We start from the raw sequence: 72,089 nt of genomic DNA, 5'->3' as shown, positions 1-72,089 counted from the left end.
ACCCAGAAAAGACATGCAAGTCTAGCGATGTTTATGAAACCTCCTTCTGAAAAGCGCAATGTGCCCTGATTGGTCGGCTAAACCAGTATGTTGTGATTGGTTAACCATTTCAAGCATGTTTTGGAAATGTCACGCCCTTACCATAACCGCTGGATTTAACACAATACTAACGCCTCAACCAGGCCTGCCCCCTTTTTTGGGAATGCCTTGGGTGGGAATTATTTAAAGCGGTCCTATTATGCTATTTTACAAAGTCTTGGTTATGTTTATTTTTATTTTTTTTATAGATATGATCATCCACCATTTAATCATATTTGTCAGAAAACTATGGTAATTCAAACAGTAATCGATCACAAAATCATGTATAATTTTCCTAAAGGGAGGTGAAAACAGTCTTCCAAAAGCAAGAGCTTACAAAAGCTAAAGTAAACACTACATCAATACTGTAATGTTAGTTAGAAGGCTAGCAGAGGCAAAGCTTTGCCATTCGTTTATATCATAGCTATCATAGCAACTACATAAAGCTTATCATTGAAATTGTTAATAGAAAACACAACTACAAGAAAACGACATATAATTGTGATCCATAAACAACACGTTGTCACAACAAAAACGTCTTTCAGGAGAAGCTTTTGTGCGTATGGCCTGCATTGTACTCTCTTCTGGAAGCTGTTCTCCATAAAATGTTCAGTGCACAGACAAATGTTGAGGTTATAATCTTCAGGAACAGTGTTAAAAATAAATTTTAACCTCTCTAAGTTCGTCAGCCTTAGGACAAACTTTTTCAGGGGTGTAAAAACTGCGAAAACAACTCTTCCTCTTCTCTAAAGGAGCCCACATGGCCTCATCCTCTTTGTTGTGTGGGGCGGGGTTTATGTAAATTTTAGGGATCGTGATGTCACTAACCCGGGAGGAAGTCCTTAAAAGTGATTTCTGTAAAAGAAAATATCTCCTTTGAACTTTGAGCGTCGTAACTTTGCAGATGTTGTTTATGATGTCCTTTTTCATGCTCAAACAGCAACATTACACACTAAACAAAGTTGAAAACGTAAAAGAGCATTACAGGACCCCTAAAGGACCTTCATGATTCGCTAACCTCTTTACCGCTTTCCAATTAAAATTATTCACAGTTTGTTCATTTTTCTAAGAGATTTAGACATTTCTGTCAGGCATAATTATAATAATAGGTGAGACAGGACATAAAAAGCTGAATAATAGCAACAGTTCTGAAGGTGAAATAAAAGTCACACAGGCAGGATTTCAGAGGCATCCGGTAAGCACAATGACTCCTAGTTCTGGCTTACACACACACACACACACACACAAAGCCCTCCATCCTGCTGACTTGCTGCTAGCCGATACCTCCGTCCAGTCAGGTGATCAACAATGCAAAGGTGTCTGAACTGACTCTTCTTCGCTATAATACACTGAGTGATCTCTGACATACAGACACACACATGCACCTTATATGGGTGTTTTTTTTAACTACAGGCACTATTCGTTTTTATGTAAAATGACCAAACTACCTATTTTACAACATAACTTTTACAAGGTCTCTTATATATGCACTACCGTTAAACAGTTTGGGGTCTGTAAGATATGTTTGAGTCTTAGGCTCACCAAGACTGTTTGATCAAAATATGATTTCATTTTAAAATAACTTTTCCATTTAAATATATATTAAACATGAGTTTGAAATCCTATGGGAATTACATTTTTTAGATCAGAAAAGGACAAAATTCTCTTGTGACGTATATCCACTGCTGTACATTGTTAGCTGACAAATGAAATGTCGTAAACTAGCGAGAGTGTGAAAAGTGTTTTATTTTCAAAAAGCCCACAGGGCACAACATCGGCCATACATGCAATCGTTCACGCACTAATGCACTCCAGGAATGTTATTTAAGCCACTGGACCATTTTAACGGAGATTAGGGTGGTGTCCACATATCCACGTCCTTTACTGGAATTTTACTGGAATTTAAAACTGCACTCAGGATTGAACAGATGTACAGCTCGGGCCACAGTTAAAGAAGGTTTAATACATAAAATATGATACAAAGGGTCAATGAAAACACAAATCAGACTGCAGTGCGTCCTTGTGCAGCACAGAGCATGGCATGAGATTTAGACTAATATGTACTGGATTACTGGCTTCTATAAATAGACTGGGAGGAAGTACAATACACTCTGACATATGATGGAGTTCAGAGTGAGTGCGTATGTGTGTGAGTGTGCGTTTTATGCACTGCACTGGTTCTTTGTTAGCCAGATGTTTGCTTTCTGCACAAGGCAGATATCCAATAGTAGCTTTAATGACAGTAATGACAGCAAGATTGACACTCCCTTTATTACAGAACCATTACATTTAGTCACACATGCTATAATCCAAGCATCAGCCTCCCTTCACATTAATAAATACTGACCAGTTAGATACACAGAGGAGCGTATCGAGAAACAGAGAACATGCTTTCAGTGGGATGAGTAATCCTGATTGACTGCAACAGTATCATGTATTAATTCTAATTTTAGTAGCAAACCTCCATGTATGAATGGAGGCTTTAGTCACATGTTTGGATTCTTATGTTTGACGTCAAAATTGTAACTGTGGATGGGATAGTACATATATGGAAATATAAATATATATATATGGAACATTGCAGAGAAATGTTGCAAGCCAAATTCAAGCTTAAGTTGCTTACATGAGCACCACAACTCAATAATTATTAAATAACTTTTTTTTTTTTCAGGGTTCTTTGATTAACCCTTTAACGCAAACTTTGGGTTTTTATTGACCTTTTATTCACTACCGTCCCCTTCACTAAGTTTAACATCAGTTAAACATCAACCTTTTAGTATTTCACAATATATTCATTATAAACAATAAGAAAAAAATATAAAAGAATGTCCGTTTTCTAAAAAATAAATTGTAAAAAGTGTATAGGGTCACTAATGACCCGAGGTGTGTAATAGTATAAGTATATTTTTTCTGCACAACAATACTTGAATCTTTGATGACTGAATAAGTCCAAATCACCTTTATTCCTCAAGACGTCACTGTCTAATACACAATGATGAAGTGACGTTTCACTCATAGTTACTGCAGGCAGAAAACAAAAGAATAGGAAGTATCATCAGCAAAACTTCAAATGGCTCAGTGATTTACTGCAGAGCAAGTACTGAACACAATCAAATATTACTGTCACTGTCACTTGATGGTGGATCTGGTGAAGAAGCAGTCAGCTGTCAAAATATTGATTTTAAAAACATTGATTATGATAGTGAAAATCGCACATATGAGCCAGATGCTGAATGTACTGGGAAATGAGCTCTGACGAGGACAGTGATGATGGTAAAACTCAAATGAAAATTTTCCAAGTTCCAAAAGGTAGCAAAATATGCTTTCTTTTTTTGTTTTGTAATTGTTATTAAAATATCAGGAGAGTTTTATACAATTGTGGCAGTTAGAGATCCATCCGTGTTAGATATAGATCCGGGTCGCTAAAGACCAGAATATGTAATAATGACTGGCGAAACATTCAAGCATTTAAAGGGATAGTTCACCCAAAAATGAAAATTCTGTCAGTAATTGCTCACCCTCATGTTGTTCCAACCGCGTAAGACCTTCGTTCATCTTCGGAACACAAATTAAGATATTTTTGATGAAATCTGAGCCTTGTCTCACTCCTCCATAGGCTGCTAGGTGGCCCAAACTTGCTGGCCCAGAAAAGTTATTAAAGAGATCGTTAATATAGTCCAAGTGACTACAGTGGCTCAATCTTAAGTATATCAAGCGACGAGAATACTTTTTGTGCGCAAAAACAAACAAAAATAACGACTTTATTCCACTATTCATTTCCTTCTCTCTGGGCCTCCTAGTGTTTTTGCGCTGCGCGTCTGTGTTGCACGTCATCACGCATCACACACATGACCAGCGTCGGCCAATAGTGAGCCTACGTGGTGACGTGTAACACAGACGCGCTGCGCAAAAACACTACGCGAAACAACTAGAGGTCGAGAGAGAAGGAAATGAATAGTAGAATAAAGTCGTTATTTTTGTTTGTTTTTGCGCACAAAAAGTATTCTCGTCGCTTGATATACTTAAGATTGAGCCACTGTAGCCACTTGGACTATATTAACGATCTCTTTAATAACTTTTCTGGGCCAGCAAGTTTGGGCCACCTAGCAGCCTATGGAGGAGTGAGACAAGGCTCAGATTTCATCAAAAATATCTTAATTTGTGTTCCGAAGATGAACGAAGGTCTTACGCGGTTGGAACAACATGAGGGTGAGTAATTACTGACAGAATTTTCATTTTTGGGTGAACTATCCCTTTAAGGGTTAATGTCATTTTTTGTCCTTAAAGTCGACATGAAATCAGAACTGACCCTATTTACCTTTTTAGCGCATATTACTAGTCTTGTGGTGAACAATTAATCCGTGCAAGTTAATACATCGAAAAAAAAAATTGTTTGCCGTGGTAATCTTTAATCAAAATCTGAAAAGTTACTTCCGGTCTGGAATGGCGTTCCTTTTCTGATGACGTCAGTTTGACGGCTTGGGTTGAAAATGCTTAACCACTCCCCTCAAGCCGTTAGTCTGCTAAGAGCAGAGAGATGGAGAGGAGGAGCACTAAAGTAAAACCCTGCCCTCTATTCAATATTCCGTTTCACTTGGAAATACGTCACAACACTGGAGAAAAGTCATTTGCAACTTCCGGTTCACGGGGACCTTAATGTAATTTTGTTTTATCATTTGAAACCTAAGAAACTTTGACAACCATGCCACAAACACTATAAACAGGTTAAATAAAATTTGACAAAGCTATCTCACAACAAAAATCAATAGCTGCCATGATGGTTAAACCAGGAATTTATACAGCAGAGTATGAAGAAGATAAAAGCAGGCAGGCAATGCAAAATAATTATTTCACCCGCAATCTTCTGTACGCTTTGACAAACTACACTGAACCTGGTAACCTCTGCTGACTAATCGAGCAAACACTGTACACCTTCACCTCTGGAAGTCACAACGATACGGTTGAGCAGCAGCGAGTAACTGATCTGACGTCAGTGCCCCTTTATGTCGACCTTGTGTAGACGCTCACACTATGAGATGTCAGCACTGTTCTGGGGTCAGTGGGGGATGGGCGCTGACGTTAATGCAGCTGAACTTCGTCATCCAATACGCCACTGCTTTTGTTGGACACCATCAGTCTTCATAAACTATCCACCGTTCTTCTCTGCTTCAGCGCCTTCAGAAGATGACTTAGATAATAAAGAGGAACATATATTGATCATCTAAAAGATATATTGAATGAAGGCTTTAAATAAATGGTTTTCAGCAACAGCATAGTCTTTGAAACCTCTTTTAAGTCCTTGAAGTCCATTTCAGTGCATTTAGTGCTGCTAATGTCGCCTACATGCATGATATCTTTCAACAAACCATGCGCAAATCCTGCTCACAGCTAATTTCAATTTACTCACATATTCACCAGCCAAAAAAAGTTCAGTGTTAAGAAATATCAAGGATTCGACTGCAACAAATAGTAGGATGTACAACAAATCTGGTTCCAACATCCTGACTAACAAGTGGCTAAATGGGACAACAGAGGATATCTTGTGACATTAAACGTCATCAGCCGAACAGGTAAATTCATCTACTCAGTAGTCTGCTTTTACAGCCTTGTTGTGCTTCTCATCACGCTCTTGCAAACTATTCAAACGCAACATTTCAGGGAAATAGTTTTTTTCAATAAAGACTAAAAGAGTTGTCAAAAGCTTAGTGATGATGACATTAAAGTCAAGACTTTACAGCATACGTTTAGCTTTTTACTTCAGCCGGTTGTATTTAGGCTTCAAAACATGAAAGTTGTCTTCATTCGTGAAGATTATCTGTGTAAGAATCATTACGTTTTGTTGGTCACCTAGCTTATTTCCAAAAGCCAATGGGAAAATCCTATTGGGATTTTGTCGAAGGGACCAGGGTGTTGCTACTTCCGGTCTGGCCTACAAAAATACGTCATCAATGCAGTGCTCTTGTTTCAAAGTTGTGTAGGCATGACCAATGAAATCATTAGAATCAGCTGCGGGGCGGGGCGTCATTATCACATGACCTACCAGTGTCAGTTGCATAGCATCACTGCTATTCACAAGTCCTCTCCCGTTGCTGTTATGTGGAAGCAGGAGAGAACCCAAACGCAGACAGTGTGCAGATATTAACACGGTTTTATTAAGACAAAAATGGGAAAACAAAACCCACGATGGGGTAAAACAAGGCTGGTGGGCAAAAACAAAGACAAACTACACTGGACTGAGACTAGACAGCTGACTAGACAAATAACTAACAGCAACAAGATCAGGACTTTACTAGGCAGAGTTCTTCACAAATACTCACAGGAAGGTTTTCATTCAGGTAAAGTATCACGGAATACTCACACAATGAATAACAATGAACCAGCACAGGACAGCAAACACAAGGGGATTAAATAGGGAACTAATGATAGCACAACAGGTGACACAGGTGAAGTAATAATGAAGACTCAACAAGGGTAACAAGGGGGCGGGGTTACGTGACGAGACAACGCAAGCACATGGCCAAACAAATGGCCATGTGCTGCACATGAAACATGGGCCTGTCATGATTCTGCCGCAAGACAAGAGAAAATCAAAGACAAGGCAGAATCATGACAGAACCCCTCCCCTAAGGAGCGGCTTCCAGACGCTCCCTAAGGGAACACTAAACACGTGACATGACAGACTGAGACAAGGACACAAACCAACAAAACATGACAAACAACAACAACGGCAAACATGAATAAACAATGACAGGATTGGGGTGGAAAATCAAAAACAACAAACAAGGCAGGGGAGGTGGAGACAACACAGAGTTCATGGGGGGCAGTCCAGTGTGGATGGGAGGACTGGGGGGAAACACAAAGTCCTTAGGGGGCAGTCCAGGGTGGATGGGCGGACTAGGGGTCTTGGGTGGACAGGACGAGGGCTGACGGCGAGGGGTCCGGGCAGACATGGATGGGGACACACGAGGGGATGACTTGGGGGAAACAGTCCGAGGCTGGGAACTCACAGGGGTGCTATCTGACAGAGGAACCGAAACAGAAAGCAGCGGGACAGGAATCTTGACGGGGGACACAGGAGGCGACACAACAGGAGATAAGACAGAGGATACTGCGGGTGACGATGGAACAGAAACGAAAACAGAGCTCCCCGAAGACGGCTCAGAATTAACGCTCCCCATCACAGAATCGGGGAGATCGTCGTCAGCAGCCAACTGGGGTACGGTGCTCATGGCAGCTGACTGGGGTACGGCGCTCACGGCAGCTGACTGGGGTACGGCGCTCACGGCAGCTGACTGGGGTACGGCGCTCACGGCAGCTGACTGGGGTACGGCGCTCACGGTGCACTTAGAATCAGTGGACTCAGGACAAGACTTGACTGACTTGACGGGGACTTCAAGAATCTGGACAAGACGTTTAAGGTATTCAGACATTGTCTCGGCAGCGACGAGGACAGGCATCTTCTGATGGGCAGAAACCGACCGCAAGACAGCTTCAGCAGCTGAATCGGCCGCTGCTCTCTCTGCAGCACTCACGACTGCAGACTTGGGAACGGCGCTTGCAGGAGCGGGCTCTGGAACAGCGCTTGCAGGAGCGGGCTCTGGAACAGCGCTTGCAGGAGCGGGCTCTGGAACAGCGCTTGCAGGAGCGGGCTCTGGAACAGCGCTTGCAGGAGCGGGCTCTGGAACAGCGCTTGCAGGAGCGGGCTCTGGAACAGCGCTTGCAGGAGCGGGCTCTGGAACAGCGCTTGCAGGAGCGGGCTTTGGAACAGCGCCTGCAGGAGCGGGCTCTGGAACAGCGCCTGCAGGAGCGGGCTCTGGAACAGCGCCTGCAGGAGCGGGCTCTGGAACAGCGCCTGCAGGAGCGGGCTCTGGAACAGCGCCTGCAGGAGCGGGCTCTGGAACAGCGCCTGCAGGAGCGGGCTCTGGAACAGCGCCTGGGACAGCTAGAGATGAAGAGCGAGAGGCTCCCTTTCTCCTCTTCTTTCTCCTTGAACGCGAAGCCGAATCTGTAGCTGGGCTAGCGACCAGTTGGAGATGTTCAGCTGGAACCGTAACAGGAGCAGGGATGGCGTTCTCGGGCAGCGCAGACTCGGTCGAGGAAGACTCAGACGGGGAATCCCAGGAAACTCGTCTCCCTCGTTTACCATGGAGAACAATGGGAACAGAAGAGGCCTCAGGAGAAGAAGTGGAACCAGCCTTATCACTAAGGGTAACAACGGCCAGGACGCGACCCTCGGGGATCACAGGAAGCTTGGCAGATGTAGACAAGATGGAGCCCCGCATCTCCCTTCGAGATAAACAGTCCACCAGGTCAGTAAACGGCCGGTCTACCAACTGCTCTCGTTCAGCAAGAGGCGGAGGAGTGTTGAGACCCGCTATGAAGTAGCGGTTGAGAAGGGTGTCAGGGAGGAAGAGTCGCTTCTCATGAGCGACCCGAGCATACTGCCTTATGGACCTCTCTCCCTGAGGCGGAATCGGCAGCTTACCGATCCTGACATCTGAACACGTCTTGTGCCACCACTCCTTTAAAAGTTCCGCTTGGGACTCAACGGGCGAGGACCTTCTGTCTGCTGGGTTCGATGCTGGCTGGTTCATTCTGTTATGTGGAAGCAGGAGAGAACCCAAACGCAGACAGTGTGCAGATATTAACACGGTTTTATTAAGACAAAAATGGGAAAACAAAACCCACGATGGGGTAAAACAAGGCTGGTGGGCAAAAACAAAGACAAACTACACTGGACTGAGACTAGACAGCTGACTAGACAAATAACTAACAGCAACAAGATCAGGACTTTACTAGGCAGAGTTCTTCACAAATACTCACAGGAAGGTTTTCATTCAGGTAAAGTATCACGGAATACTCACACAATGAATAACAATGAACCAGCACAGGACAGCAAACACAAGGGGATTAAATAGGGAACTAATGATAGCACAACAGGTGACACAGGTGAAGTAATAATGAAGACTCAACAAGGGTAACAAGGGGGCGGGGTTACGTGACGAGACAACGCAAGCACATGGCCAAACAAATGGCCATGTGCTGCACATGAAACATGGGCCTGTCATGATTCTGCCGCAAGACAAGAGAAAATCAAAGACAAGAAGGCAGAATCATGACAGTTGCCTCATGAGATTGTAAAATGTCCATCGTATGCAAACTTCAGAATCTCGCCAGAAGATGTAGGTCATCTAGGTTAGCAGCTATCAAGTGTTAGACAGTATTCTAGATTATTACGTGAGGACGTTTTTTGTCCAACAATTAGAATCTCTGTTTTTTCAGAATTAAGTAGTAGGAAATTACTGGTCATTCAATTGTTTATATCACCTATGCATTCCGTTAATTTTGTGAATTGGTAAGTTTCGTCAGGGCGTGAAGAAATATAGAGCTGCGTATCATCAGCATAACAGTGACAACTAATTCCATGCTTCCTAATGATATCTCCCAAGGATAGCATGTACAGAGTGAAAAGCAACGGTCCTAGTACTGAGCCTTGTGGTACGCCATACTGAACTTGTGATAGATGAGACATCTCTTCATTTACTGCTACAAACTGATAACGGTCTACACTAATAGCGAGATACAACCACGATCGGATGATAAGAGCAAATCATTTGTAGATGAGCAACTCTAATGAGAGCAGTCTCAGTACTATGGTACGGTCTAAATCCTGACTGAAAATCCTCGCAGATATCATTTCTTTCTAAAAAGGAAGTTGTGAACATAGTTGTGAGGATACCGCCTTTTCTAGTATCTTTGACAGAAAAGGTAGATTCGAGATCGGCCTGTAATTGACTAATTCTGTATGTAGAGCGTCCTACAACGCCTCCTTCAAAACACATTAACATTCAGAGCAGAGCGTCACGATAAACAGTGTTAAATTAACTAATGTCGCAAAGCACATAACATTACAACAATAATGAACGTAAACAACTTACAGAGCTCTAACCTGTACCACCTGACTGCTGCAGATTCATTTCACCGTTGACAGTGTTGCCATTGAAAGGCATGAATTCAAGTAGAACCATCTCTTTATTGCGGTAGTTATGGCGTGAACGCAGCATAAGCTTGTTGTTTTGGTTTAGGAGGAACTGTAAAATGTGGCTGATGTTTGTTTGCGGTGCTCTGTGATTGGTGTCTGTCTACAACTCTACATAGTCGCCTACCCTGCCTTTAATATCTGCTAACACTTTATTTTGATGGTACGCCAACAGACATTGTACTGACTATAAGTAACTTTGCAACTACGTCAACTTATTTTGCTAACCCCAACATTCTAACCCTAACCTGTTTAACAGTCTATACTAATACTTTAATGAGAGTAAGTTGACATGTAGTGGCAGAGTTACTTATAGTTAGTAGAATGTTTAAAGTGGACTATCAAAATAAAGCGTGATTTTTTTTTTATCTTTATATTTTTATATTCCATAATCTTCTCTCTCAGTCTTCTTCTGTCCTCTCTGAGAGCATCATAGCCTGATCTGATGACGTGAGGACACATGGGGGAAAGTTATGCTGAAACAGTGGCTGTATGTTGATGCCAACCATCTGCCTAGAGCTCCAGCCGCTCCAACGATGGATTCATGCCCAGACAAACATGGGACACCAGGAACCCTCGGCACTGATTTTACTGCAGATCATATCTTGGTGTTTTAGCTCAGTAGATGGCTGTAGGCACAACTACGCTTTCATGATTAATAAATGACAAACAGTCTGTTGTGAACAGACTTGCTATAGACTCTTTTTGTAATGACAGAACTATGCCTAGCTGATACAGTAGCTATGCAGCAAGTCTACATCTTTATATTGAGGCCACAAAACAGACAATTGGATTTTGTGTGAATTAAACATTTAAAAAGATTCACAAGATATGTATGTGTGCTAAAGCTGAGCATTGTTTTTGTTTGTTTTTTGGCTTTAATATGTTTGTGATGGCAGTGCTTCAAACTATAGCTCACCATAGCAATAAAAGCAAAGCTTGTGTAAAAACTTCAATTCAACAACACATTTCTGTCATACTTCATCTACTCTAGCAGTAGTCTTATTGTTACAATAAACATAATCTGAAGGCTATAACACTTTTGCATTATATAGTTTGTAGCTTTAGTACATTTTTATATAGCCTGTTAACTGTCAGTATCTCTGAAGCTTTTTTATTGCCTTTTCCCCCGTTACATATTTTAGTAATCATGTTCCAAAAGCATTAACACTCAAAACTCATCCCCTGAAAACCGTTTTGAAATTGGACATTGTGTTACCATGGAAAAAAATATTTTATATTACATTTTTGTAATATCAACTTCAAATTTAAAACATGACTTGGACACATCATTGATATTGTAGCAATTATTCTAGCAAAAACATGTTGAGAAGACTCTGTTTCCTGTGCAGCAAAAGTTAATCCACATTGCATGCACTTCCAAAGGATGAGGCCTCGGGCTTGACTTGATATGGTAAAACCGATGTCATTGTTACTGTCCGTATCAATGTGTATCAAGTGCTGAGAAAGAACCTGTAGCTGAAATTCAGACATGGTAATAGGCGTTTTGTTACTGACATGCGCTGTAAGTCATAGGCCAATCAAAACAGACTGGGCTGTCTGACCAATCAGAGCAGAGTAGACAAATCACAACAGACTGAGCTATCTGACCAATCAGAAGAGAGGAGACCAATCACAACAGACTAAGCCATCTGACCAATCAGAGTAGAGTAGACCAATCACAACAGACTGGGCCATCTGACCAATCAAAGCAGAGTAGATCAATCAGAACAGACTGAGCTATCCGGCCAATAAGAGCAGAGTAGACAAATCACAACAGACTAAGCTATCTGACCAATCAGAACAGAGCAGACCAATCACAATAGACTAAGCCATCTGACCAATCAGAGCAGAGTAGACCAATCACAACAGACTTAGCCATCTGACCAATCTGGGCTTTGTTTCCCAAAAGCATTGTAAGCCAAGTTGATCATAGAACAATTGCCACAAATGGTCTCTATGATCAACTTAGGTTTACAGCGATTTTGGGGAATGCAGCCGTGAGCAGAATATCAATATGTTACTTTTAATCATTCATAACTGTAGGAAAGCTAACACATTTTCACAATAGTAAAATTGTGACTATGACGTAGCCCTGGTAATCACATACAAACAAAACCTAACCAATCAATCACCTATGGCAACAGAGGAAAAGCCACTGCACACACACTCCAATCAGAGATTAGGGGTGACATCGCCCTCAAGACCTCCTTTAGTTAATAACACTAATAATGCAATCTGACCGAGAAGCACTTCGGGAAGTAAAGGAATGCTGCTTTAATTATACAATACATTTCACGAGTTCACATCTACATATAATTATTACGGTAAAGGTTATGCGTATTTGGCGTGCTGTCCGGGTGGAGGGCTCAGAGCTCGGAATTTCTGCCCGAACCCAGAGTACTCCCCCCGTTGGTGAGAGTAGATGGAACTAGAAGTGAGGAGATGGAACTAAAAGTGAGGAGATGGGGTGGAGGTGGGATGCTGAATAAACTGTCAAGGAACAGAGGTGGGTTCTGCTGTTATTTATATTGTCCTGAGTTGATTACTGATTGATCTCCACTTGTGCTAATTGGGTTAATTATCTGCACCTGCTCCTCCCGAACCTTGTTAATAAAACATCATTTTTATGAAATTTACACATCACAAGCAAATAGCAAAACAAACACTTAGTGCCTTAGCTAAGTAACTGTGCTAAGAATAGCAAACAACAACTTTGGCTGCGCAAGACAACCTCAAATGATTGTCCGACAAAAATTACTGACAGAAAGTTACTCTTTAGAACTTTCTGAGTAAAATAACAGTTGGTGTGATGTCGAGATATAAATTAACTTTTCCATTCCCAGTAAATTGGTTCCATTGTTCAGTCAATTCAATTAGAATAATAAGACACTAGTGCTTCTACTAGTCAAATGAAATATCAACAAAATCCATCTTTGCACAGAGGCTGCATCTGAAGTGGCATTTAGATGTATCTACACAACTCAGGTGGCATAACTGTATTTACACTGCACATATGCATTTTGAATATAAAAATATGAAATGATGGAAAAAGTTTAATGAAAATTTTACATTTGAAACTAAAACTAACAGTAGGTGGCGGCAAGTCACTTTCTTAATGAGCGAGTCATCAATTTAAGCTATTTATTCAATAATAATGATGCATTCAGTAACAAAGCAAGTGGTTCATTGAATCATTCACTCAAAATTCATTCATGAACTAAATACCACTGAGCTGCTCGGAAATGCGTAACGGTTCTGCTGTGGAACTGTGTGGAACTACTTACTAGCTATATTTATTTATATTTACTATTTAACAACTATATTTCTTAGTAAATTAGAGTTAAAATCCCCCCCAAAAATGCCTCTTGTAAATGGTTTGATATACAGATGTGAAGCCTATTTGACTTTTCACATTCAACTGAAAGATTCTCCGAGGTTCAGCCATGCTTTTGATGAAATCAACACTGCTGACCTCGCGGTGAAGTCTCTACCTCTCAATATCCGTGCAGCGTCCTGACCATGAACCCATATGCGTGCGTGCACACTTACCTCTCCCTTCATAAATCACCAGCCGAGGGATTAAGGATGTGATCTTCAAAGAAGCTTAGAACTGCCTGTTATTTACCTAAACTGTCCTCTGCCTGGCTCTAGTCCCATACATAAATGCACTCATTGTTTTAACCCATATAGGAAACTGATTTCAAAACCAGACCAAGCTGTCACAAAGGATAAACAAAAAGTTTTTGATATGACTGCCAGGAAAAAAAAGAGAGTAATGATTTATACACCAACGATAACATCAGAACAGGTACGCGACTCCACCAGGGTATTCCTCAGTCCGAAGAGAGAGAGAGAGAGACACAGTGACAGGTAAGAGAGACAGTAACACAGACAGTGATCTCTCAGAGGATGGAGGCTTGGCAGCACTTGAATTTTGAAGGTTACCAGAGGTTTGGCTGGGATGGAAGGTGGAGAGAAACATATGGCCCTACTGTGAGAGATATCGCAGAGTCACTGGCGAAAGGCCTGTGAGAAATCAACTGATAGCGCAAAACACTACCTGCTCTGTCAGCTGTTCCACACTCTTTCCATGACTCTAAAAGTGTCCTAAATAGCACTTCACTATCAGATGAGTGACATTGGGGTCATTGCCACTCCATAATTTATTCAAAAACATACCAAAGTTGAGATGTACAGGACTTGGTTCTATCATTTGGTTGTTGATTGGATGGAGGCAGATCTGAATACGAGCTCGCAGTTGATTGTAAGAAAAAGGTGGGGTTTAAACGGACTAAATGATGTAATGAAATGTAGAATCTGGTGTACTTCAACAGAGAGAAGTCTGTCGTTTCACCTGAGAATGTCTGGTCTGTCTATCATAAAAAAAATAAAAATAAAAGACACATTGGTCAAACTCAGGCGAGTATAACCTAACAATCCTGACCAAATATTTCACATTCTATGACTTTTATCCACCCTGTTAAATGGCATTGTTACATGACAATGTGTAACAGGGTGGATATTTTAAACTAATAAAGCCCATTACTAGTAAGAAAAGAACAACATCCCAGCAGAAGAATAACCGCTAATAGCTATATAAAATCCAATTATTGTAAATTTAAATGTTCATGCATTTTCATGCCCAATATAAATTGACACAACCGGGTGGACATGTTATGTTTTACACCATTAGACAAGTCTTCTAAGAATAAGGAAAAGAGAGAAAGGTTTATGACTGATACTTACTTTGTTCTTTAAGTTTCTTTCCCTCCAATGATATTATGTCACTTCTAGCAAGTCATGAGATTTAGATCATTTGCTTAAGATTTTAAAGGGCAAGTAGCACCAATGTAAAAGGGTGGACTGGAGTTTGAGGGACATAAACTAAAAATAATGTACCACAATTAATTACATTTTGTGTCAAAGAGTAATTTGAGTAAATTAAAATTGCTCATTTTAAAATGTATGTGTAACCTTTATTTTAAAGTGAAGTAGAGAAAACATGACTGAGGACATGGGAATTAGCCTGTCAAGTGTTTCAAAATGTTTTATAGGGACATAAAATCCATAATATTTATACATTAATAATTCATGATATTTGTGAAAAAGTTTTTAACTTTTAATACATTTTATTATGAAAACAATGTTTGTGGAAAGGAAAATATGTTACTTGTTACTTGATGGTTACATCACATTACAGTTTTGATTTTGATTTTTTTTTTTTTTTTTTTTTTTGAGAATGGTATAAACGTTTTTCAAAACTATATGAAAACAACATGAACTTCCAACATGGCCCATGAGATTTACACTGGATATTTAAAAAGCTTTAAACCAATCTAACTTGGCACAGATTTATTATAGGCATTTTTGCCATATATTATGTTAGGACAGTATGTAGACAAGAAGCGAAGTGGGAGAGAGGACCGGGAAAGGTCCTTGAGCCAGGACTCGAACTCGGTCGCCCGAAGCGCAATGGTGCTGTATGTTGGCGCACTGCCCACGAGGCTATCAGTGCCAACTAATTTAGGACTTTTAACCCATCCTGAGATTATGGCTACATCATTTAACTCTACTCAATCAGCCCATGTCTAATGGCCACTTTAATTAATTTGTAATGTAAATCAGTCATATGGAGATTGAATAAGTCCTTTAACACTGATATCAGATTTCTATATAATAGGCCTAGTACAGATTATGTGTGCTCCCCATCCCAACCTGTTAGATCTATGAGGGCTAAACTTGTGTAGGTACAGACTGGAGATTAGAATATGAGTATGACCTGACTACTGCAAGAAGTCTGATAAAGTACCATCTCTTCTCTGTGAACGTCTGTCCTGAATGAGACTGTTGGTGGGTCGGACATCCCCTCAGAGAGGTTGAGAATTCATCTAATCTGTTGGTGTGGGACCTGATGGGCTTCTGACACAGATAGAGAGAGAGGGAGAGAGAGAGAGAGGGAGAGAGAGAGAGAGGGAGAGAGAGAGAGAGAGGGAGGGAGAGAGAGAGAGGGAGGGAGAGAGAGGGAGGGAGGGAGGGAGAGAGAGAGAGAGAGAGAGAGAGAGAGAGAGAGAGAGAGAGAGAGAGAGAGAGAGAGAGAGAGAGAGAGAGAGAGAGAGAGAGAGAGAGAAACAAACACTCTCCTGTCCCACTTCTTCCGTTAACTAACATCTGGCCTAAATCTCTCTCAATATCTCTCTCAATATCTCTCTCTCTCTCTCTCCTGCTCTTCTACTCTCTGTTTTCTTATGAGCAACAAATTGAATTTTATTATTCCCCCATCCCTAACACAGCATTTGTCTGGAACAGAGAGAACTCTGGGTAAGAATGATGTTTTTTGTGTACTGGGAGTATGATCTCTCCATCCACTAATCGCTTTTTCTAGGTCTTCATTTTCACCAATGACAAATACAATTTTCATCAGGAGGTGGAATTATGGGCTTTTTATGTTTAAACATATTTAAATGATTGTTTTGAAGCTAAGATGACAATGGACAGCGCTATTTTTGGTAACACAATGTACTTCTACCTGTACATAATTTATTAACAGTGTTGGAGGGAACGCATTAAGGCCCGTTCACAATAACTATAAAGATGTAGTTCTAAAAAAAAAAATCTCAATATTAAAAAATAGCAGAGTTCACATCACAGCTATAACGATAACAGCACAGAGAAACAATATAATAATCACTTTCAGAATGATTTTATCCAGCTGATGAACAATAAAAACATTGACAGCCAATCAGAATCCATCCTGCTGTAACAAGCTCAAGCATTTAAAGTGACAGACAAGCACGTGCTTAGAATAAATTGAACGATATTGTCCACTGGTGTGGACGCTAATATAGTTATCTTTATACAGCAGTTATCGTTCTTGGTGTGAACGGGCCTTTATACGAATAACTTGAGGTATGTAATCAGATTACATTTTTCAAGTAATGAGTAAAGTAACGCATTACTTTTAAATTTACACCAACATTTTTTAAGTAACGAATAAAGTAATTCCTTAATAGTCTTTTAGTTAATAACTTTTGTTAAGCGTTTTTTTTTTTTTTTTTTTTCTCATAAAAAACAATTACCCAAGGTGTTCATCAATGATTGTATATCAAGAGCAGGGACACGTTTGAGTGCATTTTGCTTTGTGATTTCACTGTAACGAACAGCGTCTCCGCAATGGCGTTAAGCTATTGATTGAAGCGCTCGTCTGTGCACGAACGCCAAGAGAGAACTGATAACATTTATGGTTCCCCGAGATACCGGGAACGAGCATTGCGTTAGCTCACTAACACGTATGGGGAAAACTCCTGTTTTCTCAGAATCCTGAAGCCTGATTGTTTCACGTCTGTGCTTTTCACAGACAAATTGCATTTCAGCCTGCCGAAAGGGGCAGGGTTGGCTGCCAATATAAGCCATGTAGAAATGCCGAATCGTCAGAATCTTTCGACTGTGGAGTGGCTAGCGTGACTCGCCTGACTACATAGTACACAAGCACTTAGACTGAAAACAACCGTGCTTGAAGAGCAGGAATGTCCAGGTTGTAAAATCCGAAGAAAGTGGACGGCGAGGACCAGCTGGCCGCCGCACAGATATCTGGAATAGAGATTCCACTGGACCACGCTCAAGAGGAGGCCATACCTGTAGTGGAGTGGGCCCTAACCCCTAGGGGACAGGTCAAGTCTACTGCCTTGTAAGCCAGCGCTATTACATCCACAATCCATCTGGAAATCCTTTGCATCGAAACTAGCAGCCCTTTGGTGCGGCCTCCGAAGCTGACAAACAGCTGCTCTGATTGCCGGAACCGGCTAGAGCGCTCAGTATACACTCTAAGGGCCCTGATGTGCCTGCTCGTCCTCCGTAAGCAGAAGAGCTGACAGCGCGGGGTCTGAACGGGGTCGACAACACTTCCGAACTCGAGACAAGAAGGTTCCAAAGACAGAGCCTGCAGATCTCCAACTCTAAACCAGATCTGCAGGCTCTTGTCTGTGGAACCTTCCTGTCTTGAGTTTGGTCCCAACGACTTTAAAGTGGTCCTCAGGCAGAGAAAAGGTTATGTGCCGAAAGTGCTTTCGACCCCGTTCAGAACGCAGGTGGAAGCGCTGTCAGCCCCTCTGCTTATGGAGGACGAGAAGGCACATCAGGGCCCTTAGAGCTTAAGAGGCTTCAGGCTTCAGGATTCGGAAAAAAAAGAGTGTGTTTTCCCATAAGCTTTAGTGAACCAATGCAATACGAGTGAACAGTGACAACGAGCACTCGCCATGATTTAAAAAACGTTCCATTTCCATTCCAGTGATAGGTCGCTGCTTATTTACCCTGACAAATGAATTGCTAATCAAATGGAGATGTTTCTTTCTGTTTCATACATCCATGTCGCGAGATGTTTCAAAAAGTGAAGGATAATATCGACCCTGGCAAAAAGTGGTGGGGATAATATCGACCCCAAGTAATGCAATTTGGTCCTGTTTCAGGGAGTATTGTAATTTTGCAGTTTTAACTTTCCCCAACACTGTTTATTAATCTAATTTGTTAATTTCAACATTTACTAGACCTAATATAATTTTAAGATCACAAGTTGTTTATGTTAACATTAATTAATGCACTGTAAACTAACATGCACATTTTTAACATTAACAAAGGTCATACAAGTTTGGAACAAACTTTGGAACATGAGGTTGAGTAAATGATGTCCGAATATACGCTTTTTTGGTGAACTATCTGTTTAAGAAAAATCAAGTCCATTGTATTACATGCTCTCTCTGAAGTACCCAATTACAAAACAGTTCTAAGGTCAATTACCATTCAAAATTCATTAAAGGCCATTTGGTTGTCATTTGAAGATCCGGTCCAACATTAAAACTCAAGAGGGACAATCCTGTGCCAGTCGATACACGATTGATGTTCAAATCCCGTCTCACCGTCAGAAAGTCACGACCTGCACCTCTGGCTTCGTGCTTCTGGAAATATATCTTCCGGGTCAATATCACACCCCCAATCGCACATCGAGAATGCTAAATCATATCGCTTGATCACCATGATGCTTTTCAGAGGGGCAGATTATGGTATAATCTATAGCACATCAGATTATGAAATAAGAGAGAATTAAATCGTGCAGTGTCATGCACAGTCCTACAAGTCATCAATCCTGGAGTCAAACGGTGAGTCTTGACCTTCATTTGGTCACAGCATAAGCACATAATCCTGCAGTAGATGCTGATCCAGCAATGCAGCGCTTCAACCGTGCAGGTCACCGGCTGCACACTGTTCCTGTTCATCACGCTCTTCACGCGCCAACACTTTGCCAAAATGTAAATGGCAACACAAATGCATCAGTCAACATCAATATGTGTATGTGTACATCTGGTATTAACTAGAAATATGAAAAAGTCCAAAAGACCACAGGTGAATATTCGGAATAATTGGTGTATACATTCACACACATAAATGTAGATTAATAATAATAATAATAATTAAATTTAAAATAATAATAATAATAATAATAACAAAAATAAATTGCTGTTTGGATTTTAATAGTCAAATGCTTAAGGGTCCATGATTGGATGCAGTGATTATTATGTTTCTAGTATGTTAAATGTTTGCCAACAGTTCTTCTCATCCTAATTTATGGAGTGAGTAGCTTTTCATTTCTTAAACAACCATGTAGGAAGACATAGCATGGCCATATTCCAGGATTACAATGTCAAGATTCATCAGGCTCAAATTTGAGAAAGAATGGCAGGGAGGGAGCATGAAGAATCATTTTCACACATAAATTGGCACCTCTGAGTCCTTAAAGTCTTTAGGATGTGCTAGAGGAGACTTTACAGAGGGCTGGACTCTTGCATTGCCAATACAAGATATTGACCAAAAATGTATGCACTTCTTGATGGAAATAACATCACAACATGTATTTCCATCAAGAGGTGCATACATTTTTGATCAAGATCTTGTGTTCACATATAAATATATTATAGTTAAATCAATGTTTTTTTTAATTTTTTATTATCTTTTAAATGTATTATACGAGTTTAAATGTATTATATGAGTTCAAGTGAAATGCTTAATTAAACCAATATACAATGAAAAAATACATTTCAGAATGGCATTTTATTACAGTTGATATGTCCCTCTTTTGCTAAAAACAGCACACAAGCTGGAATGGAATCAAGAACATCTGTCCGTCAGAACATTCAACTGCTTCACAAAATTGCTTATTCCATTACTGCCATAGAAATATTGAAGAATCTTATATTTTTCTTATATATTTTTTCCCCGTTATATATGCTTTGGTTTGAAAGTTTTAGATGAGTAAAACTTAGCATTTTACTAAAATTAATTACAGGTTTTAGACTGAATAACATATTCGCAGAGTGGTCTCAGACATTAGGACACACACACACACACACACACACACACACACACACACACACACACACACACACACACACACACACACACACACACACACACACACACACACACACACACACACACACACACACACACAAAAAAAAAAAAAAAACCATACACACATACATATATATATACACATTACAAATACACACACACACACAAGTCCACTGGAAGATGCTTGTCTGCAACATGTTGAACTGGTTGTGTGTGAGCGCGCTCTAGTGGTGTGAAGGCGCACAGACAACCACCACATATATTTTGTGTAATAATAGGCTTTTCCGAAGTTGGTCCCATTTCATTTATTGTGCAAATGATGGGCATTTACATATTTAACAAGTTCTTAAATGCAGACAAGAGCAGTCAAAGACAAGGACAGATACAATTCTCTGTTACACACATATTATGGAATATAAAACCGAAGACAACACAAGGAGAACAGCAGAAAGCAGGATGCATCACACATACATGAAGGGTGTCCGACTCTGTGCGGAAAACACCCTCTGGCTTCTCATGACATGTTGCTCCTGCTACTGATGATCACAATCACAAACAAGGCGGACTGACTGTTATAACATTACACAGAATCAGGAGACAAAGACAGAAGAACAAAAATGTGTTATCCACACACATTCACATTCAAATAGATGAACATTGAGTTCATAGTGAATAGCTGTAATTATAAAACAGCTTGCAGCATCTCTAATGAACTTAAATCTAAAAAGCAGATAAAAGCAGGCTCCTCATGTGATCAGAGCAGAACTGAACATCAGAGGGACGGTACCGTCATTCATGAGGATATCATATCAATGTGTTACACGCATAACTAATGTTGCACAAATATTGAAGTAACATACCTCTGTTAAGGCAACCAGTATCATCTGTAAGAATCTGTCTGAAACCCCCTTAAATGTCAAATATTAAATAATACCATTATACTTTCAGTGCTGAAAAATAATAAATAATAAAATAAAAAACTACAAAGTCGTTAAAGCTTCAGAAAAGAAATAAAGTGCAAAACATGCATTAAATTAGTACACATTACCAAAAGTGAACCTCAACCTCATAAGTGGCAATCTGTGAAAAAAAAAAAAAAAATTCACACTGTGTAGATACAAAAAGTAGCAGTGTTACAATATGAAACAGTAATATTAGGGTACAGCTGGCAGAATAAAAATGAATCCACTTAGACGAGACTACAGAGAGATTTGAAATCATTAGTCAACACAAGTGCAGCATTTCTCCTTTCAGTTCATGAATGAGTTTCTTTCTTCTGCTGAACAAACAAGAAGATATTTTGAAGAATGTTGGTAACCAAACAGTTTCTGGTCCCCATTGATTTTCATAATTTAGAACAAAAATACCATGGAAGTGACTTGTTACCAACATTCATCTTCTGTTCAACAGAAGAAGGAACTTTATGAGCAAATAATGACAGAATTTTCATTTTTGGGTGAACTATCCCTTTAAGACTCCTGCCACCAAAAAAAAAAAAAAAAAAAAAAAAAAAGACACAAATGGTCTTGCGGAATAACGCATCTCAGCAGAAGAGGATCAGCCACCTGCTACTGTAGAAAAGGTAAAAAAAAAAAAAAAAATACAGATCTGCAGGTGAGACAGAACAGCATGATAGACCACATCACAGCTGCTTGAAATGCTCAGTGGCTTGCAAAAAAAATAATACATTAATAAAATAAAATAAATAAAAAGTCCAATCTGCAGGCAAGGAGAAACAATTGCCTTACACTCAAAATCAAAATCTGAGTTAGATGAGAAAGCTGTATTGTAAAATATCCTGAGACCAGAGGATTAAAAGCTATGTTTAAAAAAAAAGTTTATTGGCAGGTCATCCAGTCTAAATCTGCTTCAGAGCCAGCTGAGGGAATAAAGGAAAATGTGATGCTTAATATTATTCATATTAAATATAATTCACTGAAATGGCTACTAGTTTATACAGAATGCTGTTTTTTTTTTTCTTCTTCAAATAGTTCAACCCACCCATAATTGTTTCTGACTTGTTCTTTACACTACTGTTCAAAAGTTTAGGGTCAGTAAGATTTGTGTTTGTTTTTTTTTTGAAGGAAGAGCAAGGACGCATTAAAATGATAAAAAGTAACTTGTACATTGTTACAAAAACTGTTCTGATACATTTTAATAGTTTAAACATTAAATATTTTAATTAAAATTATTTATATATATTAGTTTATCTTGTCATGCTTGTCACATGACACACCGCAGCAACAACAGAGCTGAATGAATGATGATCTGCTTTTGTGTCATTTTTCCTTTTTTATTCAAAATATTCACAAATTTGTTAGATTTGGCATGAAATATCTGATATTCCGATTGTCAAATATATGCAAGTGGAAGTGTTTTGTTGTTTAAACGCCTTTATAACGAGAGCGTTAGTTGAGCTGTATGCGCGATGGGCGCCGCCATCTTAGTTTGTGCCGCAGACACAGTTCAGAGAATCGGATCTGTTGGATTTACAACACATGAATTCATCCACGACTCCCGAAATACATAAAAGTAAGTGGCTGGTGAACTGGGATAAGAATAGAGTAAACTTTAAAGTTACTTACACAATGTGTATCTGATATGAATAAAACGTGTCTAATTATAATGGAAAGGATTATTATTGCCTCTTCCTTTGACATCAGTGTGTTTTTTACAAACTCTAAATGTATTGTTTTTTTTAGTACTTATATGTCTGAAACCTAAAATAAACATTATGTGGTTGAAAACACTGAAAAGTTGTGATATATGACAGCTCTGAGCGCGCCTGTCTCTGGCTCAGTGCCAGCCACCGCGCGAAAGCCAGAGGTGTCAAGTAACGAAGTACAAATACTTCGTTACCTTACTTAAGTAGAAATTTGGGGTATCTATACTTTACTGGAGTAATTATTTTTCAGACGACTTTTTACTTCTACTCCTTACATTTTGACGCAATTATCTGTACTTTCTACTCCTTACATTTTAAAAATAGCCTCGTTACTCCTATTTAATTTTGGCTTGTCGTCGTAAAAAAAAAAATAGAGAGAGAGAGAGAGAGAGAGAGAGAGAGAGAGAGAGAGAGAGAGAGAGAGAGAGAGAGAGAGAGAGAGAGAGATAGAGAGAGAGAGAGAGATTTTTTTCCTTACATTACTTTTACTTTTATACTTTAAGTAGTTTTGACATAATTATTTTTTATACTTTTACTTGAGTAAAAAGCTTGAGTTGATACTTCTACTTCTTCAGAAGTCTTTTTAAACCCTAGTATCTATACTTCTACCTGAGTAATGAATGTGAATACTTTTGACACCTCTGGCGAAAGCACATTTGAATTTAGCAGTTGATCACGTCATGTAATGACCGTTCTAATCACACCGGTGTGATCATACGTGCGAAAGGGTTTTAAGCAGTGAATCAGAGTGAATGGGTCTTGTGATCAGCTCACCTTCTGAGCTGCTTCTGCGAACTGCTTGGCTCCGTGGAAGAAGTGTCCGGTCTTCTCCTCCGCCCTCATCAGACCGCGCTCACTCAGAACCTGACTGGCCCTCCGCATTACATTCCCCATCTTCCTCCCGGCCGGAGGGGACGGGCTACTCCTACTCCTGCTCCTGCTCCTGGATGCTTTAACAGCCGCTGCTGCTGAGGACACAAGCACAAACACATATGAGCATTAAGTCAAGTTCCAAAAACTCTTATTTTACACACTTACTGTATTAGATACTAAATAGACTTACATTTAATGTGGAAGACTTAAGTATTAGTGGAATTCTGCTCTGGAATTGTTTTTTGTTTTTGGAAAGAAATTAAAGGTGAACTAAGTAACTTTTTTTACCTTAACTGAACAGCTTCGGAGTCATTGGAATGGTTATATTACTTATTTCGGGTTGAATGGTGGTCGTTTCGCACCCCCCTGGTGCCCGTGAGCGGAAAATACGCACTTGCAACTTTGGGGTGGCGGGCCGCCGGCCGCCGCGCCAGGAAGTCTCGCATGATATCAGGTCTCGCGATGTAAACTATTGCTTTACGGCCAAAAGAAATCTGCTAAAATGCCGTCATTATTGCGCTCCCTCACGCTGTTCGAACCCGAATGAAGAAGACGTTTTAAAGAATGTCCCATCTGCTTTGATGTCGTTGATCTACTAGCCTCTGGTGTCTGAGAATCACCAACAAGTTTTTACAACAGTGTTGTCAAATATCTATTCCGAAGCTGTGGGGGGGAGCTCTAGAGAGAAACCTGCGAGCAAAAAGCGAGAATACAGCGAAGAAATCCCGAAGTTACTGAATGCAGCTTTAAAGGGATACTTCACCTCTGGGAAGATGAATGTGTATTTAAAATAGGTCATTTAAGTAGAAGAAATGTGAAGAAATTTTTTAATTTGGAGCTTTCTAGACTGAGAAAAGCCAGAAAATGTATTTTTGGCTTATGTGGATGAAAGACAACAACTCCCAGAATGCACCTGCTTTGCTGTCTTAGGAGGCCACGCCTACCGGTAAGAGTGCGCAGTTTAAAACAACAAAGCTAGCCTACGTGATGAGTTTGTGAGGGATTTAGAGATAGCCCAAAATGTCCGGGATTCAGCTTTTGCGTTCTACAGTCGCCATTCATTCATCATGTTTACTGTGGCGAGCAGGACGAGGCTGACGGCCGCGGGAGAACAGCGCGAGGCCGGTGGCATGATTACTGAGACGCGCCGGGTCTCCCATCTCTCACGGAGGAGCGGGAATTTTTCTTAGCAATGGTAAAACACACATCAACCGATCACTTGTTTAGCGTTCATGTAAACACTACATTCAAATTCACCATTCGGAATGAATTCAGTTAGATTGAAACAAAAGGTGTGCATGTAAACAAGGAATAGCGACCGCAGAAAGCAAAAGCTGAATCCCGTACATTTTGAACGATCTCGCCCGCCGGACAAGTCCGGGAAAAGGAGGATGGTTACTTACTCAGCTTTCTCCTACTATTCAGCTTTCTCCACAGAACAAGAGCCTGCTAGCTTAGCTTCCAAAGAAAGACGGCTGACACTGTGTACATTCTGTGAGTGAGATCCCACCCTGTATGGGCGGGCTGAAAACATGCGGAACAACGCCATCTACTGGCTGTAGTCTTTAGCCTCTGTCCAGAAAATCCTCCGATGACGCAAAATGACGATTTTTGCGTCATCGGAGGATTTTTTCCAGACAAAAAATACATAAATCTCTCCTCTCAGGGGGATATGAGGGTGGAAAGCATGGTAATTCTAAAATACTACAGGTTTTCTACTAATACAAAGCTTAATGCTAAATCCTGAAGTAACCCTTTAATACTTTTATTCAGCAAGGACACATTAAAAGTAAATATAAAATGTAAGATATTTATAATGTTACAAAAGATTCATCAAATCTATTCATCAAAGAATCCTGAATGTGAGATCATAGCCAATTACTTTAATCAGTGTTGAGGGAAGCTAATTTTTTTAAAGTAATGCATTACAATATTGCGTTAATCCTTAAAAAAGTAACTAATTGTGTTACTTAGTTATGTTTTATGGAAAGTAATGTGTTACGTTACTCTTGCGTTACTTTTTCTCACCTGGGCTGGGCTTGCTTGTTTTTTAATAACAACAAAAAAAAGGTTGTATTTTTGGCAAATATAAAGGCCCTTTCACACCAAAGGTGAAATGAATAAGCCTCAGGCTGAAGGAAATGCAAATGCACTCCTGTACAGCAGAGGGCGCAGCTCTGATCAAATTCAAAGTCAGTCAAATACTGTGTTCATTTAAAAGTAATGCGTTACTTTACTAGTTATTTGAAAAAAAGTAATCTGATCACGTAACTCGTAATTAGCCTGTGTGATTTGTATGGTGTGTGAAGTTGTACATAACACACTTATTTATTCTATAAATCAGAATCATCTACACTTGGAATGTAAATCTGCAATGCCAATAACTAATCGTATTAACTGCAAAAAGAAACAGACATGGCAGTATATGATTATAGCTGAGGTGTGTGGACTGGGACGTTGCATTTTGTGCCTCCAGGGCAGCTTGGCACCTCTCCCATTCATTACACACCATTCATCCATGATCCGCTGTGAAGGCTGGTGCCACTATACTCATCTCCGCTCCTCTCCCCCTCCTCAACGCCTGTCTTTGTGTCCCTGTGCATGCCTTCATCTGAACAAAGTGGCCTCTGAACTAATCGGGCCCTCTTTGCAATGGAGCCATTCTCTGCCACTGCCGAGAGATCTATCACAACACTACAAACAACCAGCCGACAAAGCGCCCTCTCTTCCTGCCTGGACTCTGACTGATCTGACCCACACAACTCCACAGACAGGAACGGATGGAAACCAAAGGAACTGCCTAAAAGATGCATTTGTGATACATTGTCTACTTTAGGGGTCAATGATGTTCTTTTTTTTTTCTAGTAAATGAAAATGCTATTCCTATATACACACAATGACTTGAATACACCTCTTCAATGATGACCATGCTGTTTTTCATTTCTGAATTGTTTTTTTTTTATAAAGTCAAAAATGTCAAGGTGACAGCTATCCTGATCTAAAAAGCCTAATGGAGAAAAAAAGCCTAATTAAAAGGATGAAATGACTGAAAAGACGACATTTAATGACAACAATAATAATAATAATTTATTATTATTATTATTATTATTTTAAAAAAAGCATTCTTGAAAAAAATCTTGAGAAATCTAGAAATAATAATAGTTAAAAAATAATATTTGTGAACATATTTGAAAAGGATTTATTATTATTATTAAAAATGAACATTCTTGAAAATAAATTATTATTATTATTATTATTATTATTATAAAATAAACATACTAGAAAAACAATCATGAGAAATCTTGAAATAATATAAATAATAATTACTGTTATTATTTAGAAAAAGAAGCATTCTTGAACAATTTGAAAAGGATTTATTATTATTATTAAAAATGAACATTCTTGAAAATAAATTATTATTATTATTATTATTATTATTATTATAAAATAAACATTCTAGAAAAACAATCATGAGAAATCTTGAAATAATATAAATAATAATTACTGTTATTATTTAGAAAAAGAAACATTCTTGAACAATTTGAAAAGGATTTATTATTATTAAAAAACAAGCACTCTTGAAAATAAATATTTAAATAATAATAATAATAACATTAGAAATAATAACAACAACAAATATAATAACAATAATAAATGTTCTTGAAAAAATGAAAATAAATATTTAAATTAAAAAATAACAATAATAATAAGTATTATTATACAAGTAAATATTTATTAATGTGTACCCATATTGTCCATGATTTAATGGAATTAAAAAAATCTTTTTACTTGATGGTTGCACCACCATCATTCAATTAGATTTTTTTTAAATATATAAATTATTTTCAAAACAATAAGACACTAATGTGATCTCAATGAATTTGGAAACACACACACACACAAATCCTACTAACCTTCACGCTGAGGCCGACCCTGGTTTGCAGTCATACTGTTCTTCATTCTATTCAAAAAAATCTTGCAGCGGTAGATGACCATGTTAACAGAACAAGCATCTAAAATATGGAAACATACATTTTGTTTTGTTACATATCTCAGGCTTTCCATACAAAGGTCAATACAGCGATCTGGCTTCCTGAACGCACTCACCTCCCATTAGCTTTTGCTGACAGTTGACAAAGTTAGTTTGGCATGGAGCATCAGGGCTCTTCTTGTTCTCCGGAGCTCCTGGTATCTTCTGTTCTCCAGGGGTCGATGGTTTGCCAAACTTTGCCTCCCAGTAGTTCTGACAAGCATGATAGAGAACTTGCACAAACATGCATTTCTCTGCAGCTGAGCCGGCCACCCATTGATCAGAGGTGCGATCGAACACTAGGTCGAACTCAGGAGTGTCCTAACAAATATTCAGAGGAGTCAGAATAATGGAATGCACTGGGAATAAAAAGCTGCGTTTAGAAGAATGGTCACCTTATCAGGGTTGATGCCATTGACCTGGCGAAGCTGCTCCACAGACCATTGAGATCTTTTAGCAAACTGTCGTGTGCCCGGATACCTCTTAACTTTAGTGATGAGGACTTGAGCTGGTTGACTGTTGGTAACTACATGGAAACATGAGTCAATGATGTCTTCATTAAACTTCAAGACTTCTGATAGCTCAAACTTATTTCTCAAACTCACTCACTGAGATACTTAAAGACACAATATAAAGACACATTACCTGACAAGCAGAGAAAAGTTGAGTAGTCCCTCTTGCGACTTGCATTGAGGAACGACAGTCCTTTCCTCTTCATCCTTCTCCTCACCTCAATGGCTACCAGCAGCTTTTCATCTTTTGGGACAAAGATCTCACGGCTGATTGCTGACTGAATGTTCATCTTCAAAATGCCTTGAAAATATTTCCACAATGTATGAACAATAAATGTATTTTTGCACCCAACAGGAAATGTTTTATTTTGATTGTTTTTATTTTTAAATGAGATATTTTAATGTATAATTTTGTATGATGTTTTTACTTAATAGCTTTTCATTACACTCACAAACCCCAGTCTGGGAAACCATGTTGTAATGTAATATAATGCACTTCATGTTGTTGAAAATAATCATGGAAAATATTTCCTTTTTCTCTGTATTTTTATCAATATGGTACAAGATTATCCTATTCAAATTAACGTGATAATTAGTTAAGTCAAAAGTAATCTAAAAAGTAATCCAAAAAGTAGTCAGAATACATTACCTAAAATGAGTAATCTAGATTACATTCCTAAATTTGTGTAATGTAAATTGCAATCAGTAACTGGCTACAATATTAAAGTAATTTACCAGCACATATAACCGCTAAGGTAGCCAATACATATTTAAAAATATTCACAACATATTCATTGAATACGGTCAAAAAGTTATATTATTATAGGCTACATTTTAATTCAGATTTTTAAAACTATTAACGTATGAATGTTAAATGTTTTTGTTAAAAAGTTAATAATTGACAGACCTCTTGTTAGCTCACCTGTTGCTCTAAAAGGTTTCCAAACACAGAACTTTATGCATTAGTAAAACCACACAAATCCTTGAATAAACTGATAAAACAACAGACCTTCTGCTTGATCTTCCTGAGGCTTTCTTCCTCCCTCGAGCCTTAAAGAGCTGTGAGAAGTTTCCAGAAGCCCAGTCTGTTTCTGCTGTTCAAGCCATCTTTATCCCGCATGTGTTCTACTGAGAGACTGCAGGGCGTGTGTGGGGAGTCCCGGAGAAAACCCACAGGCTGTGTCCTATATCCAAGTGAGCTGCCTAGTGCCTACTGAGAGAGCGCTTCAGGGGATCAGAAGAGTTTGAGTCAGCTGAGCTCAAACATGCAGACTAGAGTAACGGCTTGGATTTGAGAATTGAGACAGAGTCACTCAAACACACTGGCAACTCGCTAAGGGTCACGTGAAGCCCGGTTGGTAAGGATTGAATGGACCGATATTTTTTTTATTAGAAAATATTTTTAATAGAAAAACGAATTTTAGTTTGTTTATGAAGTCGATTTACATATTGACTTTATAAAAAACTGTAAAAAATAAAAAAATAAAAAAATATAAGTAAACTGACCTTGAATGACCTGTTACATAGGATTCTTCTTGTTTGATCGCAGTTCCTAATATAATAATATTACCGTTCAAAATTGGCCTCGACACGATGTTTTATGTTTTTGAAAGTCTCTAATGCTCACCATACTTGATTAAAAATACAGTAACACCTTAATATTGCGAAATATTATAACAATTTAAAACAGCTTGTTTTATTTTTTATATATTATTAATTTATTTCTGTGATCAAAGCTGAATTTTCAGCATCATCCTGTCTTCAGTGTCACATGATCCATCAGAAATCATTCTAATACGATGATTTGATGCTCAGGAAACATTTATTATTATTAGCAATGTTGAAAACAGTTGAGCTGCTTAATATTCATGTGAAATTCACTTTGTCATATTTGTCACTTTGTCAATGGAAAGTTCATAGTTTATGTCATACATGGTAACTTTCACCGTCCAGCTAGCGGGACTCGTGGCGCTCTTTTTTGTTGAACAGTACGTTTTTGGAGTTCATTTTTAGTCCATCTCCTACCCTCAAGTCCGTTTTGCTGAGATGGACTAAAAATGAACTCCCAAAACTTACTGTCAGATTTTAGAAGATGAATTCTTCAAACAGTGGTACAAGAGGATGTGGTGCTGGTCCTTCAAGAGTCACTCTCAATCTGTCTGTCTATAAAGCCTATACAAAATCAGTCTTAATGTATGTTATTACTCTTCAGCTTGTGATTCTTATTAAGAGGGGGTACATTTTTAGGATTCTTTACCTAACCCAAGTCTCTGAGATCCTGACACCTTGCTCTTCTGGAGACACCAGGTAGGCCGCAGTTCTGAAAAATGGTGGCGCTGAAGACTTAAGGGTTCCTGATGGTTTCACACTTAATTCTTCACCTTAATTCCTAATTCTTTGCAGTTACCATGTGTCTTTTCTTCTCCACCTGTTTTTTGTCTGACCCTGCTGACCCAATGAGTGTTTCACTGTCTTTATCTGTAAAAGAAAACGTGCTTAATAATTCTGCACACCTGAATTAAAGGCGTTTTTTATTTCCAGCCTTCATGAACAATCACTTATAAATGATTAAATACAAAATTAATAGTAGTTATTAAGATTAATATGGTTTGGAATTGGAAAAAAAATAAGCCTGGGAATAAAATATGATCAGAAAATCAACGTGCCTAATAATTCTGCACGCACTGTACATAGTTATCACAACATGTTAATAATGTAAATGTTAAACAATAATGAACTTTTCTTGGGTAGTATATGTCCCTTATGCCATCTTAGAATTTTTTTTTCTTCTTGAAACAAGCAAAACAATTTTTGATGAATAGTATATGTCTTGATTATTAAAAACAGGTACTTTTTGTGCCCATTTTTGCAAATAGTATGGTAAATAATAAAATAAAAAGTTGGCTCAAAAACATATATATGCTGTGCGTGCTCCTCACCTCACAAAATAAGACAAAAGTATACCAAACATTTAACGTTGCTGTCAAATTATTATTTAAAATGACTTGTCTAACAGGGAAAGGAGCATAACAGGGTGGAACGGAATATAACAGGGTGTTAAAAGGTTCAGTGGATGAGCTTTTTGTCATTGTCCTGCATGGTTTGCCATCAGTAATGTGTGGAACTGCACCTATAATACTGTTTCAAAACAATAAAATCAAATAAATCCAAATTTCCTTTGGGGAAGGGACACAAAAAATAGCTATGTGGTTCCTTATCACAATCAATCATGGTGGCAAACCAATTCTCTCTTCAGATGGCTAGAGAAATATTTACAAATTAGAAAAGACAGACATAATAAATTAACTAGATTAACAAACATACAAAATTCTATTAGAATTTCCACCCTGTTAGTTTCACATTCCACCCTGTTAGGTTTATAGACCTAACAGGGTGGAATCTAACAGGGTGGAAAATTCTGAGCTAAGTTAGTCATAGCTCTTTGAGTGATCAACATTTAGCTAGCTAACCTTCTACAGATGAACAGAACTTATATAACTATGTCAGATTTGTTTTTACTTTTTTTTTTTTGATAGGACAAACATTCTCAATAACATAGCCTAACAGGGTGGAACTTTAAGGGTGGGACAAGCAGGATAACATTTCAAAAACTAAAAAAAAAACTTAGGAGTGAGAGTTGAAGCTTACCTCAGTTTGTACAGTTGAATTCCAGTGGGAAAAATAAATAAAATTCTCAATAAAATTACAGTCGGATTTGAAGGCAGAACAGTACATACTAACAGGGTGGAAGATGACTTCAGGAACGCAGTAATTGAATACATTTTTAAGAAAAAGACCTATATTTTCACATGATTTATATGTATGATTAGAGGCAGTTTAGCCTAGTCAATAACATCATTTAAAAATATGTTGAGGTTTTTGTCATTTCATGGTTTATATTTCTTGCAGAAGTTGATTACTGTGCACTGAGGACATGATAAAATTGAATGCATACATCAATTAAAATTGTGTAAAATACAAAATAATATTTTTAATTTTTTATTTTTAAAGCCATTTATTATAAATATGTGACTCATTTTAGAGAAAATATGAGTAAATAAATCACTGGGACAGGAAAGTCACCGCATACCAGGAATGACCCATATAATAAAATAAATAAAATAAAAATAATAAAAAAAGACATTTACATTAAAATACAGTTTTATATTATGCACAGCATTTGACATTAACAACAAAATATATGTGAAGCATTTAACCTTCCATTTTAAAAGTGTATAGTATACCGGTATGCTACTGGTGACCTGTGACACAACCCACCAGCTCTAGTGTCTATTGTGAATTGCTAAAACTAAATGACCCCTCAGAGATGAATAAAGTTCTATTGCTTTCCATTTACTTCAAGGTCCACAGCAACACTAGTTGATCCTATTAACTATAGAGTCAGGATTTAAAAGTAATTCACAGAATGAGACAGAGCAGGCGGTCGATATCAACTTTAATGAAAATCACGAGGTTCGTAAAAGAGGAACAGCTCGGCGTTCACTGAAGCTAAACATGAACAGACACGCTGGAGTCCAGTTCTAATATATATGCACATAATGCAGACCGTACCCTCTGACCACAGACCTAATGAAGATCTCACAGTTCAGTGTATTGGCACATTCAAGGGTGAGGTAAGGAGAAATGTTAAGTGCTTTTCTCTTGTCATCGTAAAGGCATGGGGGTGTCGATTTTCAGGACTACTGTAAACAAATCATACAAAATGAATACATAAAACATGACCTTAACACAAAAAAAACGATAGTCGTTTCAAAATGGCAAAGTCTTTGTGACTGTGTGGTTCTTTAGTGCAGTAATACATTAGAAAACAGTAATGTGTTTGATATGCCGATTGCACATTGTTGGCATAAAAGAGTATGCTATATATGAAAAATGTTAAGTGTTTCAACCTGGACAGAACTAAGAGGAGATCCAGTTTTAAGGATTTTTTTTTTTTTCGTTTAAGCCTTTCTCTTTCATGCATGTCAAAGAATAAACTATAATTCGGTGGAGATAATCATAGCAAAGGGTGCAGTTCAAATATGCAGTAGATTTCAGTGTCTATCATGCGATTGTAGAGGAGAAACTAATGTCTCGGTGTATCAGAAAAAAGGTAGAGGGAACAAGACCGGAAATGTCTTTAAAGGAATAGTTCACCCAAAAATACCGATTCTGTCATAATTCTCCCCAATGAGATTCCAAACCCATATGACTTCCTTTCTTCAATGTAAGACTAATGGATCATTTCTTAAAGGGATTGTTCACCCCACCCCCAATTGTTTTTTAATTCTGTCATCATTTACTCACCCTTATGTTGTTCCAAACCTGTACAAGTTTCTTTCTTCTGTTGAAATAAAAAGAATACATTTTGAAGAATTTTGGTAACCAGACAGTTGATGGTAACCATTGACTTCCATAGTAGGAAAAAAATAAAAATACTATGAAAGTCAATGGTTATCATCAACTGTCTGGTTACCAAAGTTCTTCAAAATATATTATTTTGTGTTCAACAGAAGAAAGAAACTCATACAGGTTTGGAACAACATAAGGGTGAGTAAATGATGACAGAATTTTCATTTGTGGGTGAACTATCCCTTTAAGAATGTACTGGATTAAGAATATACAACATGTTTGGGGAATACCAAATTACATTTCAGTCTGTTCACATTAAATTCAAAGGAATGGGAATATTTTCCCTTTTATGAAACTTCATGGTGCTTTTTGAAACATAAAAGCTTCAGTCTTCAAAGTTATTATGTTAGCTAAAACTAAAACCATAAAAAAAAAAAAAAAAACGTGTTACTTAAAATAAGAGACAACAGAAATAAAATAAAATGGCAACATTTCTCATTTTCACTTTAACAAAGCACTAAATTAACTCAAATGAACTGAAGTTTTAGTTTTAGTAAATTTTAAACGAAAATTTACAAAACCTGTATAGACATTAAAAAATAAATAAAAAGAAACTAACAAAAACAAACAACAAAATTACTAAAAGTTTAACTAAAATTTAAATGAAACCAGAAAATATTACAAAAGTATATCATGTATACCAAAATAACACTGGTCTCCATTCACTGTAAAAAAGCGACTAGTACAATTCTTCAAAATATCTCCTTTTGTAGTCACATGGATTTGGAACACCATGAGGGTGAATATATAATGATGTGGTTATGTGCACTGCTTCCATCAACTATCAACTCAATATTTGGCCACTTTTAGGAGAGATGCAGATTATTTTTTATCATCTAAATTAAGTAAACATACAAGTAATGCTTAATTTATTAAAAATCTTAAAAAGTATAATTGTTAGGCCAATAAATAGATCACATCAGATGCATTCCTCAAACCCTTCTGATTGTGAACCTCCAATTCAGCAGATTCTTGTCAGTCATACTATCCAACCACAAGTTAAGTTAATACACATCAGTCAATATGAAGAGTTTGCAACTTTGGGAAGATTCAAGGTGTGAATTGTCCAAGCTGAAACAAGTAGGATCATTGTCATCATTTCATCGATCGAGGTTAAGAACAATCCTAGTTTGCGGATGTAGGGGAGAGAGTAAGTCTCTTCCATGGGTGTGCTTCTAAAATTAAGGAGAAACAAGGCAAGGATCCCTGACGCACAGTGAACAAGGTCTGCTAAACTAAATTAAGGGAGTGATCAAGGGTGCGAGAGTTCATATGTGTGTGTGTGTGTTATGATTCAGAGTTGTCCTCTGTCATGTCATTCGCTTCATTTGGCCTGTACATGAACGTTAGCAGAAACAGAGCCACATCGTGTGAGCACCAATAAGCCGTGTGTGACGTCACCGCTGACCAATAGCGGCTCTCCACCAGGCCCTCCCTCAGCTCAAAGTCGATGCGTTTCTCAAGCTCCACTGAAAAACAGTAAAAAGAAGGACAGGTGTTAGAGGTCTGATGAATTTCTCTGCACAAGCGAATTTTCTTTATGGAAGCCGTTTCCGCCTCAGAGTAAAAAAACTATTTTGTGCGACTGCGACTTTGTCATAACTTTATATCAAACAATTTGACTTTATACCACAAATTGTAACTTTATAGTTAGCAAATTATAACTTTATCTCTCCAAATTGGGACTATGAGCCCTATCATACACCCAGCGCAATGCGACACAAGTGTTTTTTGCTAGTTTCAGCCCGACATTGATATCATTTTTTATCATTACGTCCACTGCCACGTTGTTTAAATAGCAAATGCATTTGCGCCCATGGGCGTGCTGGTCTGAAAACGAGGAGTGTTCAGGTGCGTTGTTGGCGCGTTGCTATTTTGCGGCAGCTGAAATAGACTGCGCCATTGACCAACTGAAACCTGGTCTGAAGTCAATGGCGCAATTATTATTATTTTTTGTCATTTAAAGAGTGCGTTAGTAATGTATGCTATAGGGTCCACAATGCGCGTTCACTTTGTCCCATAGATGGTCTACTCACACACTTTAACCTCGCGCACGAGCTGATCTGTTTCCTTGCTAGAGAAGCGTTCAGTTTTTTTGTATACAAATTCCGCCGTGTAAATAGTGAATCCGCCATGGTGAGACTCTGATTGGTTTATTGCACGTTACGCCCAAAACAAACCCATTACTCATTAAGAGAATAGGAACAACCCTTTTAGACCATGCGCTGAGCGCGCCGACCATTTTTAAACTAGCAAACGTAGATTCGGACAAGCCCTAAGTGCACTTGCGCCGTACGCATTAGACAATGCGCTTAGATCGTTATAATAGGGCCCTATATCTTCCAGTGTGATGTTATAGCTAGCAATTGCGATTTGCAAGCGCAACTTGCAATGTGACAGTAACTCCATAATGTAAATTTTTGAACATGATTTGATATCTAGCAATTGTGATTTTGTTTCTGGCAACTGTGACTTTATATCTTACAATTTTATATCCGCAACATAATTTCACATCTCGCAATATGTTTTTCATAATTGCGACTTTCTATCTCTCACTGTGTCTTTATATCTGGCAATTTGACTATATTTCATGACTTTGTTTCTTATAATTGCAACTTTTTTTTCTTGAAATTGTGAGTTTATTTTATAAAATGGGGCTATATACTTAAATTGACTTTATATCTCAATTTAGACTTTGTATCTTGCAACTAGATTTTAAATCTCGCAATGCACCTTTGTGTTATGTGATTGCAACTTTTTATCTGACAATTTGACTTTACTTCTTATTTTAAACTATCTCACAATTAGCCTTTTTAAATTTTTTTATTTAGAGGCAGAAACAGGCTTCCATTATTATAAAAAAGTTATCAATAAAAACTATCATTATCAGAAAGCTATTAAATCAGCAGTGCACAATTTCTGAGCCACTTACAGGAGGAGTTATCCAAAATGACAGAGGCTGATTGTGACATGCTGGTGTCTCCTGCCTTCTCCTCGATTTTCTCCTCAATCTTCTCCTCCGGTTTATCGTCTAACTCCACAGATCTGCCCTCTTCCCCTTTCTCACATGCCCCACCTTCTGAGTCTGATGGCTCCTCCTCCACACCCCCCACCTGTCCACTTGAGCGGGAAAATCTGGAGAACAGGATACCTCCGATGCCTTTACCTATACTTGCCGCTCCTGTGAAAAAATACACATGTATGTACTATGTAGTTACTGTTACATTTTAAAGGCCTGTTCACACCAAAAGTGATAGCTATAATTGAATTGAATATCTTTTTTGTCATCGTATACTATACAAAATTAACAATGATACTTTACTGTTGCATTGCCATCCAACTGCAAAAAACAAGTATGGAGTTTTTTTGGATTACAGAAAATGATTTCTTAGACACCCCATTCTGCAGGACTTGCCGATCAACTGTGAGCACAAAAGGGGGCAATACCAGCAACCTGTTCACCCACATCCTGCGGATTTCGCCACTATACAGAGAGTAAGTTGCAATTATTTTGCTAGTCCAGAAACGGAAAATGTTACATTAACCTGGTAACTGATGACGCCTCTCTGTGTTTTGTTATATGTACATCCCTTGAGGCTTTTAGTCCAAAAGTGTGCTAATTCGGATACAAACTTACGGATTATCATATGTTTACTTCAAATAGCTTTAGAGAGGAATATTTTTATTGTATTTTTACCCCAAATGTCATGTGACATACAAAATGTGATGTCAGCATTATGGAATGCTAAACTCTCACATGTAATTTGTTTCATTCATACTCAACACTGGAGGGCACATAGAAGTAATAAACTTTTGATGTTCCAGGAAATCTCTAATATGGACAAAGACATCCAGCCATCGCTTTAGCTGAATAAAATGCAGGTAGAGACATTTTGACTTATTAAACATGAAGAGAATTAACACACCATTGTGACTATGGAATATGGTTTCTGTGTTCTTCATGCCATCTTGGTTATTGTCGTCAGAATAATCTATAATGCAATGCTAATAGACAGTCTTTATCACTGTATAGAATACTATAAAATAATAATTTCTGCCTCATTCTGTGATAAGAAGCCACATCAGTTCAATGTGAAGGAAGAAGAAGGAACAACAGAAGGAAGTTATTTCAATCACTTGGCTGACGCTATAAAGTGATTTTGGAGTATAATATGCTGTTATTCTAATAAATTGTATTTTGATGCTGTGCTAAGCTGAAACGCTTAACATTTTAGTCTCCTCTGAATTAAATCATATAGCATTGTCTTAAAAATGTTCCATAAATCTCAGAATTTTATCATTTATTTAATTAATTCTGACGATATGACAACAAGCTGCCAAATGTTTTCTTTCAAATGAGTTTACAATATTTGAAGTCCGAAGGCTTCATAAACTATGTATTTTAATTTGGGTATGCCATTTATTGGATTTGGGTTCCAAATGGGGACTCAAGTTAGGTATTAGTTGTGTTTAAAAACTATTAATAATGAACTTGTCTCTCTCCTGGTTATTTCTTAGGCAGTGTCAAAGAAGCCAGAGTCTCCATTGTTCTAATTGTTGTATGCAATGGGCAATGCAACAGTAGAGTGTTGTATTAATTGGCTAAAAAAAGAAAGCAAAACAAAAAATAAACAAAGTAAAGATGAATTTGACTAATAACATTAGTTTGGCCTTTATAACCGTGGTCTGAAAAATCTGTTAATGTGATATCCCTAATTTCACATAATGGATATTTCCCATTTGTAAATGTAAGACTTAGCAGCATTTAGTGCAACTATGGCTCTGGGGTAAAAACTATTTTTAAGTCTGTTTGTCCGTGATTTTACTGTCCTGTGGAGACCAGGGTTGGAGGGGTCCCTAAGAATGTTATAGGCTTTCCTGAGGCAGCGGGAACTATACATATGTTCCAAGGAGGGGAGAGGGCAGCCCATGATATTCTGGGCAGAGGTGACAACCCTCTGAATTCCGCTACAGTCCAGCTACTAAACCCCACACAAATACAGTATGTTAGGATGCTCTCTATGGAGCATCGGTAAAAAGACACTAGCAGATTTTCAGTCAGATGGTTCTTCCAGAGTATCCTCAGGTAAAATCTCTGCTATGCCTTCTTTATTAGTGCTGTGGTATTGGCACTCCAATCAATGTTGACGCCCAGAAACGAGTAAGGGCTGAATAATTGTTTTATTTCTCCTGTAGTCTACGATCAGCTCTTTGGTCTTGGTGGTGTTAAGGACTCTAAAGTCAGTCGATCACGTGCAGAACTTTCCACTCCCATCGGTGCTGTCTTGGAATTGCGCTCTCACGCTCAATTTGCCCTGTTTAGTAAATCTGCCCATAGGCTTTTAACGGTAGGGGTTTTTTTTTGCAGCGGGTCTAAAAGTGAGGACTTCAGACAGGGTGGAATGGTGGACCAGAACAGAGACTGGTTGAAGATCTTAGTAAAAAACCCCGCTAGCTGGTTTGCACAGTTCTTCAGAGCCCGTCCAGTGATGCCATCGGGTCCTGCAGCCTTCCTCGGATTCACCGCCCTCAGTGTGCGCCTCACCTCTTGCTCCTCCACAATGAAGATGTGGCTACTGTGAGCTGTTGGATGTAATGTGGCTGCCTAAGGAGACTCAAGCTCAAAACAGGCAAATAAATGGTGCAACTCCTCCGCCATTGATGCATCACTGTAAGCAACTGAGAGGTTGCTGGATCTGTGGTCAACGTTAACGCGTTAACTCGTGCAATTAATTCAAAATCTTTAACATGTTAAAATAATTTAACGCAAATAAATGACTGAAGCTCGTGAAATTGCGTCATTAATGTAATTTACCCCACACAGTTAGATGATCTTAGAAGTCGGGGGTTTTTCACACTGAGCGTCTACAATGCCACAAGCACCTGTAACCCTGGTAGGCGGAAATTTCTATCCTTACCTTTCAATTCCGATTTCGCTTCTAGGTTTGTGATCAGATCCTTTTAAGCCACTAAACTAGGGGAACGTTTTCAGCCCAATGATCCAGTAAGCAAATTAATTCAAACAATCAGTCCAAAACATTCGGATGCCTGAAATGTATGAATTATATGTACTCCTTATATCACTTGGTTATTTGGTGTCCTTTTGGAGTCTCCAAAAAAACTTTTTGGGAAAGACTCCTAAACTTACCATGAAAAAAAGCTTGAAGAAAACCCACTTTTGTAAGAATCACCCTTCAATCTGATAGTTTGCTTTGCTGGATATAACAAATGATGATAAAATGTATGAACGCTAATCTTTATCAACATTCATTTTAGAGTGAGCTATATTTGGAAATTATAAAGAAATACTTTTTTATAAGAGAAGTTACAAAGAACTTTGCTTTTATGGTATCTACAAACAATAATCTACGGTCATAAAACTGAACACCATTCAATGATTATGTATGTATATGTATATGTATATGTATATATATATATATATATATATATATATATATATATATATATATACACATATATATATATATATATATATATATATATATATATAAGATTTATAAGATTTATTATTGACACTTCCTAATTGCTTTCTATTGATCCGATGCTTTGCTGAGTTGTTTCTGTTTATTGCTTTCACATTCAAATCTAACTGAAGGCAGACCGCCATTATCTCGATATTTGGGAACCGTAATTCTACTCCTACATCACACACTATACATCCTGCACTCCCTGCAAGTGTTTTACACTTCCAGTCGTCTTTAACGATCTTCCTCTCCATCTCACCCATGATGCTGGCCTTGCCCAGGTTGGTGATAGACTCGCCATAGTGTCTGCGGGGCTGTGGAGGGGAGGTGCATGGGCTCGGGAGGCTCTCCGTATCGGACACATAAGCACTTTCCTTTGACGGATTCAGTAAAGTGGGACGGATCTGGTCATACGGTGTGGGGCTGGTGGTGTTGTACCTAAAAAAATGCAATTGTAAAAAAAAAATTGTAAAAAAAAAATCACTTTTTATTGACAAAAAAAATTAAAATAAACATTTCTTATTGATTACTTTATCCTTTATGATTATTAGTGAAAATAAAGGAAGAATTTCAATTTAGCTAAAGCATCGCTTTACTCACCAGTGAATCTGGACCGGTGATATATTGCTGTAATGCTTCAGGATGAGAGGCTCCAATCTGTATGCCTGCAGGAAACCATTTGTTTTTATTTAGATGTTATTCATATTTTCATATTTAGAAGATATTCATATTTTCTGACTGATATTTGGATATTATACACATTTAATTACAAAAAATAATAAACTGTTTATTCAAAGCAATGAAATAACATCTATATATTTTGCCGTTTTATTTTCAATTTTTTATCTCTCCTTTATTTGTACTTGTGTGTGTGTATATATATATTCTTCGCCTCTACGTCGTGCATTAAAATCCTTTAATGCATGGCTAGCCGTGGATTATCCCTTACATATATGCAATTCATTGGTCTCTTACTTAGTATAAGCACCTATGTCTTGTTAATAAAAAATAAATAAATACACTAACATTTAAAAATCTTACATCATTTCATACATAAACAATTATGAATAAAACAGCATCATGTATGTACAGAATAGTTTAATACAAAGAGCCGCACAAAGTCTCGAATCTCGAGACATGTTTTTTTTAAATTTGAACTTCTTTTAATTTTGAACATTACATGATAGCTTTATATGCTGAACAGATTTAGGCTTTTATTCACATATAAACATTCATCGACTCAGACATAAGTTATGATAAATGGAAGCCCAAGCATGTTCGCTTTATGTGCAAGAACCAATGAGCTTCATTCTCGTGTTACGCAGCACGTTTGAGCTTCCTCAAGAACCAATGGGGTTCATTCTCGTGTTACACAGCACGTTTGAGCTTCCTCAAGAACCAATGGGGTTCATTCTCATGTTACGCAGCAAGTTTGAGCTTCAGCAAGAACCAATGAGGTTCATTTTCGTGTTACGTAGCGCATTTGAGCTTCAGCGGGAACCAATGAGGTTCATTCTCGTGTTACACAGCACGTTTGAGCTTCCTCAAGAACCAGTGAGGCTCATTCTCGTGTGTTACGCAGCACATTTGAGCTTCAGTAAGAACCAATGATGTTCATTCTCATGTTACGCAGCACGTTTGAGCTTCCTCAAGAACCAATAAAGTTCATTCTCGTGTTACGCAGCACATTTGAGTTTCAGCAAGAACCAATGAGGTTCATTCTCGTTTTACACAGCACGTTTGAGCTTCAGCAAGAACCAATGAGGTTAATTCTCATGTTATGCAGCACGTTTGAGCTTCAGCAAGAACCAATGAGGTTCATGCTTGTGTTACGCAGCATGTTTGAGCTTCAGCAAGAACCAATGAGGTTCATTCTTCTGTTACGCAGCACGTTTAAGCTTCCTCAAGAACCAATGAGGTTCATTCTTGTGTTACGCAGCACGTTTGAGCTTCAACAAGAACCACTGAGTTTTGTTCTCAAGCAGGTTCAGTTTATCTTCTGTTTATGTTTGCTGATCAATGTTTAAATGTGAATAAAAGCCTAAATTAAATCTGTTCATCATATAAAGCGATTGAGTCTCTTCAGGAAATTTTGACTTCTTGACAAAATCTCTTTTTGGGTGAACTAACTCATTAACATTAACCAAGATTAATAAATGCTGTAGAAGTATTGTTCATTGTTAGTTCATATTAACTAATGTTAAGAAATGAAACCTTATTGTAGAGTGTTACCAATCATTTTACTTCTAAGACAATATATACATTTTTTTTTTATGGGCTCATAATTTATATGGACCTGTACTGAGAAATCTGATCCTAGGCTATCTTTATACTCCAAAAACCATCACTCACTACAGGATCAGTGGGATGGAAGATGTTGAAAAGCCGCTGGCAGATATATTTAGGTAGGATGTTGTCCTGCGTTCCGTCGGTTCCAGGACGGACACCTCGCAAAGCCAAGAACACAGCCAGAGGAGATCCCATGCAGAAGAAGTTCTCCACCTACAACCCCAAATCACATGGTTTATTACATGAAACTTACACAAACAGATGGTGGGAAGGAGAAGAGAAGGTTATTTATACTAACGTACCTTGAATTTCAGGGCTGGAGAGGGTCTTGAGGATGAGGTTTGGACATGCTGAAGCTTATCTTCCAAATCCCTCATTCTGCAAATGAATATTAAATTAGATTTTTGGAGAGGAAAAGTACACACACCAGATTAACAGAGGGATGGTCATTATGGAGTAGAGTGCACACAAAACTAAAAACCTTTAAATAATACATAACCCATTGAATGCATCGGAAACAACATGAGAACAGTAAAATCAATGCAACTGGCAACTGAACAAATGGCTAATACATTAAGAACTAACAGATTGTAAAAGATCATCTTTAGAAATGTTAGTGTATCGTAAAGCCGAAATAAAAATAAAAATAACAATAACAACGACTTTTACATTTTCTGAAGAAAACAAGAGTGGTCTTAGCCTGTGCAAAACCGACGGCCACAATGCAAGAGTGGATGGTTATTATACGTTGTTAAACAGATCCTGAGGCAGGGCTGGGAAACTCTGGCCTACAACATTTACTTTCCAGTAGAGTTTAGCTCTAACCAACAAACACACCTGAACAAGCTAATCAAGGGCTGCGTCCCAAAGCTTAAAAGCCTTCGGAGGATGCATCAAGGCACGTCCGAATCCAACATTAGCTTCACTTCCTGTCTCCTGAGATACCATCATCTGGGGTGCGTTTCCCGAAAGCATCGTTGGCCAACTATGGTCGCAAGTTCCGTCGTTACCAATAGAGTTCAATGGACATTGCGATGAACTTGCGACCATAGTTGGCCAACGATGCTTTCGGGAAACGCACCCCTGATTGATTTTTAAGGCTGCCTTTGATATCCCACAATCCTGTGCGTTCCATTTCATGACAGTTAAGCTAAAAAACAAAGATGGTGTCTGAAGTCTGAACGTTGCATTTGCTTGTCAGTTTGTGTGTAAATGTACGTTTTTGATCAACATTTTGATCAATATCACCTTTGATGTTATTTCTAAGCAAAAAAAAATATTTGCTTAGTTATCATCAAAGCTCTCTCTGTTTAGCTCTAGATCATTAAACCATAACGCTGTCTCAGAAGCCTGTCCGAAATCACTTTCGTGAGGTAGCTTCGTGTGCAAACTCTGCCTGCGAAGTCAGTGCCTGATAGGACAGAGAAGCAACAAGTCAGCTGCCTAAGCTTTCGGATGCAGCCAGGGTCTTCAGAATTACTAGAAAGCTACAGGCAGGTGGGTTTGTTTAGGGTTGGAGCAAAAACTCTGGAAGACAGTGGATCTTGAGGGTCAGAGTTGCCCAGCCTTGTGGTCTGAGTGGATGTTAGCATGTTGCTATGTAGTCGCTACAATGTTGGTAGTGATTGTTAGTGTGTTGCTAGTGTGTTCTGGGTGGATGTTAGCATGTTGATACTGTGTTCTGAGTGGTTGTTGGGTTACTTGCTAGGGTGTTCTGGGTGGATGTTAGCATGCTGATACTGTGTTCTGAGTGGTTGTTGGTTACTTGCTAGTGTGTTCTGGGTGGATGTCAGCATGCTGATACTGTTCTGAGTGGTTGTTGGGTTATTTGCTAATGTGTTTTGGGTGTATGTTAGCATGTTGATAAGGTGTTATGAGTGGTTATTGGGTTACTTGCTAGTGTGTTCTGGGTGCATGTTAGCATGTTGATACTGTGTTCTGAGTGGTTGTTGGGTTACTTGCTAGTGTGTTTTGGGTGAATGTTAACATGTTGATACGGTGTTCTGAGTGATTGTTGGTTACTTGCTAGTGTGTTCTGGGTAGATGTTAGCATGTTGATACTGTTCTGAGTGGTTGTTGGGTTACTTGCTAGTGTATTTTGGGTGGAAGTTAGCATGTTGATACGGTGTTCTGAGTGGTTGTTGGATTACTTGCTAGTCTATTTTGGGTGGATGTTAGCATGGTGATACGGTGTTCTGAGTGGTTGTTGGGTTACTTGCTAGTGTGTTCTGGGTGGATGTTAGCATGTTGATACTTTGTTCTGAGTGGTTGTTGGGTTACTTGCTAGTGTGTTCTGGGTGGATGTTAGCATGTTGATACTGTGTTCTGAGTGGTTGTTGGGTTACTTGCTAGTGTGTTCTGGGTGGATGTTAGCATGTTGATACTGTGTTCTGAGTGGTTGTTGGTTACTTGCTAGTGTGTTCTGGGTGGATGTTAGCATGTTGATACTGTGTTCTGAGTGGTTGTTGGGTTACTTGCTAGTGTGTTCTGGGTGGATGTTAGCATGTTGATACTGTGTTCTGAGTGGTTGTTGGGTTACTTGCTAGTGTGTTATGGGTGGATGTTAGCATGTTACTAGAGTGTTCTGGCTGAGTGTGAACGTGTTGCTAGAGTGTTTTGAGAGGTGGTTAGCATGTCATCTGAATGGTTATTGTTAAACTGTTGCTTTGCGATTGCTGAGAGTAGGGCTGAAACGATTAGTCGACAATAAAAAATTTTCGACAAAATATCTTGTTGTCGAGTAGTCGTTTGATCTCAGGTGACCTAATGTAAGGGCCTGCAATACCGCGATTTGACCGCTACGGTGCTGTAGCGCTAGAGTGTAATGCAGCCGTTACAAATGCTATTGCGGTAGAATAAAACAGCGCGAATTATGACGGAGTGCAAACGAATCCGAACTAGCAAGGTGTGTGAAAGTTTCACAAAACTTCAAACCAAGAATGCTGTCGTGTGCAATACATGCAAGGCGGAACTTGCTTTTCACGGGACAACAACATGCATGTTAAAGCACTTAAAGAGGAAACAAGAGGAGCCGGTGAGAGGTGAATGTTCTCCAGCTATAGCTAAATAACTAGCAGTAAATTTCTTTATTAGAGAATGCAATACAACTACTAATATTAATAATATTAACAATAATAATATATTTACAGTAATGTGATGATTTATTTTTGCATAGAATAAAGTTTGATCGAGCTTAGGAGTCAGGGCTGTTTTTATTATTGTAACACTATTAGGTATTACAGTCTTATCACTTGCCTGTATTTTGTTCCATATTCATGAAGACTTACAAAAGGAGATGTTATGAAGAATATCATGTCAGTTACTTTTTCATACTGTAAATTAAATTGCTGAATGAGAATGTCTCTGTCAGCTCAATTGTCATGTCAATTTTTATTTTATTTTATTCTTATAATAACTGTTTGCAGATTAAGTTTGTCTGTAATGCAGCTGATTATTTTTTTGTTTCTTTTTTTCTATTGAAAGAGAACAGAATATTTAAACAATGCTTAGAGAGCATTTGTGTGTGATTTGAGTTGGACAGAAATCTGAAAACTTAAAGAGAATGACCTGTTTAGTTGGCTCAAAGTTCATTAAAACAACCATTTCAAAAGCTGAAGTGATTTTCTGTTTTATATTATAGTTAGAATATGTATAACTCAGTGTTTTAACTAATTGAAAAAGCTGAATAATCGTTCCAAACTTACTGATTAGTCGGTGAAATAATCGATGATTAGTCGATTCATCGTTCTAATAATCGTTAGATTAATCGATTATCAAAATAATTGTTTGTTGCAGCCCTAGCTGAGAGGTTGTTAGTGTCTTATATGGGTGTTCTGAGTGCATTTTGCTATGCTACAGGCACCTACAGCTGTACATACTGTGAATACCAGAGAACTTTCTTCTTGCAGATTTTTCAGTATTTACATATGACTTATTTCTGTCGACTGACCAACCCAGCGATGCTAAGCATTTGTGAATTAAGCATTCATCTGAGTCGGTTCTTTCTTTCCAATAAGTTGGCCAAACAGGTTTGCAAAACAGTCTGAATTGATTCGCATCCACTGTCTCACTGAATCATCTAAAGCGGTTTCTCAGTAAAACAGACAGTATTGAGAACACAGAAAGCAAACAGCAATGGATAAAGTGGATGTTCACCTACAAAAAATGTAATCTAAAGGCAACTTTTCACGCCGAAAGTGTTTTTGTGTCCGCCCGCGCTGTTATTCTGAACATATGAACGTGTACTAGATGGATGTCGGGGACCATTTTGTTGCTTTGTCCATTTTTGTGTTTCAAAATATTAAAAATGTGTCTACAGAGTGTCATTGATAATTGAGTCTGAAGAGTCTCAAGTCTTATAAAAGTGCACAATAGTTACATAAATACTAGAGTTGCATTTTTAATGAGCATATATTGAATTTTTTTACTTTTTAGTGTTGTTTTTCCATGTAGAAATCCTGCAGGCACCACTATGCTAGCGTGTTCTGCATGGTTGCTTACATCCTTTACTTAATTTCATGAGTGTAGAGTGTAACTATAATTAGTTGTAAACCTTAAGCATGTCATACGAAGATCCTCCAGTAGCTGACGCTCTTGTCTGCTTACATCAGCCTCCACAGCATCTGCCACGTCTTTGTGAACAAAGCGCACAGGGTCCCACCCTGTCATGATGTCAAAGGTGATGACACAGCCGAGTGAGTGGGAGACGATGGACACCTTTCCTTTCTCTGCAAATTCTGGGTTGCGCTCGCAGAAGAGCATGTAGAGTCGGTTCAATTCTTTGGTCAGACCCCGGGTGATCTGAGGATGCAAGTGCAGAGAGCGTGAAACGAACAAGTGTGACACTTTATTTGTGCACTAGAAAAGAGTGGGACAGAGTGTGCGTCTGTGTATGAGTGGGACGTCTTTTGAGCTTTAAAGTATACTTTTTTTGATGTGCTTTCACATCAGGAGCCCAAATATGATGCTTTAAAAATCTTGTATGTGGGTTAGAGAGCTGAAAAAAAAGAGCAAAATGAATGAAAGAGTAGAGAACTATAGATGTAAAATCACCTCATCCCTGTACAAAGGGCTTGTGTAGTACATAATGTCCATTGCACTGCTGTTCAGCATGTCTCTCAGACCTCGCACTTTGTCTGGAGTAATGGAGTCCACGGTGTCTGAAAAAGTAGACTTTATTATAAATAAACCATAATCATGTCTATCACTGATAATAGTTTTCAAACATAATGCACTTTATATTTTTAGCATTGACCATAGGCAATACCTCCATCAAGGGCGAGTTTAGATCGCCATTCCACAGGAAGGAACTCAACGTGTTCATTTGTTCGGTCAGAAAAGTGCTTCTCCTCCATCTTGCGGGCAGCATCACGCATCCTAAACCGTCAATGAAATGCATCAGTTTCAGGACTAGATGTTTTTTGCAGACTCAGCTGTGTGATTTGTGGACTTACATGCTTGTATTTCTAATGATCCGCCCCTGATCCATCTTTTGGCCAATCCCATGTACCACAAAGACTATGTGCGTTGTTTCAGGGGGCGTGTCCTCTAGAGCCGCCTCCTCCACGTAACCTCGGTGGAGACGCGTCCCACTACTGGAGGCTAACCAGACATGCTAAATTGATAACCATGCACTTTATTTTATCTTTAGTTTTAACAGTTCCCTTGTGAAAAAGAAGTGCACTTAACTGTATTGAATGTACAATCTTAAAAGTTTTTTTTTTTTAAACTATACTTGCAGATAATATAATATTAATTAATTCAAATAAAAGGCCGCTTAAGTGTACTTTAAAGAGATTTTTAAAATGTGCACTTTGTAATAATATTGAATTAAAAGTTTTGAAGTGTACTTCTTTTTCACAAGTGTTAGTTCACTCAAAATTGAAAATGATTTCATCATTTACCTCATGTCGTTCCAAAACCGTTAAGACTTTCGTTAATGTTCAGAACACAATAAGGGTGGAACGGTACACAGAAGTCATGGTTCGGTTCATATCTCGGTTCAGACATCACGGTTCAGTACGAGTTCGGTACAATGGAGGGAAAAGCAAAACAAAAATGTAGAAGGCTTTTTTTTTTTTTTATTGTGCATGTCTCAGGCTGTACCACCAAAGGAAAATAAATGTCTTAAGCCTTGTATTTTTTAAATAAGTTTTATTAATAAAGTAAAGGCATAGAACCAGTTTATTTGTAGTGCATTGACAATAGTTTTATATAATTAGTTTATTAATTAAATTAATAAAAAGACAAAAAGACCTTGAGATATGTTTGGTAATTGCACCTGAATGAATTTAAAATGTATTTGCTATATTTCAGATCAATATATTTGTTTTCCTTAAAATTTTAATTAACACTAACTTCATTCTCTTCTGAATTATAAATTATTTATTTATGTATAAAATAATACTACCATTAAAAAAACATTTGATTTTCTTGTTTAATCAATGTAGAATGTGTAACTTAAAAATAAACAGATTAGTCCTCTGTTTGAGGACAAGAAATGAAAAGCAATGCAATATGATGAATGCCCAAAAGATGGCACCCACAGACTGGTTTTAAATGGGGTTGGATAAATATGTTTTGCTTTTAAACAGTGTGTGTGATTTTGGTTGGGTGACAATTTGACAAGAGTTTACAGTTTGACAAAAGCACAATGTTGTGTTTTATTGCGAGTGTACACAAATATAAGTAAACACTTTGCAGTTTGAATGATGTCCTGTATGAACAAAATGACGGAGTATGTTTTTATGTTTCCACTGTTCGATCGCGCCCGCGCCTCTCTCTCTCTCTCTCACACACACACACACCATATTCCAGCATTGCAAATCTTGACATCGCAGCCTGTTCATTATAGCCAGTAGCTTCAGAGCTAAGGCGGAGCTACAGATTAGGTGTCCCTAAAGAACCCCTTGTATCTGACAGTAGTTCCGCATTACATTAATTGATTTGCACGCAAGTTTTATTTATTTTTATACCGTGTATTCTACGTGTATACTCATGCACTGAACCGCGACGCCCGTACCGTTTCGGTTCAATACGAATACATGTACCGCTCCACCCCTAGAACACAAGTAAGGATATTTTTTTATTAAATCTAAGAGATTTCTGTTCCTCATTGACAGTCTATGCAACTACCACTTTGACGCTTCAGAAAGTTCATAAAGAGATTGTAAAACTAATCCATATGAATCGTGAGGTTTAGTCCAAACTTTCTGAAGACACAAGATCGCTTTATATGATGAACAGATTTAACTTAGGCTTTTATTCACATATAAACATTGATCAGTGAACATAAAGAGAGGCTTAACCGAACCTGCTTGATGCGCAAAAACAAACCTCTTGCTGAAGCTCAAACGTGCTGCGTAACACGAGAATGAACCTCATTGGTTCTTGCTGAAGTTCAAACGTGCTGCGTAACACAAGAATGAATCTCATTGGTTCTTGCTGAAGCTCAAATGTGCTGCGTAACAGGACAATGAACCTCACTGGTTCTTGCTGAAGCTCAAACGTGCTGCGTAACACAAGAATTAATCTGTTCATCATATAAAGCAATTGTGTCTCTTCAGAAAATTTGGACTAAACCGCTCAATTCATGTGGATTAGTTTTATAATCTCTTTATGAACTTTTTGAAGGGTCAAACTGCTAGTTGCATAGCTATCAATGGAGGGACAGAAAGCTCTCAGATTTCATTAAAACATCTTCGAAGAAGAACGAAAGTTTTACGGGTTTGGAAGGATGTGAGGGTGAGTAATTAATGACATCATTTTCATTTTTGGGTGAACTAAACCTTTAAAGACCACATAAAATTTTAAATGTTTTTATTTTGGCTTTTAGTCCATGTCTATTTGAAATCATGTGTATGCTAGTGTACTCTAATAATGTACTTTAAGCAGATCCATGAATTAAAATGTTAATGTCTTTCTCTTCATTTCATGTGAGAAAAAAGACTCAAAATATCGATGACTCATCTTGCACACAACTTTATGTCAAGCAAAAAAGCAACTTGTTTGTAGCAAGTAGTGAATCGTGCTGAATCTACACTTTTATATTGCAGAAATAGTAAGAGTAAATAGTATGCCAGTATGTTATTTCGAGTTTAGCCATTTGGCCTATTTAATAAATTGGGTCTTCAGTATGTCCTGCCCAAGAAAATACAAAACATAACACAGAACACTGAACTCATCAAGCCATTTCATGTGGTCTACAAGCAAACAACACCAGTGAGAAAGTACTTACTAATCAAGGGTGTTACAAACCTTTTGAGAACCCCAGTTTCTGAGTGACTGTTCGTGCAATCTTAGAGGTGGTGGCATCACTGTAAAGGTACACTTCATCCACGCTGTGCCAGTCCACATGGCTACGGCTCAGTTTCAAACTGTGAATGGCTGAGTGAATTAAGAGCAGAAGTCAAACAGGTCTGTTTCAAATTACCTGAGTGTTAAGTAATCTTAAGTGGTCTAACTAGATCAGTTCATTTCAATTAAGGGGCATTTTAAGTATTTGCAAACACAATTGAAAATCTATACCAGTATATACAAGTCAGTTTAACTTAGTTCAAATGTGTTATGGGACAAACAGGATGTCTGGGTTTGGGATGTAGCACATTCATGACTGTGCCTCTGGGTCAGCTGAACTAAGCTTCAATGTTAAGTCGATCTTTTTTGTGTGCTTGACCTCTAGTACAAAGCCTCCCTAACCCTGAGTCCTATTGGTTCCATGGTCTGTTACCATCTTTGCTGTCCACCGTGATGGCCACCGCTTCCGTGTCAAAGGTGTCTTTCATCTGCTGGCCTCGGAAACGGGCCAGGTGGTCCAGTTCAATGAGGTCACTGTCCTCTTCCTCCAGAGGCAACCAGGTACCGTCCGTGAACCACTGGCCTCTCATGACCGGGATGTGGTCCTGTTCTGTAAAGACAAGCAGTCCGAATTGTTGTCCTAAAGCAACAATTCATCTGACTTAAGCACACTGTACGTTTTTGGTTTACAAATGTTTTTCTTAAAGAATTTCTGTTGTCGTGGGGTAAAATCACGAGTCTTTGCTCACCTAGCGTGTCATGTTCACAGATGGCGATTTTAATGGTCTTTGGGATGAAGCTTAGCCTCAGACAAATTTCGGGCAGTGTCAGAAAATTTGGGTCACACTCCGACAGCTGTTTTACGGCTCATGTCCACTGAAGAACCAATATAAAGGTGTCTTTCACGGGTCGGGACGAGAAGCGAAGCGCCATGCTACGCCTGTCATATGGTTTAGCAATCATTTGGTAATTCCTATAGTTTTGTTTATAGAAGTGAGGTTTATTGTATTTGGTCTGTCTATAGTCTGTGGAGTAGCATTTAAGTAAGTTTGTCATTTTACTTGGTAACTTGTAATGACAATAATAAATGACTTGACTTGACTTGAAGGTGCGGTCACATTTACCCTTGTTCGGCGGATTTTACCTTTGTTTGAGGATTAGGATACATAACACATTTTTGCGTTTCACGGTTTTGCGTTTTTAGAATGCCGTGTCATGCGCTAGACGCGCTCAAAAGACGCGAGAGCGAGCATCTCGGATAAAGACGTCTGTCTAGCGCGTATTTACATTGAAAAACAATGGAAGAGTAACGCACTTGAACGTAAAAAACGTGTTCTGTGGGAACGTCCCCTTAGATGTGTCATTTGCTGAAAGCCACATTCAAACATTGACGTAAAATCTGGTGCAATTCATCTTCCAGGGTCAAGTTTGGATATGGAGCTTATGCTTAAATATGATTTGAGAGCTACTGCAAAGATTTTTGGCAAAAAAAAAAAAAAAAGACTTAAATTTCAGTTTTTGTTTCTCACCAGTGTTGGGTGTAATAAGTTACTAATTAATCTAATTACTGTAAATTACTTTTCCCTTGAAAAGGTAAAGTAATGAATTATTCTTACTTTTTCGGTAATTTAATTACAGTTAGCCTACTTCTGTTCTGATGTAGGCTAATTGCATTAAATACGGTATAGACTAGAACAAGTCTATATAAAACAATAGTGGATTTAACCTAAAAACGTAAGGTTAAAATTGTATGGTTTTAATGTAACCTCCTCCCTTTACACACTCTGGTCAGTTTAAGAATAATTTATGCAGTTGAATATTGTTTATAAGAAATAATCAAAAGTGCAGTTTCATGTCTATCCTTGCATTGTTTAACTAAAGTAATTAGTAATACAATCCAATACTTTATAGATAGAGTAATAAAACTGGTGATGATGTATAGCTATAGTATTAGGCTTTACTTTTTTAGAGTAACTTGCCCAACACTGTTTCTTATCGTATGGCTTCAGAGAAGATTTGAAATACAGTATTTACATTACTTTTAGGATACTTTTATGGCGCTTTTTTGTTGTTGTATGGTTGTAACTTAAGAAGAACTAGCCTACATGAACATTCGGCAAAGCCTCTCTTTGTTTTCCAACCACCACATAACAAATATGATTGAATTAGGGCATCTTGTTTGTTTTCTTTAATGCAATAAGATTGTAAAAACACTCACGGTTCCAGTATACAGGATAACAGTCTTTCCCTTTAATGTCCACCTCGTAGAGTCCTCCACGGACACACACTGCCTCCACATTGATGCTGTCCGACTCCAGCTCCGTCTCGTCCGTTGAGCAGCATCCCGCATCCGAGCTCTCGTGTCCCGGCGCCGATGCTGCCGCCGCCGCAGACTGTCTCCGGACCGCCGGCTCTTCACATTCTGACGGAGACTCGAATAAATCCTCTGCTTCTTCACTGGCATCCCTCCGTTTGACCTCGTTCGGGTTAAGCTCGCAGAATTTGCGATAAGCCAACTCGATTTTCAGAGAATCGTGTCCAACAAACGGTTTCCAGGTCCTCTTGTCCTCTTTGTAGAACCAGCGCACCTCTTCGGGTCCGAGTTCCGTTACAACTTCCCCGCGGTGCCGCGAGCTGTTGGAGCGGTTGCGCTTTTTCGTGGTGACGTTCCCGTCGCTCTCGCTGTAGTTCGGGTCGCTGGGGATGTCGAGATAATCCGAGTCCGGATCAGAACCGAGACGGCCATGATAGACGGGGAAACCTTCTTCCACCAGGCCTAGCATCAGTTCGCGTTGGCCTAGGGGAAGCGGCAGATGCACTTCTATGCCCGACTGCACCGCACTCATCCCGTCGTGTATCGCGTCGCCCGTGGGCTCGTCAAAGCAAGACGTATACGAATCATCCATCCTTCCCCATTCATTCCCGCTGACATTTTCCCTGCTTTCCGAAAAACTCAAAGACGTGTTGTCCTGACAAGCGCTCATCGCTGTCAACGCTTTCTGGAAAACAGCTAACGGAGCGATTTCAGCAGCGGTCAGCTGATTATGATAACAAATCTAACGATGTCAAAACCTCTCCTTCCTCCGGCGCGACCAAAGCGGCCAGCATCTGTACAGATGCGTCAATCACAGACGCTGAACCTGAAACGCCATTGATTAAAAGCGAATTCACACTTACAGTTCTAAACTTATAGGGCGGACACGCCAACCTGTTCACTTTCCATTAATATGCCGCCTGTATTTCTCCCTGTAGTGGTGGTGGAGCCCCTCTGCTCTGTAGCGACGTCCGATGAGTGAACGGATCTTTCTGTTGAGTCGGATCTTGCTGTTCACAGAATCAATCTGAAAGAGTCGTCAAACGATTCATCTAGTCCGAGCGGTTCTCGAATCCATCAACTGTTCAACCGTGAATGTTTTCGAAAAAAAAGACAAAAAATAATCATAGCTGAATGGAATATGCCTTGTGTTATATGGCTGATGAAATATGAGTATTATTAAGATGCTACTTTAAGCAAACTGTATTCTAAATCACTGTTTTTTTGTGCATGATACAAATTACAACCTTATTAAACCTTAAGCGTAATATGCAATTTGTGTTTAAGTGTACAAATGTTAATTTAGACAGGTAAATAGGCCTCTGTACTTTCTGTAATAACTATCATGAAACCTTGTGTTTATTTTGCCATTATTCAGTTATAATGAGGTGTGAGATACAGACATATTTATTTATCAATGAAAATGTTCAATTTCAATTTCAGTTTTATGGAAAAAAACACACTTTTTTTTCGGCTTCACCGAATATTTTAAAGGGAATGAATAGTGTTTTATTTAATTGTTTTACTGAAATATTTCTGAACAATTTTCACATTCATAAATGGAATTAGCCTATACTAATATAAAGCCCAACTTCATTGTTTTGTGGAATGTAAGGCTGTCCATAGACAGCATAGAGACTGTTGGATAAAGCTTTGTGAGTTTGTGAACTTTACTATTAAGTATTTATTTGAATATTGAATACGTATTTATTTTGAATATATATATTTGAATAAAATTATTTGAATTTTATTTTATATACACCTTTATTCTGATTTTTAAATCACTGTTGTATATTTATTTTTGTATACAATTGTATGATGTTCAATATTTGAAGCTGTAGGCTATATATAAAGTTAATGCACTGTTAATGTTTATTAAAAAAAAAACATTTCCAGGTGACGCAGCAATTACGCGATGACGTAAAAACTGAATCTGTTTTGAACCGATTCCATGCAACGATTTGTTTGAAAGAGCCGATTCACAGAATGAATCTGACTTCCCCTCACTATCTTGCTGTAACGCTCATAACGCTCCTCCCAATGCGTGACGGTATTGGTGTCATGTGCGGATTTGGTCCTCTGGGCCACCGTAGTAGCGGCTGTCACAACCGGAAGTTTACGTTGATGAGTATTGCTGGGTGACAGCCTGAACAGGACAACCGCATTATTATTATTATTTTTAATGATTTTATTATACGTGCAGGCATTTAATCGCATTGTATTAATGTAACACTTTGAGCATGGCCGCGGAGTTTTTAGTGATGTTGTATGAGTATTCTCCTCTCTTTTACATTACTGTTATATCAGTATGTTTCATCATCACTGTGGCTGCCGTGTTGGGCTGGTAAGTCAATGTTGATAAGGATAAATGAGCATTTTAGGCCAGTGTTAAAGTGGTGAACTATGTGTGATGTTGATTTCTCTCAGTCTGAATTGTGCATCTCCAGTGAGTTAGTTCCTCTTTCAAAGCAGAAGTTGCACTCTCAATCTTTGTCTCACTAACTTTAGTATCTCCTGTCAAGGTTTGGATTTGATGTTCCCGTCATTTTACGCAGTTCGGATGAGACTGAATCTTTAATTCCTGTGCCTGAGAGGAAGATGGTGCAGGTGACCAATCCCTTCGCTTTGGAGATGGACTCTCCGGCTGGGACAGTAACTGGTGAGAATCAACTCACCCAATGTTGAAGCCATTTTAAATGAGTCAAGCGTAGTCCATAAGTGTGTGTGTGTGTGTGTGTTGTGTCAGAGGGTGTGAGCTTGCGGCCGTATTGTCTTGAAGACTGTGTCCTCAGCTGTTTCTGGGGCTGTGGGGTCCCGGCGCTCCAGGCGGCCCTTCAGAGTCACCAGCGTGGGCTCCGGCTCGACACACCGGAGCGGTTTCAAGAGGCTCTGCAGTTAAGCTATCTTCACCACCAAAGCTTCAAGTATCCTTTTAATTTAACTCTTATAGTAGTAATAGCTCTGTAATAACATTCCACATCGTCCTTCCACCAGATCCATATGTAATTGAGGTAAGCTGTGCCACTTTTTACTTGAGCTGTACAGAAAATATCTAAATCTATTTCAGGATGTGTGTGCCATCTACTAAAAATTAACAAATTGCATCAAAGACATAAAAATGACTTTTAGAGACAGAACTTGCCTCACATTAAGGGTAGACTTATGTCATCATGATCAACAATGCACATAACTGCATATAAATTAGTTAGCCTAAATCTGTATCATCATCATGATGATTTACTTAATGATTAGCTCAATTATTTCCGTAGCAACATTATGGACTTGTTAAATATCACTGTAGAAATATATGCCTGTATCATGAAACATATGTTGCCTTAGTAAAAAATATTGTCTTTTAAGTGGATTCATCAATGTTCCACTTAAAGGGATCGTTCGCCCAAAAATGAATATTCTGTCATCATTTACTCACCCTAATGTTGCTCCAAACATGTATAAATGAACACAAGAGAAGATATTTTGAAGAATGTTAGTAACTATGTTAGTGTCTTCCATAGTATTTTGACCTACTGTGGAAGTCAATGGGTGCCGTCAACTGTTTGATTACCAACATTCTTCTAAGTATCTTATTTTGTGTTCAGCAGAGGTTTAGAACAACATGAGGGTGAGTAAATGAAGACAAAATTGTAATTTTGGGGTGCACTATCCCTTTAAGTGGAACATTGAGTGATGATATTTCAAAGTGATTTCCATCATTTTCACAGACAATAATTATATTCTATTTACCTGCTTTAAAAAACGTTCCAGTAAACACTGTTATGGATTAGAAGTGAAAAGGGATGTACAGTGATTATTCATGGAAAATATCAGGATAGCATACCACAAATGTGCAGTGTATGTTGTATTTTTTCATACTGATTCAGCGAATATAAATTAATGGTCAGGAGGAAAATAATCCATTGACTGAAAAGTGTTACCGTGTCACATTACGATACCAAGCTTAACGCTATTCTCCTGACGTCTGAAAATAGAACATGAAGGAAATTGTACTGCTCATTGAGTCAAACTGACGGATAATTATTTGTAGAGCAGCAGTATGATTTGAAATGTGAATGAAGTGTTTTAGAATTTGTAGTAAGACCCTGTCCCAAATGGCACGCTTCCACAGAAGACCACAAGTGTTTAGGGTGCCATTTGGGACAGGGCCTAATGATGCATCTGTATAGTGTGCCTTCCTGAAGAAGAGTCACATGACGTGACAAACAGATCTTACACCACTCCCACTTTTTAAATTCATAGATGGACCACAATGGCACGTTTTGTCCTTAACATAATACAAGTATACAGAAAGAAGAAAAAGTCGAATACTTCACCCAGATGCCACCAGATCTCGGAGTAACAGATTTTGGGTTGCTCCCCCGGGACCGATACCCCTTGGTAGCTGTGCTGACACTGGCCAATACGGAAACCAGGGACGACTACAATATCGTAAGCAGCTGAGAGTCTTTCATTATCAGATTTGTTTGATGGGAACAGGTGAAGTCTGTTAATAGCCTGTTGTTTTCTAGGTGGCCAATGTGACAGTCCTCCATGTTCCTGATGTCAAATACAGACTCTCTGCCAGAATCTTGTTCCAGTATCTTCTCACGGCGCATGGAAACTTTTACGATCTGAAGGTATCAAAATGAGGTCTCTTCTGCTCACCAAGGCTACATTTATTTGATATAATAATAATAATAATATTGTTAAATATTTTACCAATTTAAAATAACTGTTTTCTATTTTAATATATTTTAAAATGTAATTTATCCCTCAGATCAGAGCTGAATTTTCAGCATCATTACTCCAGTCTTCAGTGTCACATGATCCTTCAGAAATCATTCTAAAATGCAGATTTGATGCTCAAAAAACATTATTATTATCAATTTTTTTCAGGATTCTTTGATGAATAGAAAGTTTAAAAGAAAAGCTTTTTTTTTTAAATAGAATCTTTTGATCACAGGAATAAATTACATTTTACAATATATTCACATATAAAACAGCTATTTTAAATTGTAATAATATTTCACAATATTACTGTTGTTATTGTTTTTTGTATTTTTAATCAAATAAATGCAGCCTTGGTGAACAGAAGAGACTTCTTTTAAAAACATTAAAAATCTTACCGATCCAAAATTTTTGACTAGTAGTTTATGTACAACATTTTATCTCTTTTTTTTTTTTACTGTTCTTGGTGCAGTCATGTTTTGTATGCTCATTTTGATCACATTTAACCTTCATCACCTAGCGTCCCTGAAGCAAAATGGCACAGTGCCGTTAATTAAGTTAGCGAGCGTTAATTTTGTCTCGTGTGGTTAAAACTTTTTCCTTTCTTCACAGCCTCTCTTCATGTCAGCAGACAACAGCAACTTGTCTGGATCCACAGAGCCTTCGACTAGCACTCAAGATGCGGAGCCGCAACCTGAAACGCCATGTGCAAAGGGGGAGGAGTCTGATTCAGAGGGGGAGTGGCCTGATACTCAAGGCAAGGACTGTGTGGTGTGTCAAAATGCACCGACAAACAGAGTGCTTCTGCCATGCCGACATGCGTGCGTGTGTGACGGCTGCGTGTGCCGCTTCCAGCACTGTCCGATCTGCAGAGCTTTTGTCCTTGAATCCTTTGCGCTGTTAAACCGACCAGGTCATGATATTGAAGAGGAGGACTAAACCCATTTAAAGTCAGTATTAAAGGCAAGCCTTTGCTGGAAAGGCTAAACCTGAAAAGGAAACATTGTAGCATCTTCAAGGTTAAGAGATGCAGGCAGCTGACCTTTAACCCCACATATGGACACTTCTAGAATTATTTCAATTTTAGGCTTTTGAAGTTGGATGTGCTTGTAAAATGTGTTTAATATAGAGATTTTAAGTTGAATAGGATATTTATTTATTTTTCCAATATATTGGTTGAACTAACAAATACATGATTCAGAATGACTCATTGTGGAGTTTTTCTTATGGAGATTGAGGTACAGCGATACTGTGGAAAAACCATGGGAGTATATTTTATTATTTCTTTCTTTTATCATTGACTTTAATGATGTTGAAGGAAGCAGGCCAGGCACACATTTTATATAACTGATCACACAGAATTATAAAGAGCCGTATCATTTTTCAGGTCTACATACTCGGCCAACAGGTAAAGATTTGTATTAAATTGGGGTTAAACAATGCAATAACTGAACAACTGAAGTCACTTGATGGTAGCAATGGAAATGTTTTCAAATGTTGACACAAAATCTATTGCAGTAACTTTAACAAAAAAAAAAAAAGTGTTGTGTCCATGGACAGTATTGATATCCCGCTAACCCCTCACGTTTATACTTTGCACAAAAAAATGTGGTTTTATACAGGTTTGTAGTCCAGTTTGGACTCCAGCTTCTTGGAGTCTGCCACCTTCCTCACAGCTTTCATGAAATCCTCCTGAGTCACATAATCATGGTCGGCACGAATGGCAAACATACCTGTGGGACAAAACGGAGGAGGAGGTCATACACTGGAGAGACTCAATCAAAAGTTCACCTCTCCACTAACAGCTGTTAAACAAAAGTTAACAAGCAACATAAAATTCAAAATGGTTTAATTTTTTTTGGTCCACATTTCTATGGACAAAAGAATCTGAGGGCACAGACTGAGCTGCTGCTGCAGAAGTGCATGACCCAAGTTGTCATAAACAAGATTGCTTCAAACTCGCAAGCATTTAACACAGCTTGCCCTATCAGGTGCTCTAGCGTTTTACACATTTTCCCCAGCGCATAACTTGCATTAAACAGTTTCTCAGTGAATGCTAGAAAGTCAAGAAAGCTAATGTTAAAGGTGCTGTATGTAACTTTTTCACTCGCAGATATTTAGGGAACATGCTAATTTTACATACTCGTTTATCTGAAAAACACTTCTACAGCCAGTTATTTTACTTTGAAATGTGCGTTTCCAGGCTGGAATGTTTGTTATTATTTTGGTCTGTGATGCTGCACGTTGCCAATTTGACAATTTTCATTGTCCGTTGTGCTCGTTCCTGTTGTGTGTGCTCAAACTGGCAACTCGAGTGAGCGACGTCGAGTCTGTGGAGCAGATGGAGGGAGAAACAACGATCTCCGATATTTTCAATTTGACTGCCGATTTCGACCACTAGTTGTCATTCTTATACTGCACCTTTAAACTTCACAGACTTCAGGCATTTAGTTGGTGCTTTTGTTTTTCTTTATTACGGTGGGCTTTAGAATGTAACGTTTATATTTTAACCTATTTCACCCATAAATTACAGTCAACATAGATACATACAACCCTTTTGTATAGCCTTCGATTTAGACATTAGGGATTTTCACACTTATAATGGATAATATGTAATAAATAGTTAACCCTGGGTCATTCTATAACCGGGTAAACAGAATCCTGGGTTATCTTGCTTCACATTGCTCATGATTTACCCAGAGTTAACAAATAATTCTGAGTTTTCATCAGATGACGTTTCACACTGTACATATTTGCGTCGTCACTGATTGGACAACGGCCACACGCAAATTGTTTTCATAAAGGCTCTAGCATTTGGCATCCTTGAATTATATATTGCAGACTGTCCTGTAAAAGTTTATCCAGAATAGACTTTTCTGACTATCAAAGGTAATAATTAAACTCTCTCCTCTTCAATCTAGTACTCACATCTTCGATCACCATTTGACTTTTTTTTTTTTGGGTACTGACCCTGGGTTTCATAACCCCGGGTAAAAGCGATGCAAACCCGCTATTAAATTAAAACGGTTAAAAGTGGGGTTTAGAATGACGATAACCCTGGGTTAAGCACAGTGAAAAGCCCTATTGTTTGGAGGGCAACATTGGGCCCAAAAAAAAAAGATATATATGGAGGCATTTATACGACAATAAAAAAAAGAAAACTTGTGCATTTTGGCCATTTATTTACACAACAACGGCGTTTAAACGGGTTTCAAAGTACAAGTTTTTGAATATGATACCATTATCGTCTCCATGTAAACTACAAAAATAATTGTTCATTGCAGCTCTAATTATATTAGCATGGTGCACTTTTTTTTTTTTTTTTAAATCACCAGATCTTTCCTGTTCCCAAATATGACTGGATTTTGTCTCCTCCTTATTTTGTATATACATGCTAGAGCATGGCAAATACAGTTCATTTTTCTTTAAAACAAAATCTTTGATTTGCACTTTTCAATGTGATGTTTCCTACCAGCTTCAGTGCACACATTCCTCAGATCTGCTCCATTGAAACCGTCTGAAAGCTTGACAATGGCTTCATAATCTGAAGACAAAAGGAAATGTGATGAGAGAGGAAAAGTAAATACTCCCAAAGAAAAAGTGTCACAGCTGTAAAAAAAAAAGACACCGGAAAGTCATGGAGGCACACCTATATCTCCATGCTTGGTGATGGGCCCAGAGTGGATCTTCAGAATGTCCAGTCGAGCCTGTTCATTGGGCAACTCAATGTCTGTACGGTGGGGAAAGAAAAGTTACAAGTTTCCAAGTACAATCACTGAATGTGTAAAGAGGGAGGATACTGAAACACAAACGTACGGATCTTTCTGTCCAGTCGGCCAGGACGCAGTAGCGCAGGGTCTAAAGTGTCCGGCCGGTTAGTGGCCATGATCATCTTGACTCTATGCAGAGTATCAAATCCATCCATCTGATTCAACAGCTGATATAGAGACAAAAACATTTAATCATGTGATTAACATGGTTTTTGTCATGCACATTTTGATATGCAGGAACAGCGTATATACAGGAATCATGGAGTTTAATTTAATACCTTTAAGACCTTTTTTAAGACCCCTTGCATACATTTTAAGACTTCATCGCCACTTCAAGTTTTAACCGTTACATTGGCGACACCTTACATTTACTATAATATTGATTGTAAGTTAGCACAACTAAACCGTCTTAGTTTGAGATAACTCCTTATCAATGCAACATAATTCAGAAGGGTGGGAATGAAGCACAAGATAATTCACTGAGTGACTAACCCAATGCAAGGTTTATTAGAAAGAGAAACCAGACACCAGATTAGACCAATACACAAAACAACTGAAAAAAAACTTAAGGAAGTGGGAAAATAAACCTTGAATTCACACAGTATATTAAAAAAATGTATTTGTAACATCAACTCTTATAACTGTCTGCAAACCACAGCTCTTTTGTGGTACACTTCTCATGACAAACACCTGAGTGGTCAGACAGGTTACCTGTGATTACGGAGTGTTTCATTTGATGCACCAGATCAAGTCCTTCAAACACAGAGTGTCAGTACTAGGGATGTGCACGAATATTACACCTGTAATTATTATTCGAAAAATAAAATACGATTTGAATTTTACTACGTTGCTTTGCTGGCCGTAAATGCTGTGAATCCATGATAAATCCAAGCACTAGCTCGCAGTTATAATTAGATGCACTGGGTGGCGCTGTGGAGCGTGTTGATCGTATTTGATCACATGATGTCGTCGTCTGCCTCGTGAAGTTTGGAATTACTTGGATGAAAATTATCTTACTAAATGATATTACAAAATGGAATTACTTTTAAATTAATTAATGATACTGAGTTATCATAATATCACCACCACAATGAGAAATCACATGAAATCCAAACACCAGTCGAATGAGATGACAGCTGTCCATCACTGCATCACGACAGGTAAGAGCAGCTGGACCCCGAGTGAGCCGAGATGATAACTTATCAGATAATAAAATTATTTTGAGACATACGCTTCCTTTAAGTTTCGTTAAGGGAGACAGGTTTAAGAACAGAAAACGTAAAGTGCTGTTAGAAACTTCGCTCAGCACACCGTTATCTTTGTGTCTCTGCAACGTCTGTCAGCGCAGCGCGTTTTCTCACTCCTCGAGCATGTGTGTATTAGTTTTGTCTTAACATGAACGTGAAACAATATAAACACGATAACCATTTGCTGACTTGAGTGTATACGTACGTTCTGTACGATAAGTGGTTTAACAACGATGTTCAACCAAGTGTAAAGGCACATGAGCGCGATCACGCAGTCAGTCAGTCAGTCAGCGCGGTAACAGATGACGTCACATTTTAGCGGGATTCCATTAATAAACTACACAGAATCCCACTCTTCACTGACGCAATGATTAAATTCAGGCAAACTTTAGCATACAACCTCTTTGGACAAATATACATAATGAAAAGATGATACACAATTTAATACCTTGGAAAATGGCATTTAAGACTTTTTACAAATTTTTAAGGGCCTTAATTTTCTCTAAATTGATTTATCAACTTTTAATACTTTTTAAGACCCCGCGGACACCCTGAGGAAGGTCTTCAATTAAATTAGCCATTAATAGACAAGATAAAAGTTCATTAAAAAAAGAAAAATTCCAATTGACAAATTTTGATACCTCCATAAGTGTCCTTTGGATCTCTCTATCTGCAGACGTTCCTTCAGAAAACCGACGTCCACCTTCACAAACAAAGCGTGTTAATATATATTCAGAACAACTGCACAATTCCCATGGCTTGAATACGATGTGGAGAAGAGCATTACCAATAGCATCGATCTCGTCCATGAAGATAATGCAGGGCTGATGGTCTCTGGCATAGTTGAACATCTCTCTGATGAGTCTGGCGCTCTCACCAATGTACTTGTCAACAATGGAGCTGGACACGACCTGATAAACAACATGTTTTATTCAACACTATGACCTCAACCATAACAGTTGACTTGTGCCAAGTTAAACTCCAACTAAATAGTTAATTTACTGCATCTAAACTAACATACCTTCAGGAAGTTGCAGTCCAGCTGACTGGCCACAGCTCTGGCAAGAAGGGTCTTTCCAGTGCCTTTAAAAAATTCAAATAAATAAAATATTTTTGTGAAAACACCACATTGGTTTCATATTTGCACATCACAATAACTAACTCAATAACAAGTAAGTGTCCACCAAACCATAACAGGGTGACTGACCTGGAGGTCCGTACAGGAGGCAGCCCTTGGGAGGGATGATGCCCACTCTCTGGAACAGCTCAGGATTGGTCAGAGGAAGCTCAATTACCTACAACAGAGAACCCATTATTAAAACTGTTCAACAAGTTCAGTATAGTCCAAAGCTGCATTTACGCTGTAATGCACAGATCCAGCCTTTAAACACTGTTTTACATTCAGGCAAACGAGTGTTTAAACTCAGGTCAGATGACAGCAAAAAGATAGAATATAAATGCTTAGTTCAAATTAGGGCTGTGAAAAGATTAATCGCGATTAATCGCATCCAAAATAAAAGTTTGTGTTTACATAATAAATGTGTGTGTACTGTGTATAATTATTTTGTATATATAAATACACACACTTGCATGTACATATTTAAGAAAAAAAATTTGTTTATATATACAAATATTTATATTTATATATGATATAAATTATATGTTAATATATACATGCAAATATTTCTTAAATAAATACATGCATGTGTGTGTATTTATATATACAAAATAATTATACACAGTACACACACATTTATTATGTAAACACAAACTTTTATTTTGGATGCGATTAATCGCGATTAATCTTTTCACAGCCCTAGTTCAAATGTTTGGTTTTGTTTTTAAAGAAATTATTACTTTTGTCCAGCAACAATCAAAATTGCCAGTGAAAACTTTAGTAAAAAGAAATCTAATTCAAATAATTGTTTTTTTGAACTCTATTATTCATTATTTACTATGTATAACATAATATGATATAAAAATATATTTTTTGTGATGTCAATTGAAACATCACAACTGTTAAGATAATAATAATGTTTCTCGAGCAGCAAATCAGCGTATAATATTATTTGAATGATTTCTGAAGGACAATGTGACACTGAAGACTAGAATAATGATGCTGAAAATTCAGCTTTGCCATCAAAGGAATAAATTAAATTGAAAGAAATATTAAAATAGAAACAGTTATTTTAAAATGTACTAATAATTCACAATACCACTGTTTTTACTGATCAAATAAATGCAGCCTTGGTGAACATTTCATCAGATGACATTGATATATTGATATACAGATACAGTGTCTTTCTGACCTCTCTCAGCTCACGGATCTGCTCTGACAATCCACCGATCTCAGAGTAAGAAACGCTGCCAGGATCTTCATGGGACATGTTGTACACTAGAGGATCCACCTCCCGAGGCAAATACCTTTATAAAAAAAATAAAAAAAAAATGAAAAGTATTTAGAAAACCAGGTTCTGGTAAAACGTACCAGCTGAATATTAAATATACTATTTTATATATGCACAAATGAAACTAGACTGGCAGCTAAGAGCACAAGCAGAGAGACTGAACCTCTTACCTCATGATAGTGAGAGTAGTCATGTCCAGAGCCACTCTAGTGCCTGGTTTAAGCTTGCTTTTATCCAGCTAAAACAACAACATGACCAGATAACATAAAGGACATGAGTTTTGACCATTTAAATATCATCTTTCCTAAGACATATTATTGGGAGATATAGATTGAAAACTATGCAAGTAGTCTGCTATACTGTTATAAGAGCTCATTGATTTACAAGTTATCATAATTTCAACTTTCTTTTTGGCTATATAAATGTTATCAACTGCAGTAAATTGCATATTTTTGGGACAGGAGTTTTTTCCTCCTTGAGTGTAAACTTCATAAAGAGAACAGGAATGTGAAGTCAGCCACGCAATGCAGTCTGGGACTTTAAGACACAGACAAGAAGAGACAAGAGGCATAGTGGAGGTAGATGTTCAAATGTATACTATACAGTTAAAACATTATAATGGTGAACGCTTACTGTCTTATGAACTGCCATAGCATAGTAGTTCATTGGCTTTATAATTTGTACTTATATATTTACTATGTATTACAGATTCATTAGAGAATGCCATGTGATTAAAGAGATTAGAGAAATTAATTTGGTCTTGTGTGTGGCAGCCATATGATTTCTGTATGAAATGTGATGAATATGGGCAGTGTCTTGGCCGCACGACTGAGTGCTCGAATGTACGTAAGAGATTCAAATATTAGTCAGTTTATTTTGCATTTAAAAAGTATTAACATAAGTACAGCTGTTTTTCTATGGCGATTTGTAAGTTGTCCTCATTGTATGCTCCTGAATGGTTCCTAAAATATGACATCCACTACCCAGAATGCAATGCAATGCACAATGACATAGACATAAATGTACATGTGTGCATGTCCATATATATATACACACACACACACACACACAAACACACCAAGGTTCAATTCTGTTTCATTTAAATAAATAAAAATAAAAAATTGATTCATTAATGTCAATACAATCACCTGTCTGCGACATCCAACAACATAGCGTGGGCCATTGGTTGCTTTTACAATAACTGCAAAAAAAAGAAGAAATTAAGGAATATTAGACTGACTATCAACTAACAGTTACACCAGAATAAAGCTGTTCTGCACTTACATTTCTCCTCGGTCAGTTGTTTCAGCACCTCACCAACAATCTACAAAGACAATGAACTGATCAGGCCATCAGAAAAGCAGATCTCCGGCTCATTTCATGTTGGTATAATAAAACACTGCAGCAGATTTAGCTTCGACCTTACCTGTCCCACACTCTGTAAAGCTTTCAGATCATTCTCAGACTTCTCATACTGTTTAGTGAGTTCCTTCAGCTGCTCTCTCACTGAAACGGGCCAATGAAGCGACATAAAGTGTTTATTTACATGTAAAACATGTGATCAAAGTTTCATCTTCTTCATGTATCAGAGATGCTAAACGTCCATTGGTGAGTGTTTCCTCAAGGAGAATAACTGAGTGAGAAATTACTATTTTTCATTGTACAGGTTATTAAATATAGAAAGAACGCTTAAAAACATGCTGTGTACATTCATTTAATAACGTGAATGGTATCTGTCGGTAATCTTAGCTGTTACCATTAGCAGCTAATTCATTTCAGCACTGCATGACAAAGCGACTTACAGCACAGACTGTCGAATTAAAACAAACAACAACCGTAGACGGTGTCAAACTGGTAAATAACAGTCGGGCGTGGACAGAAAGACATCTTACTCACACTCTTTCAGGCGCCCGTCAATCTCTTTATGCTCGAGTAATTTTTTTCTGTAGTCTTGTAAACCTTTCTCCCTGGTATCCGCCATGTTCACTGCCGCTCCGCTCTGTCGCTTCTTCTTCGTGCTGTTTAAAATCAGCGGTTGGCAAAAGCATGTGACGCGCATTACCGCCCCCTACTGGAGGAACAGAGCGCTCGCGCACGGACAAACACAAACAAACACGTTTGTTTTGTAAGATCATTGGCGTCTATTATCGGCGTCTGTTGGTGTTGGTTGGGATTTGTTTTCACTCGACTGGCCATGTTCTCGTTTGTCAGTGTCTGTTGAGGACAGTGTGAACATGGTAGTTATTTTTCATAAAATTCTAAATCCAACAGCCAACTTGTTTGTTGACTGTGCGGTGTGAATTATAACCTTTAACCCTTTTATGCATAGAGGTCACTACAGTGGACAGCTTTTCAAAAAGCATTTTCTTGCAGTTGCATGGGTTTTGATGGCATAGTTGCACATCAACATCTACAGTGAACCCTGGTGCATCATCCTATAAATTGTCATCAAGTTGCAAGCCATTGTGTGTAGCCATTTTTCCCCTTCAAACCAAGATGGCCAATGGCAGGTCAGAAATGCCAAGTTGCTCCAGAATATCCACCCATTCCTTCTAGGATACTCTTGCAGGTAAAAAATAATCAAGCAATATATGAGTCTGAGTCATATCACAGTAAAATTTTCCAAGTAGGCCTATTGATTTTAGATTGGGACCAAATTCTGATTAATCATCTGTCTACTATAGTGGACCTCATGCATCATTTCAGCTACAATTCATATTATTACTGTGACTGTTGTTTTTGAAAATATAATCTGCAGTAACTTTGTTTGACTGTAAATAAACGTATTTGTTATTAGAATGTAATTTGCATTGACATCAAAAAAGTAATCTGATTACATAATGTTTGAGACTTGTAATGCATTACTTTACTCATTACATCAAAAAAGTAATCTGATTATGTATAATGCACATTACTTTTATTGCATTACTTTACTCGTAACATCAAAAGTAATCTGATTACGTAATGCATGTTGCTTGTAGTGCATTACTTCACTCATTAGATCAAAAAGTAATCTGATTTCAAAATGCACATTACTTGTAATGCATTACTTTACTCGTTAGTTCAAAAAGTAATCTGATTACAAAATGCACATTAATTGTAATGAATTACTTGTTGAATCAAAAAGTAATCTGATTATGTAATGCGTGTTACTCGTAATACATTACTCAAACATAAAAAATATGATTACGTAATGCACGTTACTTTTAACGCATTACTTTTCTCTTAACATCAAAAAAGTAATCTGATTGTGTTATGCATGTTACTTGTAATGTGTTTACCCCCAACACTGTTAATTTCAGATGAGAATGAAAACACCTGATCCCTAGGTTTTCTAGCTATGTTAGAAATGTGTCCATCTTGAACATAATCAGAATTGTAAATCTCCATACTCTGGTACACTGGAGGGAGCATCTGAGTTGGGTTTCCACAGATGTACCTTGACAGGCTGTAGAGATCTCTGATGGAATCTCGTCCTCATGTTCTGATATCAAAGATACGCGAAGTTCAACTTGCCTTTGCAATATTTCGCATTTATATTTTTTTGTAGCCTATATATGTTATAGTTTACACATGATTTAAATCATTTTATTGATTGGTTTGTTAAATACACACAATATTGCTGTGTTACTACTGTATTATGTTTAATACAGTATCTCTTCACTTTAACCCATAAACGCATGCTGTCCACTCAAGATGAAAATATCTTTGAAAAATATGTAAAAAAAAACATTAAATAAGTATAATAAAAACACATAGGGAAAAAATCCTGACTGAGTTTATCATAATTCATGAAAAGGTTAAAAGTGACCATGAAATCAGTATTCACAATTCTCATTTTTATGGAATATTGCAGTAGGGCTATTTATTATAAATAAAAACATTATTCTTACACATCTTTTTTTTTAAATTCATGTGCCCTCATGGTATTTAATCAAAATAGCCTCCCTTTTGCAGCGTACACTTTTTTCTTCTCTGATGATGTGTTTACTGGCATGAGGGCGGGACAACCTGTCACTCACATGAGATCAACCAATAGCAAACCACAACCATCCAATCAATTCTCGACTGAAAAAATCAAGTCCCGCCCTTTACTCTAAACCGCAATCGATAAATTGCTGTGATCTCATTTTTGGAACCATTAAATTAGAAAATAATATAAAAATGAAAATATATAACCTTTTTACCCTATATGTTTTGTTACTTGAACCTTTATAAAGAACAGATTTGGCATTGGGACTGTGGCTATCTATTATCAGTAGGGCTGGGTATCGTTCCAAAAATTTTGATACCAATACCGATACCTTGATTTCGATACCGGTTCCTGAACGATACTTTTTTCGATACCCATTTTATGAAATCCATTTTACACAAGATTACATAATACATTACCTCAGAAAAACTTTGGTTTTATTCATGCTCCTTAGCCAGTGCACAAAGGATTTTTTTTTTTTTTTTGAGTTCATCCTCACCAAAGCTGAATTTGTTTGATCAAAAATACAGTAAAACTTGTAACATTGTGAAATAGTATTACAATTTAAAATCTTATTTGAATATATTTCAAAATGTAATTTATTCATGTGATGTCAAAGCTAAATTTTCAAAACCATTACTTCAGTGTCACGTGATCCTTCAGAAATATGAAAACAGTTTGCTGCTTAATATTTTGGAAACTATGATACATTTTTTTCATGATTCTTTGATGAATAAAAAATTCAAAAGAACAGCATTTATTTGAAACAGAAATCCTTTGTAACATTACACGTTTTAGGGTCATTTTTGATCACTTTAATGCATCCTTACTGAAAAACAATTCTGACTAACCAACAATTTTTTGAACGGCAGTGTACATTCAGTAGGTCATTATTGTAATATAAACACTGTCAGACTGATCGACAAGGTACTCCAGTCGAAGACGGAACAACTTTCTGCTCTTATGTTTACTCCGTGCACTGTCAAGGTCAGATGTTCGCTGTTGGCATCGAGCCTGGAGAAATGTAGCCACACTTTTGATCGACTTATCCACATCTTTAGGGTATTGTGTGTGTGCGAGCGCGCTCGCGTCTCATAGGAGTATGTGCGTGGAGAGTTTTTGTGTGCTCGCGTCTCATTGAGTATGTGCGCGAGTTTGCCTCTCATATGAGTATGTGCGCGGAGATTTCCGCAGCGTCTCGTGTGTGTAGAGTTTGCGTGTATGTGCATGAGCGACTTTAGGTGTGTCGTTGTGCATTTCATGTATTTGTTTGAGCACTGACGTTGACGAGTTAACCCCTTAGGTATCGAAATCTGGTACCGAACAACAAGTCATTTTTCGATACTCGATAGTATCGAGGCAATTCGGTCGGTACCTAAAAAGTATCGAACTCGGTACCCAGCCCTAATTATCAGTCACATGCAATACTGAAAGTAAAAGCTATCTTAAGAACATTTTTCCTTTTACATCTTTTACACCACAGTTTGAGGAATAAGCATGAATGCTTTCAATTTCATCTGTTTTCATAAGTTATTATCCTCCACAAATCACATGGCATAACCATACATAAGCATGTATAATTTGGTAGGTCTTCTCTGATGGATACATTGTTATAGTCCATAGGACTTTTAAAATTATTCTTTTATTCTGTAACAAAGGGCTTGGTCAAGTCAAATCAATTGTTTTTGTATAGTGTTTTTCACAATGCACACTGTTTCAAAGCTGCTTCACAGAAATGTATAACATAGCATAGTCCACTTGTAACAGATGATAGTTTATTACATTTGGTGACAATATAATGATCAACAGACAAAATAATGATCAAATTTCCTATTTTATAGTTAGCAGGCATATGTAAAGTTGAATAATAGTTGGTAAGGTAATATGTTTGGTGAACCCAAAGTGCAGATGTTTTATAAAGAAATCAAGAAAAAAAAGTCTTTAAATTTGAATTCATGACCAAACAACGATAAAGGCTTCAATTGGAGCAAATACACTGATTAATGGCCAAAAAAGAACAGACCTTGACGTGCTTCATTTGTCTACAACTCATAATAGATGTATGTCCTTTTGTCCAGGGCGTACAGGCATTTAGTGCAACCAAAAAAAAAAAAAAAAACATAAAATAAAATAACTAAATAAAATAAAAATGTGAATACCAACATCAACTCCTCTTTGTTCCTGTTAACGACAAAACAAAATTACATTTGTACTTAATAGTATTGAACATCTTCCTGATGTAATCATACTGTCTATTCTCTGCACCGTTCTTTGGACATGGTATATGGTAATATTTTAATGCCTTAAAACGTTTAAAAAAGTCTATCTATCTATCTATCTATCTATCTATCTATCTATCTATCTATCTATCTATCTATCTATCTATCTGTCTGTCTGTCTGTCTGTCTGTCTGTCTGTCTGTCTGTCTGTCTGTCTGTCTGTCTGTCTGTCTATCTATCTATCTATCTATCACTTGGAGATAAGGAACTGAAAAAAAATGAGTTTAAGAAATAGAATTTAATTCTATTTAATTCTATTTAAATTATGAAATAGAAATACTATTACTACTACTA

General features: G+C 37.9%; 4 protein-coding genes across 5 annotated transcripts; 1 reads left to right on the top strand and 3 right to left on the bottom strand.

Moving 5' to 3' along the window:
• Positions 1–20,505: 20,505 nt before the first annotated feature.
• On the bottom strand, positions 20,506–29,825 carry stxbp6l (syntaxin binding protein 6 (amisyn), like). Of its 2 annotated transcripts, none has more exons than XM_084431936.1 (7): positions 29,608–29,825; positions 28,732–28,899; positions 28,482–28,612; positions 28,164–28,407; positions 27,971–28,069; positions 23,958–24,148; positions 20,506–22,397 (listed from the first exon to the last, which is right to left on the bottom strand). In XM_084431936.1, the coding sequence occupies exons 2-7, from the start codon at positions 28,886–28,888 to the stop codon at positions 22,377–22,379; spliced, it is 843 nt and encodes a 280-aa protein (XP_084288062.1). In that variant the 5' UTR covers positions 28,889–28,899; positions 29,608–29,825; the 3' UTR covers positions 20,506–22,376. The 2 variants fall into 2 exon arrangements, with proteins under 2 accessions (XP_084288062.1, XP_084288061.1); XM_084431935.1 differs by having other exon boundaries at positions 23,958–24,151; positions 29,608–29,824.
• A 3,212-nt stretch (positions 29,826–33,037) lies between these two features.
• ddhd1b (DDHD domain containing 1b) lies at positions 33,038–54,457 on the bottom strand. Its single transcript, XM_084431676.1, has 13 exons — positions 53,298–54,457; positions 51,513–51,689; positions 51,041–51,169; positions 48,238–48,385; positions 48,051–48,160; positions 47,837–47,943; positions 47,337–47,584; positions 43,087–43,162; positions 42,848–42,997; positions 41,096–41,160; positions 40,755–40,933; positions 36,943–37,191; positions 33,038–35,479 (listed from the first exon to the last, which is right to left on the bottom strand). The coding sequence occupies exons 1-13, from the start codon at positions 54,061–54,063 to the stop codon at positions 35,298–35,300; spliced, it is 2,586 nt and encodes an 861-aa protein (XP_084287802.1). The 5' UTR covers positions 54,064–54,457; the 3' UTR covers positions 33,038–35,297.
• A 988-nt stretch (positions 54,458–55,445) lies between these two features.
• cgrrf1 (cell growth regulator with ring finger domain 1) lies at positions 55,446–59,324 on the top strand. Its single transcript, XM_084433139.1, has 6 exons — positions 55,446–55,737; positions 55,916–56,052; positions 56,140–56,317; positions 57,692–57,839; positions 57,920–58,027; positions 58,731–59,324. The coding sequence occupies exons 1-6, from the start codon at positions 55,634–55,636 to the stop codon at positions 59,055–59,057; spliced, it is 1,002 nt and encodes a 333-aa protein (XP_084289265.1). The 5' UTR covers positions 55,446–55,633; the 3' UTR covers positions 59,058–59,324.
• Positions 59,325–59,376: 52 nt separating this feature from the next.
• psmc6 (proteasome 26S subunit, ATPase 6) lies at positions 59,377–67,639 on the bottom strand. Its single transcript, XM_084433138.1, has 14 exons — positions 67,440–67,639; positions 66,970–67,049; positions 66,828–66,867; positions 66,692–66,744; positions 65,714–65,781; positions 65,445–65,559; positions 64,343–64,430; positions 64,157–64,218; positions 63,923–64,046; positions 63,777–63,838; positions 61,935–62,055; positions 61,768–61,848; positions 61,591–61,662; positions 59,377–59,851 (listed from the first exon to the last, which is right to left on the bottom strand). The coding sequence occupies exons 1-14, from the start codon at positions 67,600–67,602 to the stop codon at positions 59,733–59,735; spliced, it is 1,248 nt and encodes a 415-aa protein (XP_084289264.1). The 5' UTR covers positions 67,603–67,639; the 3' UTR covers positions 59,377–59,732.
• Between the last annotated feature and the right edge of the window lie 4,450 nt (positions 67,640–72,089).

The sequence above is a fragment of the Rutilus rutilus genome (genome assembly GCF_951802725.1).
Source record: "Rutilus rutilus genome assembly, chromosome: 15".
Classification (NCBI taxonomy): domain Eukaryota; kingdom Metazoa; phylum Chordata; class Actinopteri; order Cypriniformes; family Leuciscidae; genus Rutilus; species Rutilus rutilus.
The sequence above is the reverse complement of the archived record's forward strand: the minus strand, read 5'-3'. Positions and strand labels throughout refer to the sequence as shown.

Coding starts and splice junctions, on each gene's coding strand:
- psmc6 (XM_084433138.1), bottom strand. CDS start 67,602: ATGCGCGTCACATGCTTTTGCCAACCGCTGATTTTAAACAGCACGAAG. Junction 62,056..63,776: donor TCCAAAGGACACTTATGGAG/GTATCAAAATTT, acceptor TCTCTATATCAG/CTGTTGAATCAGATGGATGG. Junction 61,663..61,767: donor CACCAAGCATGGAGATATAG/GTGTGCCTCCAT, acceptor TTTTGTCTTCAG/ATTATGAAGCCATTGTCAAG.
- stxbp6l (XM_084431935.1), bottom strand. CDS start 28,888: ATGAACATTCAGTCAGCAATCAGCCGTGAGATCTTTGTCCCAAAAGAT. Junction 28,408..28,481: donor ATGGCATCAACCCTGATAAG/GTGACCATTCTT, acceptor AATATTTGTTAG/GACACTCCTGAGTTCGACCT. Junction 24,152..27,970: donor GGGTCGGCCTCAGCGTGAAG/GTTAGTAGGATT, acceptor TTGTGTCCTCAG/CAGCAGCGGCTGTTAAAGCA.
- cgrrf1 (XM_084433139.1), top strand. CDS start 55,634: ATGGCCGCGGAGTTTTTAGTGATGTTGTATGAGTATTCTCCTCTCTTT. Junction 55,738..55,915: donor GTGGCTGCCGTGTTGGGCTG/GTAAGTCAATGT, acceptor TCTCCTGTCAAG/GTTTGGATTTGATGTTCCCG. Junction 56,318..57,691: donor CTTCACCACCAAAGCTTCAA/GTATCCTTTTAA, acceptor ACATAATACAAG/TATACAGAAAGAAGAAAAAG.
- ddhd1b (XM_084431676.1), bottom strand. CDS start 54,063: ATGAGCGCTTGTCAGGACAACACGTCTTTGAGTTTTTCGGAAAGCAGG. Junction 51,170..51,512: donor CACGGTGGACAGCAAAGATG/GTAACAGACCAT, acceptor TAATTCACTCAG/CCATTCACAGTTTGAAACTG. Junction 42,998..43,086: donor CTCCAGCCCTGAAATTCAAG/GTACGTTAGTAT, acceptor TTGGGGTTGTAG/GTGGAGAACTTCTTCTGCAT.